A 72,089-nucleotide genomic window follows, 5' to 3' on the forward strand; every position below is an offset into this window, starting at 1 on the left:
CAAGTCCACGCAGTGTGCAGCGGCAGTCAAAAAAAAAAAAAGCCAACGGGATGTTAGGAATCATTAGAAAAGGGATAGAGAATAAGATGAAGAAAATCTTATTGCCCTTATATAAATCCCGGGTGCACCCACATCTTGAATACTGTGCATAGATATGGTCTCCTCATCTCAAAAAAGATATACTGGCATTAGAAAAGGTTCAGAAAAGGGAACTAAAATGATTAGGGGTTTGGAATGGGTCCCATATGAGAAGATATTAAAGGGGCTAGGCCTGTTCAGCTTGGAAAAGAGGAGACTGTGGAGAAAGTGAAAAAGGAAACGTTATTTACTTGCTCCCATAATATAAGAACAAGGAGCCACTAAATGAAATTAATGGTCAGCAGGTTTAAAACAAAGAAAAGGAAGTTCTTCTTCACTCAGTCAACCTGTGGAACTCCTTGCCTGAGGAGCTTGTGAAGGCTGGGACTATAACACGGTTTAAAAGAGAACTGTATCCATTCATGGAGGATAACTCCATTAATGGCGATTAGCCAGGATGGGTAAGGAATGGTGTCCCTAGCCTCTGTTTGTCAGAGGGTGGAGATGGATGGCAGGAGAGAGATCACTTGATCGTTACCAGTTCGGTTCACTCCCTCTGGGGCACCTGGCATTGGCCACTGTTGGTAGACAGGATACTGGGCTGGATGGACCTTTGGTCTGACCTAGTAAGGCCATTCCTATGTTCTTATGTAATTGGATTTCCTGATTACCCATTTAAACATCCCATCCCTCTTTGAAGCCTTAGACGTTCTTGGCCACATTGATATCTTGTGGCTGCGAGTTCCATAGCCTACCTGAGCACTATGTGATTTTACAATTCTGACCTTCATACAGACACTCTTTCTGGCCACACACTTCTGAGTTGGCCCATTGTATCATGATGCCCATAAACACATGGCAAGTGCATGGCGAAGATGGTCATTTTATTTATCTGCCCTGCATTCAAGCTATTTATAAACGTGTTTCATTGCCTCACGGATATACATTTTATTTTCTCCACTCCTGAGACTTCAAATTATTCCACTCTCTCTTTCCAGCACATGGGATAAATTCTTAGTGCCAGGTTCTTAATTCAATAATCGTGACTTCTACTGGGTTGCTCCAGATTTCATGTGTAAATTCAGTCAGAACCGGGCTCTGTTAACTTTCCCTTACCATACGCTCTCAGAGATACACTCTGATCCCCAAGAATCCCCCCACGGGAAGCTGAAGTGCTTTGCCTGGCCAATGTTAACTGAAGCCTGAGCATTCGATCTTCCTCACAGGACCTGCATCCTGTCCCCATGGTCGGGTCTATAGATACTTGGCAAGTTACAAGCTAACACACGCAGTTACTTCAGCTGGGTGGGAGAGGAATTGGTGTCACTAATGGGTGAATATGCAAACACTACATTTGCACTAATACCCATTGACACATCTGTAGTTTAGCACACACCTGTCAACCCATTCCTTCCCCTCTGATCTTCTTTCAGGGATGATTTCTCAGCTTACAGTGGGACTTAAAATGCACGGTTTGTCAACTGGATTTCTTCAGAATCTGAAAAGATCGCAGTGTCTCAGTCCTCATTCAATACCTTGTCAGCAAACAGAAGCCGAGTAGCTCCTCTGTCCCTGGGTTAATAGCTGACTGGTTCTCCTCAGGTTTTCTTCTGTCAGTCTGTAGCCCATATCCAGAGTGGTAACAAGCCTTGGAGTCAGGATAGAAAATATTTATTCCCTGAGCTCTGACTCACTCGTACATCGTAACCCCAGCACCGGTTATTCATCCACGATGAGTGTTTGCAGGAAGTGGATTTGAAAGTCAAATGCATGAGTATTCATGGAAATGGAACTTATTTCCCACATGAAAGTAGTCTATTGCTCTCTCTCTCACTTGCACTTTGACTGTCTCTATCCTGTATTCATAAACTATGTGTCATCTGGGAACAGCATTGTGACAGACATGGAGCTGAGCTGCCATAATGAATGTGTATGTTAAACCCAGTGCTTGGGATGGTTTCAGAGTAGCAGCCGTGTTAGTCTGTATTCGCAAAAAGAAAAGGAGGACTTGTGGCACCTTAGAGACTAACCAATTTATTTGAGCATAAGCTATCGTGAGCTACAGCTCACTTCATCGGATGCATAAAAGTGGAAAATGCAGTGAGGATGTTTTTATACACACAGATCATGACAAAATGAGTGTTTATCACTTCTAAAGGTTTTCTCTCCCCCCACCCCACTCTCCTGCTGGTAATAGCTTATCTAAAGTGATCACTCTTCTTACAATGTGTGTGATAATCAAGGTGGGCCATTTCCAGCACAAATCCAGGGTTTTACAAGAACGTCTGAGGAAGGCGGGGGGAGTAGGAAAAAACAAGGGGAAATAGATTACCTTGCATAATGACTTAGCCACTCCCAGTCTCTATTCAAGCCTAAGTTAATTGTATCCAATTTGAAAATGAATTCCAATTCAGCAGTCTCTCGCTGGAGTCTGGATTTGAAGTTTTTCTGTTGTAATATCGCAACATTCATGTCTGTAATCGCGTGAGCAGAGAGATTGAAGTGTTCTCCGATTGGTTTATGAATGTTATAATTCTTGACATCTGATTTGTGTCCATTTATTCTTTTACGTAGAGACTGTCCAGTTTGCCCAATGTACATGGCAGAGGGGCATTGCTGGCACATGATGGCATATCCTCACTGCATTTTCCACTTTTATGCATCCGATGAAGTGAGCTGCAGCTCACAAAAGCTTATGCTCAAATAAATTGGTTAGTCTCTAAGCTGCCACAAGTACTCCTTTTCTTTTAGTTCTTGGGATGTTTGCTGTAGAGCAATATTGGGTTAACATTTGGGATGTTTATATTATGGCTCTATTGGGTGAAACCAACATGGATCTTCCTAGTTTCATAGCAGGCTACTGGAAAACAAGCAAGAAGGGAAGCAATAGCTCAGGAAAAGCCATTGCTCAGCCACCACCCCAGGGAGGTCAAGAGAGAACACAAAAGCTAGAAGCTGGGAAGAGCCCGTTTCTGAGTTTCAGCTGCATTCCACAGCTTGTTTTGCCAGTTCTGTCAGTCTGTCCAGAGGTGGGGCAGCTGTTGTGAGAATCTCTTCAGACTGACAGGCGCAGACACTGCTGGGAAGTCTGAAGTTCCTCGGCCTGCCTGGGTCCCCGTCAGAGCAAAAGGGCTTGGGGTCAGAGATCTGTACAGATTGCTGTTTTAAAACCCTCTGGTTCTCCCATGTTCCACTTTCTTCCTGCTGTTCGGATTCAACAGTATTTTGGTTCTCGAAGGCTGGCTGGTCTCTCATCTCACCACTGGTCACAGACTCCCAGAAGGGAGAACCACAGACACTCGGACCTGCTCGCCAAGCACAGTCAACCGCAGTGTGCTGTAGCTCAGAGCCTAGTCTGAGGGTGGGAGAATCGTGGGATTCCACCCCATGAGAGGGAAGACTACAAGGCCTGATATCTGGCACTCAAAGACCAGAGCGGGGACAGAGATACTGTAAGCCCTGTAAAAAGAAAAGGAGGACTTGTGGCACCTTAGAGACTAACCAATTTATTAGTTTATTATTATTGCTCTAATAAATTGGTTAGTCTCTAAGGTGCCACAAGTCCTCCTTTTCTTTTTGCGAATACAGACTAACACGGCTGTTACTCTGAAACCTGTAAGCCCTGTAACTCTGAGGGGTAGCTACAGTGTAGAAATGCTGGAGCCGTCAGACAGTCAGGAAATGGAAATATAATAAAACCTTTGAAAATGCATTTGATGGTTACATTTATCTGCAAAAGTAAACCTGTGTAGCTTATAGGACTAAACTGCTTGCGTATATATATATATTATATATATATATATATATATATATATATATATATATATATATATATATATATATATGTCTTTTCTTATAGGTCAAGTATTTGATGTACTGTAATAGGTTTATAGATTTATATTCAAGTACGTTTGGCTGTAATGCAAGAGACCTACAAGCCATATCCTCTATGTTAATGTAAGGCAAAATTAGTATATCTATATGAAGACCTTTTACCCAGAAAAGTAAAGTTGACCTATACTTTGTTACCTAAATAGATAAATACCCACGCGTATGTCTATGACCTTTTTTCTAGACCTATAGACAGTGGAGAATGGCATAGGGGTTTTTTCAATGTTGTACCCACAGACTTAACAGGTACACCACAGGGAAACTTATGTGCAGATGTACCTGTCATCAATACACACAAACATACAAGCCTATGGGGTAAGAGTACCCTAACATTTTGTGGGGGAGGAATTAAATATGGGCATAGGAGGAAGGACTTCCAGCAATTTGCCCAAAAAAGAGGTGACCCACCTCGACAGAGTACTCCATTTTCTATTCTTACTTATTCAATTTCTGCTCTATATCTCTCTATCTATTCTATCAGTCTACGATTACTGCTACTATTAGTAGGCTCTACTTGTTCTTCTTAAACTTTAAGTTTCAAAGGAAATAGGCGAAGCTTGGTTTCCCTAAGTTTTTATTCTTTGTTTATTAGATTTTGATTTTAAGTTTAAGTTAGTCAAGTAAACCCTAAGTTTGCTTCAATAGCTCGTAGCATTTGTGTCTTCTACGCACTGCATCCCTCACTCAAGAATTGAGAAACCTGAACCGCAAGGCTGTTCCTGTGTCTCTTACCATCAGGCTATCAAGGAAGTGTGTGAGTATATTAACCAAAGCTTTGTTGCATATAATACCACATTATCATATGTATCTTCTGAATAGCAGTAATGCAATTGTAACTTTCAGAGTAACAGCCGTGTAAGTCTGTATTCGCAAAAAGAAAAGGAGGACTTGTGGCACCTTAGAGACTAACCAATTTATTTGAGCATGAGGTTTCGTGAGCTACAGCTCACTTCATTGGATACATTGGTTAGTCTCTAAGGTGTTTTACCATTGACTTACTATTATTGATTTTAATAAAAAGTCTTTAAGGCTGTATCTGTCTCACCGTGAGCTTCCCATCATACCCTGAAGGTCCTTTGTAAATTCTGTGGAGCCTGATTTGGGACAAGAACTTTTATCTTCTGATCAAACAGATTGGCAAACCTTAAATCCATACTATTGATATTTGTAATTAATTAGTATTAATATTATTAATCAAATTACATTACATTAAAATTGAGGAATTATATTAATATTATTCGTGCACCCTAAATCAGGCTACAAGTGAGATGATTTGGGAACTAGTCACTGGTCTTGCGTGGGGTTTCTTCTCACTCAGCCCCTGGCAGAATCGTCCCAGAGCACACGGCACCTATAGAAATGGGACCCCTTGAAAAATCCTGACTTGGGGCATCGGGGTTTGAACACTTTGAAGTTGCTTTCAATGTGAGACTTCTGTGTTGCTTGAATAGTCCACCATGAACAATGAGCAGGTGTAGGGGAGGGGTTCCCAAGCTACCTAGCGCTGCCTGCCCTTCAGCCCCCTCACTGAGTCACCCCAACAGCCCTGCTGAGTCCTCTGCCGCTGCACAGAACATCTGCCAATGGAAACAGCTTCCAGCCTTTCCCCTTCACTTCACGTTTTAAAGACAGTGAAACCTGCCAACGTACCCAGTTCCTGCACGGCGTGGAGCTGCTGACACCAGAGATCTTCACCCAAAAGGACACGGAGTCATTGGAGAGGTGGCACAGGCAGCAGGCAGTCTCTGTTCAGATGGGGAGGCAGGTGTCTTTATGAAGCGTGCCGGCACAGTCCCCTGGGAGCCACTTGGCCATCAGGGAACCTCAGCTGCTTGGTTTCATGCACATCGGATTTAACCCTGTCATGGCCAATGGCAAAGTGCAGGAGGCCAAATCACAGGGGATTTGTGGAGATGCTACCCAACTGGACTGCAGTGCCTGCCCCGGTGCAGGCTCTGCTCCTGGACTCTGGGCTTGTCATCACTGTTTATGGTTCCAATTAGTCGCTCGAGGGCAGCTGAGCGGTAACAATGATCATAGAATCACAGAACCATAGAAGATTCGGGTTGGAAGGAACCTCTGAACGTCATCTAGTCCTATCCCCTGCTCAAAGCAGGACCAACACCAACTAAATCATCCCAGCCATGGTTTTGTCAATCCAGGCCTTAAAAACCCCTAAGGAAGGAGATTCCACCACCTCCCTAGGTAACCCATTCCAGAGCTTCATCACCCTCCTAGTGAACTAGTGTTTCCTAATATCCAACCTAGACCTCCCCCACTGCAACTTGAGACCATTGCTTCTTTTTCTGTCAGCTGCCACCACTGACAACAGCCGAGCTCCATCCTCTTTGGAACCCCCATTCAGGTAGTTGAAGGCTGCTATCAAATCCCCCCTCACTCTTCTCTTCTGCAGACTAAATAACCCCAGTTCCTTCAGCCTCTCTCAGTAAGGCATGTGCCCCAGCCCCCTAATCATTTTCATTGCTCTCCGCTGGACTATCTCCAATTTGTTCACATCCCTTCTGTAGTGGGGGGAACCAAAACTGGACGCAATACTCCAGACGTGGCCTGACCAGTGATGAATAGAGAGGAATAATCACCTCCATCTGCTGGCAATGCTCCTACTAATACAGCCCAATATGCTGTTGTCCTTCTTGGCAACAAGGGCACACTGCTGACTCATATCCAGCTTCTCATCCGCTGTAACCCCCAGGTACTTTTCTACAGAACTGCTGCTTAGCCAGTCGATCCCCAGCCTGTAGTAGTGCCTGGGATTCTTCCTTACTAAGTACAGGACTCTGCACTTGTCCTTGTTGAGACTCATCAGATTTCTTTTGGCCCAATCCTCCAATTTGTCTAGGTCACTCTGGGCCCTATCCCTACCCTCTAGCGTATCTACCTCTCCCGAAGCTTCTTGTCATCTGCAAACTTGATGAGGGTGCAATTCATCCCATCATCCAGATCTTTAATAAAGATGTTGAAAAAAACCTGCCCCAGGACCAACTCTTGGGGCATTCCGCTTGCTACTGGCTGCCAACTAGACATGGAGCCGTTGATCACTATCCATTGAGCCGGACAATCTAGCCACCTTTCTATCCACTTTATAGTCCATTCATCCAATCCATACTTCTTTAACTTTCTGACAAGAATTCTGTGGGAGAACGTTATCAAAAGCTTTGCTAAAGTCAAGGAATAACACGTCCACTGCTTTCTCCATATCCACAGAGCCAGTTATCTCATCATAGCAGGCAATCAGGTTGGTCAGAATTGACTTGTCCTTGGTGAATCCATGTTGACTATTCCTGATCAGCTTCCTCTCCTCCGAGTGCTTCAAAATGGATTCCTACAGGACCTGCTCCATGATTTTGCCAGGGACTGAAGTGATGCTCACCAGTCTGTACTTCCCCGGGTTCTCTTTCTTCACTTTTTTTTAAATATGGCAGTATATTTGCCTTTTTCTAATCATCCGGGACCTCCCCCAATCGCCACGAATTTTCAGAGATAATGGCCAATGGCCACTTCATGGAGTCAACAAGCTGGTGGACAAGGGGCATTCAGTGGATATAGTGTACTGAGTTTTACCAGGGTCCCTCAACGAGGAGTCCTTGTGGCACCTGAGAGACTAACAAATTTATTTGGGCATAAGCTTTTATGGGCTAAAACCCACTTCATCAGATGCCTGGAGTGAAAAATACAGTAAGCAGAATATATATCAAAGCACATGAAAAGTTGCCTTACCAAGTGTGGGGGGGTCAGTGCTAACGAGCCAATTCAATTAAGGTGGAAGAGTTCTATTCTCAACAGTTGACAAGAAGGGGTGAATACCAAGGGAAGAAAAATGCTAATGAGGCCAGTGGAATCAGGGTGGCCCATTTCCAACAGTTGACAAGAGGGAAAATTCTTTGTGTAGGGACTTTCTTCTCATGGATTGGTAACTGGTTAAAAGATAGGAAAAAAAGGGTAGGAATAAATAGGTTCAGAATGGAGAGAGGTGGTGTCCCCCAGGGGTCTGTCCTGGGACCAGTCCTATTCAACATCTTCATAAATGATCTGGAAAAAGCGGTAAAGGGTGAGGTGATAAAATCTGCAGATGATACCAAGCAGCTCAATACAGTTAAGTCCCAAGCAGACTGAGAAGCACTTCTGAATGATTTCACAAAATTGCATGACTGGGCAACAAAATGGCAGATGAAATTCAATGGTGATAAATGCAAAGTAATGCACACTGGAAAACATAATCCCAACTACACATATAAGATGTTGGAGACTAAATTAGCTGTTACCACTAAAGAAAGAGATCCTGGAGTAATTGTTCTGTGAAAACACCCACACAATGTGCAGCAGCAGTCAAAAAAAATGATATCAAAATGTTGAGACTCATGAAGAAAAGGAGAGATAATAAGACAGAAAAAATAAATCCATGGTATGCCCACAACTTGAATACTGTGTGCAAATGTGGTTACCCTATCTCAAAAAAATATATTGGAATTGGAAAAGGTTCAGAAAAGGGCAAGAAAAAGGAATAGGTGAATGGAACCGCTGCCGTGTGAGGAGAGATTAATAAGGTTGGGACTTTTCAGCTGGAAAAGAGACGACTAAGGGGGGTATGACAGAGGTCTATAAAATCATGACTGGCATGGAAAAAGTAGATAAGGAAGTGTTATTTACTCCTTCTCATAACACAAGACCTAGGTGGCAGCAAATGAAATCAATAGGCAGCAGGTTTAAAACAAACAAAAGAAGTATTTTCTTTCACATAACACACAGTCAACCTGTGGAACTCCTTGCCAGACGATGTCGTGAAGGCCAGGACAATAACAGGGTTCAAAAAAGAACTAGATAAATTCATGGAGGATAGGTCTATCAATGGATATTGACCAGGATTGGTAGGGATGGTGTCCCTAGCCTTCTTTTGCCAGAAGCTGGGACTTGGGAGACAGGAGATGGGTCACCTGATGATTATCTGTTCCATGCACCGCTACAGGCTGGGGACCGACTGGCTAAGCATAAATTCTGCAGAAAAGGATCTGGGGATTACAGTGGACGAGAAGCTGGATATGAGTCAACAGTGTACCCTTATAGCCAAGAAGGCCAACTGACTATTGGGCTTTATTAGTCGGAGCATTGCGAGGAGACCGAGGGAAGTGATTATTCCCCTCTATTTGGCACTGGTAAGACCACACCTGGAGTATTGCCTCCAGTTTTGGTCCCCCCACTACAGAAGGGAAGTGGACAAATTGGAGAGTGTCCAGAGGAGGGCAATGAAAATGATTAGGGGGCTGGGGCACATGACTTATGAGGAGAGGCAGAGGGAACTGGGGTTATTTAGTCTGCAGAAGAGAAGAGTGAGGGGGGATATGATAGCAGCCTTCGAATACCTGAAGAGCGGTTCCAAAGACAATGGAGCTCGGTTGTTCTCAGTGGTGGCAGCTGACAGAACAAAGAGCAATGGTCTCAAGTTGCAGTGGGGGAGGTCTAGGTTGAATATTAGGAAACAATATTTCACTAGGAGGGAGCTGAAGCACTGGCATGGGTTACCTTGGGAGGTGGTGGAATCTCCATCCTTGGAGGTTTTTAAGGCCCGGCTTGACAAAGCCCTGGCTGGCATGATTTAGTTGGTGTTGGTCCTGCTTTGAGCAGGGGAGTGGACAAGACCAAACTCCTGAATCTCTTCCAACCCTAATATTCTATGATTCTATGATAATTCTCACAGATTGGTGAGCCATATTTTCCCTTTACAAAAAACATGTTTACTCTTCCTCCCCAAATTATATTCACCTAAATGTTTGACAATTTTGTTCTTTACTATTGCTGCAACCTGTTTGCCCACTTCTGAAATTAGTCTTACCAGCCTGTAATTGCTTAGATCACCCCTGAAGCCCTTTTTAAGAATTGCCATCAAAATTAGCTACCCTCCAGTCTTTTGGTACAGAAGCTAAGTGATAGGTTCCAAACCATAGTTAGTAGTTCTGCAATATCACATTTGAGTGTGTGGTAGGGTGCCCATTGGTCCCATTCTGGCTTGTACAGTCCCTTAGTTAAGTCCTGTCACAGCTGACCTGACATTTTTTTTCCAAAAGAGGCTTTTGTCCCATATGCTCTTGCTGACTTCGTAAGCACTAACAGGAGAAACGTCTGTTCCTGTCAAAACGGTGGGGAGCAGAGGAATGTTCGTTGGAGACGAATGGAGATGCCAGCTCCCCGTATGGGTAGGGCTGGAGGCAGGGTTCCAGCCACCGCTGACAAGACAGGGTTCCAGCCACAGGAGACAGCCTTGCACAGGAGGGGACAGGGGTGGCCTCTGGCGAGCAGCTGGGTGTCTGCTGTTTTCTCCTTAGGAAATATGGTAACCCTAAAGGACTGCCCAATGTGGGAGTGCTGCCACCCAGGGGTGTATCCTATAGCACAAGGGACAGAGGCTGATGCTGGGCTGGAAAACAGACACCGTAAATAACTGAGATTCAAACTGAAATGTTCCCTTTCACCCATTTATTCAGGAGGAGTTTTCATAGGAAAAGGATCATTTTTCTCTGAAAGCTCAGCTGCCATGATGCTGCCCAGCTGCAGCTTCCTGGAACCCCAAGAGAAATTGGAGGCTTTTCATCTGCCTGGTCCTTATAACGTCAATGAAGGTTGCACTGACAGAGTCTTGGGCTGCACTCTGGGTATGGAAATGTCAGAACCTCCTGACCAGTCTGTGGCTGGGGTACTGTGCCCCTCAGCTACTCTCCCCAGCCCTCCCATCTCTGTGCAGTCCCCTCCACCCTGTACCATACCCCTTCAGCAGATCCTGTGTCAGTGGCTGCTGTGACAGGCCTGGTAGCAGATCTCTGATGAACCTGTGCTAGCAGGAAGCTGAAGAGGGTCCTAGAGCAGTTGTGGAGGCCCAGAGACTGTGGTGGGTGGGCCTGTCTACCAGTGGATCACTGAGATCTGTGCCTAACTTTTGGGGATCCCTGGAGGCTGGGTCCTCCTTTTCATTCCTCAGGGAGAAGGGAAGGAAAGCTCTCCACAGACCAATCTGAGGGAAATTTCCCTGTACTGAGCCTTGTGGAATCTCCCATCCATGGCCTGCACCCTGGGTTTGTAATGCAGGAAAGGGGGCTGACGGGGAGAAATCAGGTCCCATATTATTATTCTATTTTAGTTTATTTCAGCACCATCACACCTCTGGCAGCATCATCAGTGCCACTTGGACACCCCGAGGTAGCCATGTGACTAATCGGAACCATATGAAGAGTGATGACCAGGAGTGGATTAACCACGGAACAAACCGTGTGGTGACATGGGTCCCCCAACAACAGGAGGGGTTCACAAAATGCAGGAGAAATCTCATCTAACAACGTGTCCCCAAGTCCTGGCTGGTGGCGTAGCAGGGCTCAGGCAGGCAGCCTGCTTGCATGCTATGGATGGTGGTCCCATGCCACGCCCAGTAGCAGCCGACTGCTGGCACGTCTCTGTGCACCCATGAAGTAGGGTGGGAGGTGTGACGGTGCCCCCCATAAGGCTTCATGGAAATATGCTTATAAATATATATGACATAACTTGAATATATTCTATGCTATGTATGCCATGTAATATATCTTTGTTAAGGTAATAATTTACTGAATCTATTAATCCTATTTGTATGCATGTCTCATTTCTGTATTCCAAGTTATCAATATTGGCCTTGTACTGGCTTGATTTCTAAATAACCTTAGTAGAGCATTTGGTCAGTCCCTGGAGAAAGGAATTCGCAAAGTTAAGTGCCCAATCAAGAAGCATTTAAGGAACAATGCATCTTGGAAGGCTCCAGTCCAAATAAGAAGTCTTCCTGGAGATATTCAAGATGCCATGTGGGCAATGGCTACTGCCTGTAAAAACTGAGAGTCACGCATGGACATGTAACTGGCCCAGGTGACTCCAGAACTCCATCTTGGAGCTGGACTGTGCATATGCTAGAGGAGGGGGTCTCCACCCACAAGAGAAAGTCTAGTTAAGCCCATGGGAGACTCCTCCATTTTGTATTCAGCTGGCTAAGGACATAGCGTCTCCACCCCAAAGGATACTTGAATGAAACTGGAATAAAGGACAGTAACTACAGGGGCTGTGAGAGCTTCCTGGACCCAGACTAGAAGGAGGCTGGTCTGTAAAAGAGAGCTTTTGGGAACTGCTGAGGTTTTTGTCTGTATTCTGTTTGATTCGACACAGACTTGCCTATTTTATTTTATTTTGCTTGGTAATTCACTTTGTTCTGTCTGTTACTACTTGGAACCACTTAAATCCTACTTTCTGTATTTAATAAGATCACTTTTTACTTATTAATTAACCCAGAGTATGTATTAATACCTGGGGTGCGGGGAGCAAACAGATGTGCATATCTCTCTATCAGTGTTATAGAGGGCAAACAATTTATGAGTTTACACTGTAAAATCATAAATGGTGGGCATCTGAGTGTTAAAGGCAGGAACACTTCTGTAAGCTTCATTCAGTTAGGCGTCCAGCTGTTAGGGGACGTGGTTCAGGCCTGGGTCTGGGTTTGCAGCTGGCTATCAGGTTTGGCTCAGACCAGACCAGGCAGGGCACTGAAGCCCTCAGCTGCCAGGGCAGGAAAGCAGGAGCAGAAGTCATCTTGGCACATCAGGTAAGGCATGCCAAACCAGCCAAACAGAGAAGACTTTGGTTTTACCCCACTGCGTAACCAGAAGTCACACAAGCAATTCACTTAGACACTCCAGTTTCCCAGTATCACCTCCAGTGCCACTCATTATGAGGGTGAATGGTTATGAAAACCAATGCCCCAGTAAAAGAAAAAAGGTTCCCCCAACCCCAAAGGAACAAGCCCCAGACCCAGGTCAATATGCAAATCAAATCTTACCCACAAATCACGCTGTTGCCAATCCTTTCGAATCTAAAACCTAAAGGTTTATGCATAAAAAGAAAGAAATTCATAGATAAGAGCTAAAATTGGTTGAATGGAATCAATTACAGACAGTTCTTGGTTCAGGCTTGCAGCAGTGATGGAATAAACTGCAGGTTCACATCAAGTCTCTGGAGTCCATCCACAGCTGGGATGGGTCTTTCAGTCCATTCTTCAGAGCTTCAGTTTGTAGCACAGTTCCTCCAGAGGCAAGAAGCAGGATTGAAGACAAAATGGAGGAATTTCCAGGGCCTTTTATATTCTCTGCCATGTGGAAGGACACCCCTTTGTTCTTACTGTGGAAATCACAGCAGCAAGATGGAGTTTGGAGTCACATGTCCATGCATGACTCAGTTCTTTGCAGGCCAATGCCATTGTTTACATGATAGTTTGAACGTTCCCAGCAAAACTCAGATGTGCTTCGGAGTCTCTCAAAGTCAATTGTGAGTTAAGTGTTTCTTGATTGGGCACTTAGTCTGCAGAGTCCCTTCTCAAGAAGCTGACCAAATGCTTCACTTATGCGACACATTGAGACACAAGTACATAGCCAATATTCATAACTTCAACTACAAAATGATACACACATACAGATAGCATAATCCTAACCAGCAAATCATAACCTTTTCATAGACCCCTCATATGTCAACTTTTGGACAATATTTGCTGCAAATATATAACAGTGGCTGCAACAATGATCTATACGGTCACAGTTTATGTCAATAATATCACAAAGGGCGACGGCAGCTCCCTCCCCACTCTGCCTCCCTCTCTCTACCCCACTCCGAGAAGTGGCGGGCATGTCCCTCCAGCCCCTGGGGGGGGGGTGTCACTCTGTGCTGCCCTCACCCCGAGCGCTAACTCCACAGCTCCTATTGGCCAGGAACATCTGCCAGTGGAAGCTACTGGGGTGGCGCCTGCCGCCAACTGCCCCCTCCCCCCCCGCCCGGCCTAGAAGCTGCTGCCAGAGGGGTGTGAATACCAATCACTTTGGGAGCTGCGCCACCCGAGGTAAGTGCTACGCCCCTGACCCCCTCCTGCACCGCGAGGCCCTGGCCCAGCCTAGAACCCACACCCGTCACCCAAACTTCCTCCCAGAGCCCGGCCCCCCACCCCATTCCACACCACAACCCCGTTCCCCAGAGCCTGACCCCCTCAAACTTCCTCCCAGAGCCTGACCCCCTCACGGCCTCCCACACTCCAACCCCCTGCCCCAGCCCAGAACCCACACCCAAACTTCCTCCCAGAACCTGTCTCCCCACAACCGCTCCCATACCCCAACTCCCTGCCCCAGGCCAGAGCCTGCACTACGCACTGAAACATGCTCCCAGAACCTGACCCCTCACACCCCTCCCTTACCCCAACCCTCTGCCCCAGGCCAAAGCCTGCACCCCGCACCCAAACAACCTCCCGGAGCCCAACCCCCACACCCCTTCCTACACCCCAACCCCCTTCCCTAGGCCAGAGCCTGCACCCAAAGTTCCTCCCAGAGCCCAACTCCCACACCCCAACCCCCTGCCTCAGCCCAGAAACTGCACCCCGCACCCAAAGGCCCTCCCGGAGCCCAACCCCCACACCCCTTCCCAAACCCCAACCCCCTGCCTCAGCCCAGAAACTGCACCCCGCACCCAAACGACCTCCCGGAGCCCAACCCCCACACCCTTTCCCACACCCCAACCCCCTGCCTCAGCCTAGAAACTGCACCCAAACTTTTTCCCAGAACCTGACTCCCCACACCCCCTCCCATACCCTAACCCCCTTCCCTAGGCCAGAGCCTTCACCCTGCACCCACACCCCCTCCCACACCAATGAAGGTACCTCACCCGCTCCCTGCGCCAATCAAGCTACCTCACTTTATTTTCATTTACTTCCTATTACTTATAACAGAGGAGGAGGAGGAAGAAAAACAGAATGAAAAATGGGAGGGGCAGATAAGAGAGAATGTTCTTTTCTTGGCTGGGTCCCAAAGGGGAGGACCCAAAGATAAAGCGACGCATGGGGGACCCCACTAACTCTATGTCCCCCACTGGTAACGACAAGCCTGGATTCCAGGAATAGAGCCTGTGGCAGGGCTGGAGCTGCCGTCCAGTTGGGCAGCATCACCGGGCGTCTCCTGTGAATTGGCCTCCGGCAGTTTGCCATTGCTCATGCCAGGGGTTAAACTGGTGCGTACAAAGCCAGGCAGCTGACATTCCCTGATGGCCAAGAGGCCCCCGAGGGACTGTGCCGGCAGGCTTCATAAAGACAGTTGCCTCCCTCTCTGAACAGAGACTGCCTGCTGCTGATGCAAACACTCCGATGACTCCTTGTCCTTTAGGGTGAAGACCTCAGGTGTCAGCGGCTCCCTTCTAGCAGGAACTGGGTACGTTGGCAGGTTTCACTATCTTTAAAACGTGAAGTGGAGGGGAAAGGCTGGAAGCTGTTTCCATTGGCAGATGTTCTGTGCAGTGGCAGAGGACACAGCGGGGCTGTCGGGTGACTCAGTGAGGGATTTGGAAGACAGGCAGCGTTAGGCAGCTTGGGAACCGTGCTCCATGGTGGGCTCTTCAAGCTACACAGAAATCTGACATTCACGGTGAGCTCAGACTATGACAATTCCCATGCACCGCATCAGGATTTCTCAGTGGATGCTATTTCTAGAAGTGCCATGTGCTCTGGGCCCGATCCTGACTGATCTCGATCAGTGACTGAGCGAGAGGAGATCCCACCGATTATCAGTGACTAGTTCCCAAATCACCTCAGGTTTCTTTGCTCCTGGAATTTTATTCAGCAAATGCATTTTGAAAGGTTTTATTGTCTGGCTCGATAGTGAACGCCGGAATTCAGAGCTGCGTTGCTCTGTGGTAACAGGTCCGATAGGGTGTATGTCTGTTTCCTGAATGGCTGTTTCTAGAATCTCTGCCCTGTAGAAACCCCATAGAGTTACAGGGCTCCCGGCATCTCTGTCCTCTCTCTGGTTTCCTAGTGCCATTTTCAAAGATTTTACTCTTTGGCTCAATTGTGAATGCAGGAATTCAGAGCTGCAGATTCTCCGTGCACAGGCTGCAGACTGACAAAACAGAACCTGAAGAGACCCAGTCAGCTATTAACCTAGGGACAGGGGAGCTACTAGACTTTTGTTTGCTGACAAGCGACTGAATGAGGGTTGAGACACTGCGATCTTTTCAGATTCTGAAGAAATCCAGATGACAGACGCTCCATTTTAAGTCCCACTGTATCCTGAGAAATCAATGAATATTAGGGTTGGAAGAGACCTCAGGAGGTCATCTAGTCCAATCCCCTCCTCAAAGCAGGACCAATCCCCAACTATATCATGCCAGCCAAGGCTTTGTCAAGCCTGACCTTTAAAACCTCTAAGGAAGGAGATTCCATCACCTCGCTAGGTAACTCATGCCACTGCTTTACCACCCTCCTCGTGAAACATTGTGTGTATGAAAGTACAGATGTGTAAATGTTATGCCAAAACTTCTCATTGTAATACAAATATTACAAATCAAACTTTCATGACATTCCTGTGTATTGAAAGCCAGCAGTAGAGTTGTTGGAATCTCTACAGGAAAGAGTAGTGGAAACTATACTGCTTAATGGCTTTTGCTTTAGAAAGTATTTTGGAAATACTCCACATACTGTTTGCAATGGGTTTCTGCTATGGACTCTTTGTTCAGTGAACAGTTGTCTGACAGTGTCTCCTGGTAACTGACCAAAAGATGTTTCTAACACTTACATTCAGGGTCATGAACACAATCCCTCTGCAAATCTCTGTTCCAGCAGTAGAGAGCTGAGGTGCAGGAAAGAGGAGTGTTATAGGGGTTGTATGAAATTTACAAATATCACCTCTTACATGAGCATGGCAGAAGTAACTTGGACACTCGACTGGATATGAGAGGAAACCTAGTGTTTGCACGGCGTCAGACGTGGGTGACGCCAACTCCTCCCCCATCCAGCTGAAGTAACTGTCCATGTTAGCTTATAACTTGCCAGATAACTACAATCCCTTGCATGGGGAGAGGATGCAGGTCCTATGAGGATTAAGAGAAGGCTGTAGGATGATCCAAATCTCTGGATTCAGGCAACACTATTCAGGCAAAACACTTCAGCTTCTCTTGGAGGGATTCTTAGGGCTCACATTGTATCACCAGGAGCATTTGGTAAGGGAAAGTTAATAGATCCCAGTTCTGATCAAATTTACACATTTAAATCTGGAATGATGCAGTTGAAGTCTCTATTATTGAATTAAGAACCTGGCCCTAAGAATTTATCCCATGTACCTTATGAGACAGTGGCATAATTTGGACTCTCAGGAGGTAAAAAAAAATTATATATAATGTCACCCTTCTGCCAATCAGAGTTGGCAGCAACAAGGGCCAGGTTCAGTATCTAGGGGTTCCATTCCAATAACACAATGCAAAACCGGCTCAAGCCCCACCCAGTGACCTGGGACAAATATATACCACCCCCTCTAGCAAGCACAGAGTCTGAGTGTATCAAAAAGCCTTTTAATAACAGAGAGAAATAAAGTGGCATTATGTTGGGGAAACACCACCAATAGGATTCATAACACAACCCATGAACAAAAAACCCACCCCAAGCAAATTGGGGCGTGTCCTTTCCCTTTGGTTCTTGAGTCCAGCAACCCAAAATCACCCAAAGTCCCAAAAGTCCAAGAACCCAAAAGTCTCTGTCCCTGGTGAGGGCAGTCCCAGAGTTTGAATGTTTATCTGCAGAGTTTTACCTCCCAACCTGGGTGGAGACGTGGGTGGGAGGGGGGTTAAGAGGCACCTTAAGTAGTCCAAAGCTGATTGCCCCACCTCTCCATGGGGCTCTGCTCTGCCAGCCACCCCCATGAGCTGCTCCAGACATCCAACAAACTGCTCTGCTCCACCAGCCGCTCTCCTCTGCCAACCAGCCGTCCCACAAACTGCTTTGCGATATATTTTCAGGCTCCCCCACTACTTAACACAACGCTCAGTGATTTCAGCTCTTTGTAAGTTTAGCTCTTTTGTGGTTTCAGCTTGTAGTAGGGGAACCTCAATGCTTGTACACCATTAGTCCAAAACGAATTCAGCTTAACAGCCTGTAACTAGACTCCTAATAGAATCATAATTAGCTCTGATAGTCTACAATAGAAAGAAAAGGAGGCACAATCAGCATGTAATACCCTCACTACAAAGACCCATACAACCAAGTATTAACACCTGTCCCAATCCTCTCTCCAGTCACTGGGTTTTGGAACCCATGACCCTTGTCTAGCGAGTGCTGCTTAGTTGATGGTGAGTCATTCCATCATAACAAAAGGCCAAGTACAGTTCCACTGTCCTTGATTCACATAATCAGGATAATAACAGTTTATTCCTGCCCCAATAACAGAGAAACTGGGGCTCTTAGAGCAGCCAAAGTGACCACTAGGCAGGGTGGGTGTGCCTATGCAAATGAGATCAGCCACTGAAGTTCTTTTCCACAACACACCATGACTCGCCACCAGATGTCAGGGTAGAGCTCATTCTGACTCTGCTTACATATATATAGATATAGATATAGATATAGATAGATAGATAATGAGGCAATGAAACACGTTTATGAATGGCTTCTATGCAGGGCAGATAAATACAATGACCTTTTTCACCATGCACTTTCCATGTGTTTACACAAATGTCATGATACAATGGGCCACACTCAGAAGTTAAGAGCCAGAAAGGGTGTCTCTGCGAAGGTCACAATTGTAAAATAACAGCATTCAAGTAGGCTGCAGAACTCAAAGCCACAAGATATCAGTGGGGCGAAGAGCTTAGACCCTTTCAAAGAGTGACTGGGTGTGTATATGGGTAACAAGAATATACAATTCCAGTGTTGAGGATTGTTTTAAAAAGTCTTGGAAGGGCACACAACCTTCCTGATTTATACCACAAAATATGTCTTACTTGTGGGTGTCGAGGGAAACATTTCCTGGGAGCAGGTTGTCTCATAGCTGCCTATTATAGGGCTTCTTCCACCTTCCACTGAAGCACCGAGAACTGGTCACTGGATACTGAGCTAGATGGACTGCAGGTCCAGTCTGGCAGTGCCTATCTTCTCCACCATGGTGTAAATCCAAGACTATGTTTTTGCTGATCTTCCTTGAGCTCCTGGGAGACTCTAGGTTTGCACAGAGAGCAGAATGATGTCTCATTAAATATCACTTTGTCACCTGTACTTTTTCCTTTCAGGAAGGAAAGTCCAAAACTCTTGGGACCTGTCCTGTACATTATGTCAGCTGTCAATGACACCAAACTCAATTCTGCAATGTTCCTTCTCACCGGGATACCTGGGCAGGAAGAGGTCCATCTCTGGATCTCTATCCCCTTCTGCTTCATTTATGTTTTTTCAATATTGGGAAATTCAACCATTCTGTTCATTATAAAAATAAATCCAAGCCTTCATGAGCCCGTGTACATTTTCCTTTCTATGTTGGCAGTCACAGATCTTGGCTTATCGATATCCACCATACCAACAATACTGGGTATATACTTGTTTAACTCTAGGGAGATCAGCCTCGATGCCTGTTTTGCCCAGCTGTTCTTCATCCACTCATTTGCAATGATTGAATCCTCCATACTCTTGTTGATGGCGTTAGACCGCTTTATCGCAATCTCTAACCCACTGAGATATGCTTCCATCTTAACCCTGCCGAGAATATTCAAGATGGGACTGGTATGCGTCCTAAGAGGGGTGGCCGTATCATTCCCATTCCCCTTTCTCCTGAAACGGTTCCAATACTATCGAGTCAATATCCTCTCCCATTCCTACTGCCTGCACCAGGATGTCATGAAGCTGGCTTGTTCGGATATCACAGTCAACTACATCTATGGCTTGTTTCTTACAGTCTCCACGGTGGGGTTGGATTCACTGCCCATCTTCCTCTCTTATGTGATGATCCTCAAAACGGTGCTGAGTGTTGCATCCCACACGGAGTGCCTCAGGGCCCTGAACACCTGCGTCTCCCACCTCTGTGCCGTCCTGCTCTTCTACACACCAGATGTTGGCTTAGCTTTGATACACAGATTGGGGAAGGGCTCTTTTCCCTTACTACAGATTGTCCTGGGCTACATCTACCTCCTCGTCCCGCCCCTGATCAACCCAATCGTGTACAGTGTGACAAGCAAACACCTTCGTGGGAGGATAATCAGAGTGTTCGTCAAGTGAAAGGTCAATGCTGGCTCCCATGCTGATGACCTGGGAGATGAAAAACATGTGCCACCTATTCCTTGTTGGACCCTTACATCTGAGACGACATGAGCTACTGATCTCCAGTCTGTAGAGAGAGGTTCAGACAGTGTTTAAGGCCTGGAGCAATGGGAGAGGGGCTGTTGAGGAAGGACAGCTCACTGCGGGATGGAGACCAAGGCAGTCAGCAGCATTTACAAAGGGCTTTTCTGCACTGCCCAGTTTTGTCAATGAAACTTATGTCGACATGAAAAAATTGACAAAAGCAAAGTAACCAAAGCGAGTCTACATTTGCTCCCTCTGTCAACAGATTGTGTCCACATTTGGGGCACCATTGTCGGGGGCGATGCATTGTGAGTATGTATCCCACAGTGCCTGGTGACACCATTCTGACCTTAAAAGAAAAGGAGTATTTGTGGCACATTAGAGCCTAACCAATTTATTTGAGCATAAGCTTTCATGAGCTGCAGCTCACGTGAGCTGTAGCTCATGAAAGCTTATGCTCAAATAAATTGGTTAGGCTCTAAGGTGCCGCAAGTACTCCTTTTCTTTTTGCAAATGCAGACTAACAAGGCTGCTACTCTGAAACCTATCATTCTGATGTTGCACCCTATAATGCTTTCTGGAAATATGCTCATGAATGTAAATATGACATAACTGGAATATGTTTGGTTCTACCTATGACATGAAACATATCCCTGTAAAGGTTGTGATCTCCTGAATATAATCATCCTATTTGTATGCATGTGTCATTATTGTGTTTGAAGTTATGAATAGTGGCTGTGTACTTGTTTGATTTTAAGTAGCCTTCGTAAGGCATTTGGTCAGCTTCTTAAGAAAGGAATTTGCAAGAGCCCAATCAAGAAACACTTAATTGACAATGGAACCTTGGAAGACTCCAATCCACATAAGAAGTCTACTTGTGACGTTCAAAGTAGCATGTGTACAATGGCTGCCACCTGTAAAGTTCTGAGTCATGCATGGACATGTGACTTGCCCATTTCACTCGAAAACTGCAGGTTTTAGCTGGATTCTGCATAGGAGAGAGAAGGGGTTTCCACCCATGAGAGAAAATCTATTTAAGCCTGGGGGAGACCACTCCATTTTGTCTTCAGCTGGCTCAAGAGATAGCCTTTACACCCCCAAAAGAATAACTGAAAGAAACTGCAACAAAGGACAGGAACCAGAGGGGTGTGAGTGATTGCTGGACCCAGACTAGAAGGAGGCGAGTCTGTCAAAGAAACTTACTGGAATATCTCTGAGGTTGAGATTTCATCCTTAATCATTTTCTTATTGTACTAGGTTTAGACTTGCGTGCTTTATTATATTTTGCTTGGTAATTCACATTGTTCTCTCTGTTATTACTTGGAACCACGTAAATCCTACTTTTGGTATTTCATAAATCCACTGTTAACTTATTAATTAACCCAGATTATGTATTAATACCTGGTGGGGGGGGGTATTTGAAATACAGATATATAGTCCATGTTGATAACTTCAGGTACAAAAATGAAACATGCACACAAATAGGGTAATAATATTCAGCAAATCCTAACTTTTCCAGTGACACATCACAAGACATATCTTATACCAAATGCAACATAATTATGTCATAATCATGTCATAATCATACCACTATCATCATATGGGATGTAGTGTCACAACCTCCTTTACTGACCCCTCGATGTGGGACTCAATTTGTTTCCTAAAAAGAGGGACTCAGGTGTGGGAAACTCCCTCACATCCTCTGCAGTGAACACCAATGCAAATAATTCATTTAGCCTCTCCACAATGGCCTCATCTTCCTTGAGTGTTCCTTGAGCACCTCAGTCATCCAGTGGCCCCACTCATTCTTTAGCAGGCTTCCTGCTTCTGAGGTAATTTAAAAAATTGTTCCTAATTTTTATGACTTTTCCTAGTTTCCCTTCACATTTTTTGAACTTCTTGCGCAGTATTGCTGAGCCCAATTCAAAAACTATGAGCCACACCCCAGAAAATCATCACATGGTTCAAAATAATGAGATTTAGAAGTATAGTTATGAGAGCACCGTTACGCCACAGACCTCCAGACATAACAGTGACTAGCTCGCAGAGCCACTTGGTACCTGATACACAACTCAGTCTCTCCCCTTCTTCACAAAATGGGGAAGAGATGGCCAGCCCTCTGTGGAGATAGAGGTGGTTAGGGACTATTTAGAAAAGCTGGACGTGCACAAGTCCATGGGGCCGGACGAGTTGCATCCGAGAGTGCTGAAGGAATTGGTGGCTGTGATTGCAGAGCCATTGGCCATTATCTTTGAAAACTCGTGGCGAACCGGGGAAGTCCCGGATGACTGGAAAAAGGCTAATGTAGTGCCAATCTTTAAAAAAGGGAAGAAGGAGGATCCTGGGAACTACAGGCCAGTCAGCCTCACCTCAGTCCCTGGAAAAATCATGGAGCAGGTCCTCAAAGAATCAATCCTGACGCACTTGCATGAGAGGAAAGTGATCAGGAACAGCCAGCATGGATTCACCAAGGGAAGGTCATGTCTGACTAATCTAATCGCCTTTTATGATGAGATTACTGGTTCTGTGGATGAAGGGAAAGCAGTGGATGTATTGTTTCTTGACTTTAGCAAAGCTTTTGACACGGTCTCCCATAGTATTCTTGTCAGCAAGTTAAGGAAGTATGGGCTGGATGAATGCACTATAAGGTGGGTAGAAAGCTGGATAGATTGTCGGCCTCAACGGGTAATGATCAATGGCTCCATGTCTAGTTGGCAGCCGGTATCAAGTGGAGTGCCCCAAGGGTTGGTCCTGGGGCCGGTTTTGTTCAATATCTTCATAAATGATCTGGAGGATGGTGTGGATTGCACTCTCAGCAAATTTGCGGATGATACTAAACTGGGAGGAGTGGTAGATACGCTGGAGGGGAGGGATAGGATACAGAAGGACCTAGACAAATTGGAGGATTGGGCCAAAAGAAATCTGATGAGGTTCAATAAGGATAAGTGCAGGGTCCTGCACTTAGGATGGAAGAATCCAATGCACTGCTACAGACTAGGGACCGAATGGCTAGGCAGCAGTTCTGCGGAAAAGGACCTAGGGGTGACAGTGGACGAGAAGCTGGATATGAGTCAGCAGTGTGCCCTTGTTGCCAAGAAGGCCAATGGCATTTTGGGATGTATAAGTAGGGGCATAGTGAGCAGATCGAGGGACGTGATCGTTCCCCTGTATTCGACATTGGTGAGGCCTCATCTGGACTACTGTGTCCAGTTTTGGGCCCCACACTACAAGAAGGATGTGGATAAATTGGAGAGAGTCCAGCGAAGGGCAACAAAAATGATTAGGGGTCTGGAACACATGACTTATGAGGAGAGGCTGAGGGAGCTGGGATTGTTTAGCCTGCAGAAGAGAAGAATAAGGGGGGATTTGATAGCTGCTTTCAACTACCTGAAAGGGGGTTCCAAAGAGGATGGCTCTAGACTGTTCTCAATGGTAGCAGATGACAGAACGAGGAGTAATGGTCTCAAGTTGCAGTGGGGGAGGTTTAGACTGGATATTAGGAAAAACTTTTTCACTAAGAGGGTGGTGAAACACTGGAATGTGTTACCTAGGAAGGTGGTAGAATCTCCTTCCTTAGAGGTTTTTAAGGTCAGGCTTGACAAAGCCCTGGCTGGGATGATTTAACTGGCAATTGGTCCTCCTTCGAGCAGGGGGTTCTACTAGATGACCTTCAGGGGTCCCTTCCAACCCTGATATTCTATGATTCTATGATTCAGCCATGAGACATACAAACACTGGGTAAGCAAGGCTATGTACATTCTGAATAGAAAGAGGCATGACCCAAATCCAGCTACAACTCTCTGTTGGACCCAAACAACCCCTTCCCCCTGATCCAGCTACCCCCAAACTGGGTGATAATGGAAATTTGGATGCAGAGTGTGAGGTCTATCACCAGCACTAGAGCGGCTCTCACTGATCATGGAGCAGGTGGGGGTCAAGAACAAAGTGAGGGGCAGCCCAGCAGGGCTCTGTTTGCCCAGGCAACACTCTCCACATCCTTCACTCTCTGAAACCACGTCCTGATTCTCCCTCTTACTGCCGAGCTGCAGGAGGGGCCCAGATCTCCCTCATCAAAAGGCGCTGTGCTAATGACAGGCTTCATCACCACGGGGTGTTGGGAAGAGTTCAGGTTCTCCACCCAATACTCCAAATCGTCCTTAAGAGGCATAGAGCTGAAATCTCTCTAAAGCTCTTAACTCCAGCCCCAATTATCGTAGCATCCGAGCGCCTGTCAATCTGTGACATATTTATCAGTACAACACCCCGTGCGGCAGGGCAGAGCTACAAACACCACTGGGCAGATCCCAAAGCCAGAAGGCACCACTGCTATCTTGTAGTCTGACCGCCTTTACAGCACATGGCAGAGACCTGCACCAAAATAAGCTCTAGAGCAGTGCTGTTAGAACTACATCCTGACTTGATGTAACAATTGTCAGTGACGGCAAATCTACTACGGCCCTCGGTAAATTCATCCAATGCTTAACTACTCTCATTGTTAGAAAATATTACACCTTAGTTCCAGTTTGAATGTGTCTAGCTTCGACTTCCAGCCACTGGACCCTGTTATAACTTTTTCTGGTAGATTGAAGAGCCCAATGTTAAATATATGGTCCACATGCAGGCACTTACAGATGGTGATTAAATCACCCCTTAACCTACTCTTCCTGATGCTAAATACATTGAGCTCCTTCAGTCTATCACTCTAAGCCCTGGTCTAAACTAGGATTTGACGTCAAATTTAGCAGCATTAATTCGATTTAACCCTGCACCGTCCACACAATGAAGCCCTTTTTTTCCACTTAAAGGGCTCTTAAAATTGATTTCCTTAGTCCGACACTGACAAGGGGATTAGTGCTGAAATCGGCCTTGCTGGGTCGAATTTGGGGTATTGTGGATGCAATTAGACGGCATTGGCCTCCGGGAGCTATCCCAGAGTGCTCCATTGTGTCCGCTCTGGACAGCACTCTCAACTCTGATGCACTGGCCAGGTAGACAGGAAAAGGCCCGCAAACATTTGAATTTCAATTTCTGGTTTGGACAGCATGGCAAGCTGCGTGTGAGTACAGAGCTCATCAGCAGAGGTGACCATGATGGAGTCCCAGAATTGCAAAAGAGCTCCAACATGGATTGAATGGGAGGTACGGGATCTGATTGCTGTATCGGGAGAGGAATCTGTGCTATCAGAACTCCGTTCCAGTTTTTGAAACGCCAAAACATTTGTCAAAATCTCCCAGGGCATGAAGGACAGAAGATATAACAAGGGCCCGAAGCAGTGCCGCGTGAAACTTAAGGAGCTGAGGCAAGCCTACCAGAAAACCAGAGAGGCAAACGGCCGCTCAGGGTCAGAGCCCCAAACATGCCACTTCTATGATGAGCTGCATGCCATTTTAGGGGGTTCAGACACCACTACCCCAGCCTTGTTGTTTGACTCCTTCAAAGGAGATGGAGGCAACACAAAATCAGGTTTTGGGGACAAGAAAGATGATGATGATGATGAAGTTGTAGATAGCTCACAGCAAGCAAGCGGAGAAACCAGTTTTCCCAACAGCCAGGAACAGTTTCTCACCCTGGACCTGGAGCCAGTAGCCCCAGAACCCACCCAAGGCTGCCTCCCAGACCCGCCAGGCACAGAAGGGACCTCTGGTTAGTGTACCTTTTAAACTACTATACATGGTTTAAAAGCAAGCATGTTTAATGATTAATTTGCCCTGGCCTTTGCGGCTCTCCTGGATGTACTCCCAAAGCCTTTGCAAAAGTTTCTGGGGAGGGCAGCCTTATTCCGTCCACCATCGTAGGACACTTTACCACACCAAGCCAGTAGCACCTACTTGGGAATCATTGTAGAACAAAGCATTGCAGGGTATGTTTGCTGGCATTCAAACAAAATCCGTTCTTTATCTCTCTTTGTTACCCTCTGGAGAGTGATATCATTCATGGTCACCTGGTTGAAATATGGTGCTTTTCTTAAGGGGACATTCAGAGGTGCCCGTTCCTGCTGGGCTGTTTGCCTGTGGCTGAACATAAATGTTCCCTGCTGTTAGCCACGGGGAGGGGGGCAGGGGAAGCGGCTAGCCACGCACTGGTGGGAGGCAAAATGCGACCTTGGAACGGAAGCACATGTGCTGTGCATGTAATGTTAACAGCAAGGTTTACCCTGAAAGAGTGTACCCCTTGTTCTATAAAATGTGTCTTTTTAAATACCACTGTCCCTTTTTTTTCTCCACCATCTGCATGTGTTTCAGGGTTCACAGGATCTTCTCCTTCCCAGAGGCTAGTGAAGAGTAGAAGGTGAAAAAACACACTTGTGATGAAATGTTCTCTGAGCTCATGCTGTCCTCCCACACTGACAGAGCACAGACGAATGCATGGAGGCAGACGATGTCAGAGTGCAGGAAAGCACAATATGACCAGGAGGAGAGATGGTGGGCTGAGGAGAGTAAGTGGCTGCCTGAAGAGAGGGCTGAAGCTGAAAGATGGTGGCAGCATGACGAGAGGAGGCAGGATTCAATGCTGAGGCTGCTGGAGGATCAAACTAATATGCTCCAGCGTATGGCTGAGCTGCAGAAAAGGCAGCAGGTGCACAGACCGCCACTACAGCCCCTCTGTAACCAACCGCCCTCCTCCCCAAGTTCCATAGCCTCCTCACCCAGATGCCGAAGAATGCGGTGAGGGAGCCTCCGGCCACCCAGCCACTCCACCCCAGAGGATTGCCCAAGCAACAGAAGCCTGGCATTCAATAAGTTTTAAAGTTTTAAACTTTTAAAGTGCTGTGTGTCCTTGTCCTTCCCTCCTCCACCACCCCTCCCGGTGCTTCCCTCCTCCACCACCCCTCCCAGGCTACCTTGGCAGTTATCCCCCTATTTGTGTGATGAATTAATAAAGAATGCAAGGAGGTTTCATCAAGGAGAAACAAACAGAACTTTCACACCACAGCCTGGACAGTCATAAAACTGGTTTTCAAAGCTTCTCTGATGTGCACCGTGCCCTCCTGTGCTCTTCGAACCGCCCTGGTGTCTGGCTGCACGTAACCAGCGGCTAGGCGATTTGCCTCAACCTTCCACTCCACCATGAACGTCTACCCCTTACTCTAACAGATATTGTGGAGCATACAGTAAGCAGTAATAACAGTGGGAAGATTGGTTTCGCTGAGGTCTAACCCAGTCAGTAAACTGCGCCAGCTCGCTTTTAAACATTCTACCACCATTTTGCACTTTCACAGGCTGTAGTTGAACAGCTCCTGACTACTGTCCAGGCTGCCTGTGTACGGCTTCATGAGCCAGGGCATTAAGGGGTAGGCTGGGTCCCCAAGGATAACTATAGGCATTTCAACATCCCCAACGGTTATTTTCTGGTCTGGGAAGAAAGTCCCTTCCTGCAATTTTTGAAACAGACCAGAGTTCCTGAAGATGCGAGCGTCATGTACCTTTCCCGGCCATCCCACGTTGATGTTGATGAAACGTCCCTTGTCATCCACCAGTGCTTACAGCACCGTTGAAAAGTACCCCTTGCGGTTTATGTACTCGCCAGCTTGGTGCTCAGGTGCCAAGATAGGGATATGGGTTCCGTCTATAGCCCCACCACCGTTAGGGAATCCCATTGCAGCAAAGCCATCCAGTATGACCTGCACATTTGCCAAAGTCACTACCCTTGATATCAGCAGATCTTTGATTTGTTGTCTACTTGCATCATAGCAGACTCCACAGTAGATTTGCCCACTCCAAATTGATTCCCAACTGACCGGTAGCTGTCTGGCGTTGCAAGTTTCCACAGGGCTATTGCCACTCGCTTCTCAACCGTGAGGGCTGCTCTCATCTTGGTATTCATGCACTTCCGGGCAGGGGAAAGCAAGTCACAAAGTTCCATGAAAGTGCCTTACGCATGCAAAAGTTTCATAGCCACTGGGAATCTTCCCAGACCTGCAAACCCATGCGGTCCCACCACTCTGTGCTTGTTTCCCAGGCCCAGAATCGGCGTTCCACAGCATGAACCTGCCCCATTAGCACTGTGATGACTGCATTGCCAGGACCCATGCTTTGAGAGAAGTCTGTGTCCATGTCCGCAACACTCTCGTCACCGTGCTGACGTCACCTATTCGCCCGGTTTCGCTTTGCAGGTTCTGGTGCTGCATATACTGCTGAATAATGCACGTGGTGTTTAATGTGCTCCTAATTGCCAAAGTGATCTGAGTGGGCTCCATGCTTGCCGTAGTCTGGCGTCTGCACAGGTAACTCAGGAAAAAAGGCGTGAAACAATTGTCTGCCATTGCTTTCAGTTCATTCTCATGGTTCTTCTCTGAACTGTCTTCAATTTATCAATGTCTTTCTTGAACTGTAGACAAATGAACTGGACACAACATTACAGCAGTGGTTGCACCAGTGCCAAATATAGAGGAAAAATAACCTTTGCTCAAACTCGAGATTCCCTTGCTTGTACATCCTGGATTGCACTAGTTTTTTCATTCTTAGTGTCACACTAGGAGCTCATGTTCAGCTGATTAACCACTGTGACCCTCCAAGTCTTTTTGAGGATCACTGCTTCCCATTTATGAAACCCCCATCTAATAGGGATGGCTAGCATCCCTTCTTCCTAGATGTACACCTTTACATTGAGCCGGATTAAAACTCATATTGCAGAGGACCAGATGGACTAAGTGAGTTGCCCAAAGTCACAGAAGAAGTCTTTGGAAGAGCATGGAACTGAAGCCACTTCTTAGTAGCCCCAGGTTCGCACTTTAACCCTGAACCATCCTTCCTCTCTGGGGCAAGTGACTGAGTGGGGGCAGCTGGCAGCTCAGCATGCTGCGATTGCCAGAAACTCATGCAATTACACTCCTGTGACAACACTAAACAGGAACCCAAGAACAATTCCTTTTCCAGACAATAAGGCTGAGTCATGCTTTCTCCTGAATCTCCTGAGGGACAGATCCATTGGCCAGGGCACAGAGCAGGGTCTTAGTGGACAAGCAATTCCACAGGAGCTCCAAGTGGGACTCAGAATGGGCTAATGTGATCCATAGGGACATGAGACTGGAAGGGACCTCCTGGGTCAATGAGCCCAGTCCCCTTTTATGGCAGGCGAGCCTGACATATCACCCAGTGCATAAACCTGTCAAACTCTATCTTCAAACGTTGTTTCCCCACCTTTCTGTTGGGCAGCAGTTTCAGAACCTCCCTACTCTAATGCTCAGAAACCAACTTCTCATTTCCAGCCTCAGTTTGCTTTTGGCCAGTTTCTTCTCATTTGTTCTTGTACCAATGGTGTCCTTTAGCTTCAGGAGCTTGGCTCCCTTCCTGGTGTTTCCCCCTTCCCCGACCCGATGTATTTATAGAGCAATCTGATCCCCATGCAGCCCGCATTGTCTTATGCTGAACCAGCCAAATTCTTCCAGTCTCCTCCAAAAGCTGGGACCTCCATTGCCCTGACCATCCTAGGAGCCCTTCTTTGCACCTGTTCCAGTCTGAATTCGTCTTTCTGTAATACGCATGACCAGAATTTTACATAGTTTGCCAGAGGAAGTCTGACCAGTGTCTGTTATAAGGAAACTACTACTTCCCTATCTCGCCTCACACATTCTAGGGTCTCATTTGCTTTGTTCACTCCTGCAGCACACTGGCACACATATTTTTGACTGTGTTGTCATTAACCAGGGGAACAAACTCTCAAAGGACGTTGTGGATTCTCCTGATGTCTCCAAACCAATATTACATGCCTTCCTAAAAGATACGCTTTAGAGAAACAGAAGTGATACTTTAGTCAGATACAAGTCATTGGGCTTAATATGGGAGTAAACTGGGAGAAAGTCTCCAGGAGGTCAGATTCGATAATCTAATGGTCCCTTCTTTCCTTAACTTCTAGAAAACTATCATTTATTCTCTTGAGTGAATTTCTATTTTGGATGCAACTGAAGAAAGTTGCTATTCTGAATGTTTACAATCACTCAACAAGAATATATACTGGCCTAGAAGACTCAAGACTGTAACAGTGAAACAAGGATATATGTTCTCTTTACCCTGTAAACAAGATCCTTTCCTGTCATGAGAGGAATCTCACAATGTAATAATAACAGGTGTGGAGAAAGTGCACAGGGATATGTTATTTACTCCTTCTCATAACACAAGAACTAGGGTCACCAAATGAAACTAATAGGCAGCAGGTTTAAAACAACAAAAGGAAGTATCTCTTTATACAACGCAGCCACCCTATGGAACTCCTTGCCAGAGGATTTAGTGAAGGCCATGATTATAACAGGGATCAAAAAAGAACTAGGTAAATTAGTGGAGGAGAGGTCCTTCAATGCCTATTAGCCAGGATGGGCAGGGATGGTATATCTCGCTTATGTTTCCCAGAAGATGGCAATGGACGACAGGAGAAGGATCACTTGATGATTCCCTGTTCCGTTCATTCCCTCTGGGGCACCTGGCATTGGCCACTATTGGAAGACAGGACACTGGGTTAGATGGAACATTTGTCTGACCCACTATGGCTGTTCTTGGATCCTGATGTTTTTAATTGTCCCACTGTGTGAGCTGGGAACAACATCCCATCGATGATAAAAGCTTATCACCCAGCAGCACTGAATGGACACTTGACACTCTTACTTGTGACCAGAGCTATACAGTCACTCCCAGCCTCCTTGAAATGAGGAGCTTTAGTAGCAAACAGAACTGGCCCAACTTACATTCTTTTGGGAAGACAAGAAGCTCTTGGGACCCAGCCTAGTTTCCCTGTGGCTCTTAGAGCATCGTCCCATCTGTCTTCCTTTTCGGTTGGAAGCAACCTTTGCTGAAACCTGTGTGAGCCTAGGCGCAGCCACCATAGTGCTCATCCTCATCTGTGTTACAGGGCCTAGGTGTGAAGCTGACCTTTGCCCTCAGACTGCTTTCTCTCAACCAGACAATCAAAGAGGAGGCCCCCGAGGCCATTGATCCATAGTTTGGTAGTGAGACCCATTTAGCCTCAATGGCTTACAATCACTGGTTCTGTGACTGTGCTGAACCTCCCTACGACACTCCAACATTTCCCTCAGAAATCCACTACTTAACCTTCACTGTCACCCCCACATCTGCCACAGACACTAAGGGGCTGGAGTCATGGGGCTTCCCAGAAGCCAGCTGTCACAGGAGGCTGAGGTAAGAGGCCTTTTATAGACAAATGTCAGAGGTGTTGCTCTGTGGAACCCTGACACCACCCTGATCTTAGGGTCTCAGAGTATCAAACTGCATCGAATGTATTTATCCTCCCACCACCGCTGGGAGGCAGGGCAAGGCTATTATCCACCTGTGCAGAGATATGCAATAGCTTGTCCACAGTCACGCATGGCCTGGGAATCAAACGCAGCTGTCTAGAGTTGCAGAGCCGTGCCCAGACAACAGGACCAGCCTTCCAGACACCTGAGTGGTGACAAGCCTGGTTGCATTCTCTGCTGCACCAGCAGACCTCCCCGCTGCGCTGTATAGAGTGTGGATGGCCATGGGCCAGTTACAGGGGTTTTATTCACTGGCCTGTTTTCTCCCTCCCTCAGCAGAGTTTAGAGCAGCCTAGTGCCTGGGATGACATCTGCCCTTTGGTAACAACTTCGAAGAGCACAGCCCACTATGGCCAAGCCCTGAGGATGGAAACATCCCAGAGTGCCTCTTGGGGTCTGAGGTGGCCCTGAAGGAACCCTGTCTATCCCTCTATGGTCCTTGCAATCACTTACTGTCGGCCTCGGATACTTAAAACAAGAGCCCTCTTTGTGGGGTTGCATTTATTTAGTCTTCTCCAAAACACAAGGTCTCTTACCCTCCAGCCCCAGCCTTCTCCTGCACTCAGGATCACCCCCACGGTCCTGATTACTGCAGTCAGCATTGGTTCAGACCCTACTCTCCTTTTTCCCCTGAAGCCCTATCCTCTGACCTATATCTTCTCACAAAGCCCACCCTCTTGCTCCTCCATTTTCCCCAAGGTTCTGCCTCTGAGCCAGGCCAGAGTCGGGCCATTTCAAGAGCTGCCCTGGCTGCAAAGGTTGCTGTGGGGAGCCCAAGACTCTCCACATTCCCTGACTTGTACATCCTGGGGGATAAAATGTAGAGGGTGTAGGGCACCTCACAGTGGCTCTGGTTCCCTGTGCAACTCTAAGCAAGGTGTGACTCTGGCAAAGGGGGCAGAGTCTTGGGTAAAGGGGAATAGGAGAGGTGTGGTCTTTGGAGAAGAGATGGGGCAGAGGAAAGGGCTTTGTGGGAAGAGGATCCAGGATGGAATTCGTGGCCATGCCCATCGCTCAACTTTTTCCTCCCCCATGTCACCAGCACTGGAGCCAGGTGATGAACTGACCCTTCACTGGACAAATGCCCTGATTATCCTCTCACGCAGGTGTTTGCTTTTCACACTGTACACAATTGGGTTCATCAGGGGCGGGACCAGCAGGTAGATGTAACCCAGGATAATCTGAAGCAAGTAAGTAGAGCTATTTCCAAATCTGTGTATCAAAGACAGGCCAATGTCTGATATGTAGAAGAGCACGACAGTGCAGAGATGGGAGACACAGGTGTTCAGGGCCCTGAGGCACTCTCTGTGGGATGCGATACTCAGCACTGTTTTGAGGATCATCACATAAGAGAGGAAGAGTGGTGGGTGAAATTCTGTGGCCTGCATTGTGCAGGACGTCAGACTAGATGATCATAATGGTCCCTTCTGACCTAAATATCTATGAATCTATGAATCTATAAGATGAGGAACGAGTCCAACCCAACCACGATGACTTTAACAAACAAGCCATAGATGCTGTTCACTGAGGTGTCTGAACAAGCCGCCTTCATGATGTCCGGGTGCAGGCAGTAGGAATGGGAGAGGACATTGTCTCGACAGTATCAGAATCGTTTCAGGAGAATGGGGAGTGGGAGTATTAGGGCCACCGATCTTACCACAGCCACCAGGCCCATCTTGGATATTCTCGGTGGAGTTAAGATGGAGGTATATCTCTGTGCGTTATAAATTGCGATGAAGCGGTCAAAGGCCATCAACAAGAGGACAAAGGACTCAATTTTTGAAAGTGAGTGGATGAGGAACATCTGGGCAAAACAGGCCTCGTGGCTGATTCTCCTAGAGTTAAACAAGTATATGCCCAGTATCGTTGGTATGGTGACAATGGATAAGGCAAGGTCTGTGACGGCCAACATGGAAAGGAAAATGTACATGGGCTCACGGAGTCTTGGATCTGTGTTTATAATGCACAGAATGACTGAATTTCCTACGATTGAAAGAACATACATGAAGCAGAAGGGGATAGAGATCCAGAGGTGAATGTCTTCCAGCCCAGGTATCCTGGTGAGAAGGAACATTACAGAGTTGAATTTAGTGTCATTGACACTGACACAATGGACTGGGCAGGTCTGGGGACTTTGGACTTTTCTTCCTGAAAAGAAATAGAACAGGAGACTAGGTGATAGTTAGCGAGAAATCTTTCTGCTCTCAGTGCAAGTCAAGAGATTCTCAGGACCTCAAGGGAAAATCAGCAAAAACATTGTCATGGATTTATGCCCCCAATAGGAAGGTAGGCACTGCCAGACTGGATCAGACCGACAGTCTTTCTAGCCAAGTCTCCAGTAGGCATTACGAGATGCTGCAAAGGAAGGTGGAAGAAGCCCTGCAATAGGGACCTAAGGGATACTCTGATCCCAGGGAAAGTTTCTCCCTGACGTCCACTAGTTAGACATATTTTGTCATGTAAATCAGGAAGGTTTAGAATACTTACATCTGTAGTATGCAAGGTCTTGGAGAAAATTTTGAAGTTAAGGACATTGAAGTCAATGGTAAATGGGACAAAATACAACATGGTTTTACAAAAGGTAGATCGTGCCAAACCAACCTGATCTCCTTCTTTGAGAAAGTAACACATTTTTTAGACAAAGGAAACTCAGTGGATCTAATTTACCTAGATTTCAGTTAGGCGTTTGATACCGTGCCACATAGGGAATTATTAGCTAAATTGGATAAGATGGGGATCAATAGGAAAATTGAAAGGTGGATAAGGAATTGGTTAAAGGGCAGACTACAAAGGGTCCTACTGAAAGATGAACTGTCAGGCTGGAGGGAGGTTACCAGTGGAGTTCCTCAAGGATGGGTTTGGGGACCAATCTTATTTAACCTTTTTATTACTGACCTTGGCACAAAAAGTGGGAGTGTGCTAATAAAGTTTGTGGATGATACAAAAATGGGAGGTATTGTCAATTTAGAGAAGGACGGGGATATCCTATGGGAGGATCTGTATAACCTTGTAAACTGGAGTAATAGTAATAGGATGAAATTGAATAGTGAGAAATGTAGGGTCATGCATTTAGGGATTAATAACAAGAATTTTTGTTACAAGCTGGGGACTCATCAATTAGAAGTAACGGAGAAGGAGAAGGACCTTGAAGTTTTGGTTAATCATAGGATGACTATGAGCCGCCAATATCATATGGCCGTGAAAAAAGCTCACGGGATCTTGGGATGCATCAGGAGAGGTATTTCCAGTAGGGATAAGGAGGTTTTAGTATTGTTATACAAGGCACTGGTGAGACCTCACCTGGAATACTGTGTGAAGTTCTGGTCACCCATGTTTAAGAAGGATGAATTCAAACTGGAACAGGTACAGAGAAAGGCTACTAGGATGATCCGAGGAATGGAAAACTTGTCTTATGAAAGGAGACTCAAGGAGCTTGGCTTCTTTCGCCTAACTAAAAGAAGGTTGAGGGGAGATATGATTGCTCTCCATAAATATATCAGAGGGATAAATACCGGAGAGGGAGAGGAATTATTTAAGATCAGTACCAATGTGGACCCAAGAACAAATGGCTATAACTGGTCACCAGGAAGTTTAGACTTGAAATTAGACAAAGGTTTCTAACCATCAGAGGAGTAAAGTTTTGGAATAGCCTTCCAAGGGAAGTAGTGGGGGCAAAAGGTCTGTCTGGCTTTAAGATTAAACTCAATAAGTTTATGGAGGAGATGGTATGATGGGATAGCATGCTTTTGGTAATTAAATATTCATGGTAAATAGACCCAATGGCCTGTGATGGGATATTAGATGGGGTGGGATCTGAGAAACCCAGGAAAGAATTTTCTATAGTACCTGGCTGGTGAATCTTGCTCTTATGCTCATGGTTTAGCTGATCACCATGTTTGGGGTCAGGAAGGAATTTTCCTCCAGGTCAGATTGGAAGAGGCCCTGGAGGTTTTTCACCTTCCTCTATAGCATGGGGCACAGGTCACTTGCTGGAGGATTCTCTGCTCCTTGATGTCTTTAAACCACGATTTGAGGACTTCGATAGCTCAGACATAGGTGAGAGGTTTTTTGCAGGAGTGGTGGGTGAAATTCTGTGGCCTGCATTGTGCAGGAGGTCACACGAGATGATCATAATTGTCCCTTTTGACCTAAATATCTATGAATCTAAGCCATTTTTTTCAAAAATACTCAGTACTGTAATAAATGTTAAATTTTCTGAATAGAGAGGGATAACGAGTGGTGTTCCCCAAGGGTCAGTCCTACGACCAATCTTATTCAACTTCTTTATAAATGATCTGGAGAAAGGGGTAAACAGTGAGGTGGCAAAGTTTGCAGATGGGACTTACAGTGGGACTTAAAATATAGGGATTGTCATCTCGATTTCTTCAGAATCTGAAAAGATCAGTGTCTCCGCCCTCATTCAGTCCCTTGTCAGCAAACAGAAGGCGAGAAGCTCCTCTGTCCCTGGGTCAATAGCTGACTGGTTCTCCTCAGGTTCTCTTCTGTCAGTCTGTAGCCCATATCCAGAGTGGTAACAAGCCTTGGAGTCAGGATAGAAAATATTCATTCCCTGAGCTCTGACTCACTCGTACATAGTAACCCCAGCACCGGTTATTCATCCATGATGAGGGTTTGCAGGAAGTGGATTTGAAAGTCAAATGCATGAGTATTCATGGAAATGGAACTTCATTTCCCATGTGAAAGTAGTTCATTGCTCTCTTTCTCGCTTGCACTTTGACTGTCTCTGTCCTGTATTCATAAACTATGTGGCATCTGGGAACAGCATTGTGACAGACATGGAGCTGAGCTGCCATAATGAATGTGTATGTTAAACCCAGTTCTTGGGATGTTTGCTGCAGAGCTATACTGTGTTAACATTTGGGATGTTTATATTATGGCTCTATTGGGTGAAACCAATATGGATCTTCCTAGTTTCATAGCAGGCTGCTGGAAAACAAGCAAGAAGGGAAGCAATAGCTCAGGAAAAGCCATCACTCAGTCCCCACCCCAGGGAGGTCAAGAGAAGCTAGAAGCTGGGAAGAGCCCGTTTCTGAGTTCCAGCCGCATTCCACAGCTTGTTTTGCCAGTTCTGTCAGTCTGTCCAGAGGTGGGGCAGCTGTTGTGAGAATCTCTTCAGACTGACAGGCACAGACACTGCTGGGAAGTCTGAAGGTCCTCAGCCTGTCTGGGTCCCCGTCAGAGCAGAAGGACTTGGGGTCAGAGATCTGTACAGATTGCTGTTTTAAAACCCTCTGATTCACCCATGTTCCACTTTCTTCCTGCTGTTCGGATTCAACAGTATTTTGGTTCTTGAAGGCTGGCTGGTCACTCGTCTCACCACTGGACACAGACTCCCAGAAGGGAGAACCACAGACACTCGGACCCGCTCGCCAAGCACAGTCGACCCACAGTGTGTTGTAGCCCAGAGCCTAGTCTGAGGGTGGGAGAATCGTGGAATTCCACCCCATGAGAGGGAAGACTACAAGGCCTGACATCTGGCACTCAAAGACCAGAGCGGGGACAGAGATACTGGTAGCCCTGTAACTCTGAGGGATAGCTACAGTATAGAAATGCTGGAGCCCCCAGCCAGTCAGGAAATGGAAATATGCCCTAACATTTTGTGGGTGAGGAATGAAATTTGGGCATAGGAGGAAGGATTTCCGGCAATTTGCCCAAAAAAGAGGTGACCCACCTCGACAGAGTACTCCATTTTCTATTCTTACTTATTCAATTTCTACTCTATCTCTCTCTATCTATTCTATCGATCTGCAATGACTGCTACTATTATTAGGCTATACTTGTTCTTCTTAAACTTTAAGTTTCAAAGGAAATAGGCGAAGCTTGGTTTCCCTAAGTTTTTATTCTTTGTTAATTAGGTTTTGATTTTAAGTTTAAGTTAGTCAAGTAAACCCTAAGTTCGCTTCAATAGCTCATAGAATATGTGTCTTCTACTCACTGCATCCCTCACTCAAGAATTGAGAAACCTGAACTGCAAAGCTGTTCCTGTGTCTCTTACCACCAGGTTATCAAGGAAGGGTGTGAGTATATTAACCAAAGCTTTGTTGCATATAATACCATATTATCAAATGTATCTTTTGAATAGCAGTAATGCAATTGTAACTTTGAAACTCTGAGTATTGACTTACTATTATTGATTTGAAGAAAAAGTCTTTAAGGCTATATCTGTCTCAGCGTGAGCTTCCTGTCATACCCCAAGAATCCTTTGTAAATTCTGTGGAGCCTGATTTAGAACAAGAACTTTTATCTTCTGATCAAACAGATTGGCAAGCCTAAAATCCATACTATTAATATTTGTAATTAATTAGTATTAATATTATTAATCAAATTAAATTAAATTACATTAAATTAAAATTGAGCAGATGTGGGGGAGGGATTCCCAAGCTATCTAGCGCTGTCTGCCCTTCAGCCCCCTCACTGAGTCACCCCGACAGCCCCGCTGAGTCCTCTGCCGCAGAACATCTGCCAATGGAAACAGTTTCCAGCCTTCCTCTTCACTTCACGTTTTAAAGACATTGAAACCTGCCAATGTACCCAGTTCCTGCTCGGCGTGGAGCTGCTGACACCAGAGGTCTTCACCCAAAAGGACACGGAGTCATCGGAGAGGTGGCACAGGCGGCAGGCAGTCTCAGGGATGCAGGTGTCTTTATGAAGCATGGCAGCACAGTCCCCTGGGGGCCACTTGGCCATCAGGGAACCTCAGCTGCTTGGTTTCATGCGCATCAGCTTTAACCCCGTCATGGCCAATGGCAAACTGCAGGAGGCCAAATCACAGGGGATTTGTGGAGATGCTACCCAACTGGACTGCAGTGCCCGCCCTGCTGCAGGCTCTGCTCCTGGACTCTGGGCTTGTCATCACTGTTTATCCCTGAGTGCTGAGTACTCAGCCCTGGTGAGGCCACACCTGGTGTATTGTGCCCTTGTAGCCAAGAAGGCCAAGGACCATTGGGCTTTATTAGTCAGAGCATTGCCAGCAGATCAAGGGAAGTGATTATTCCCCTCTATTCGGCACTGGTGAGACTGCACCTGGAGTACGGCCTCCAGTTTTGGTCCCCCCACTACAGAAGGGAAGTGGACAAATTGAAGAGTGTCCAGAGGAGGGCAATGAAAATTATCAGGGGGCTGGGGCACATGACTTATGAGGAGAGGCTGAGGGAACTGGGGTTATTTAGTCTGGAGAAGAGAAGAGAAGAGAAGAGAAGAGAAGAGAAGAGAAGAGAAGAGAAGAGAAGAGAAGAGAAGAGAAGAGTGAGGGGGCATTTGATAGCAGCCTTCAACTACCTGAAGGGGGGTTCCAAACAGGATGGAGCTCGGCTGTTCTCAGTGGTGGCAGCTGACAGAACAAGAAGGAATGGTCTCAAGTTGCAGTTGGGGAGGTCTAGGTTGGATATTAGTAAACACTATTTCACTCGGAGGGAGGTAAAGCACTGGCATGGGTTACCTAGAGAGGTGGTGGAATCTCCATCCTTGGAGGTTTTTAAGGCCTGGCTTGACAAAGCCCTGGCTGGCATGATTTAGTTGGTGTTGGTCCAGCTTTGAGCAGGGGATTGTCTAGACAACCTCCTGAGTCTCTTCCAACCCTAATATTCTATGAGTCTATGATAATTCTCATAGATTGGTGAGGCATGATTTCCCTTTACAAAACACATGTTGACTCTTCCTCCCCAAATTATATTCATCTAAATGTCTAACAATTTTGTTCTTTACTACAGTTTCAACCAGTTTGCCCACTTCTGAAATTAGTCTTACCAGCCTGTAATTGCTTAGATCACCCCTGAAGCCCTTTTTAAAAATTGCCATCAAAATTAGCTACCCTCCAGTCTTTTGGTACAGAGGCTAAGTGATAGGTTCCAAACCATTGTTAATAGTTCTGCAATTTCACATCTGAGTGTGTGGTAGGGTGCCCATTGGTCCCGTTTTGGCTTGTACAGTCCCTTAGTTAAGTCCTGTCACAGCTGACCTGACATTTTTTTCCCAAAGTGGCTTTTGTCCTGTATGCTCTTGCTGACTTCGAAAGTGCTAACAGGAGAAACGTCTGTTCCTGTCAAAACGGTGGGGAGCAGAGGAATGTTCGTTGGAGACGAATGGAGACGCCAGCTCCCCGCATGGGGTAGGCAGAGTTGGAGGCAGGGAGGCAGGGTTCCAGCCACAGGAGACAGCCTTGCACAGGAAGGGACGGGGGTGGCCTCTGGCGAGCAGCTGGGTGTCTGCTGTTTTCACCTTAGGAAATATGGTCACCCTAAAGGACTGCCCAATGTGGGAGTGCTGCCACCCTGGGGTGTATCCTATAGCACAAGGGAGAGAGGCTGATGCTGGGCTGGAAAACAGACACCGTAAATAACTGAGATTCAAACTGAAATGTTCCCCTTTCATCCATTTATTCAGGAGGAGTTTTCATAGGAAACGGATCATTTTTCTATGAAAAAGCTCAGCTGCCATGATGCTGCCCAGCTGCAGCTTCCTGGAACCCCAAGAGAAATTGGAGGCTTTTCACCTGCCTGGTCCTTATAACGTCAATGAAGGTTGCACTGACAGAGTCTCGGGCTGCACTCTGGGTATGGAAATGTCAGAACCTCCTGACCAGTCTATGGCTGGGGTATTGTGCCCCTCAGCTATTCTCCCCAGCCCTCCCATCTCTGTGCAGCCCCCTCCACCCTGTACAACCCCTTCAGCGGATCCTGCGGGCAGTGGCTGCTCTGACACGCCCTGGTAGCACAGGAAGAAGGGAAGGAAAGCCCTCCACAGACCAATCCGATGGAAATTTCCCTGTACGGAGCCTTGTTTGGAATTTCCCTTCCATGGCCTGCACCCTCGGTTTGTAATGCAGGAAAGGGGACTGACGGGGAGAAATCAGGTCCCATATTATTATTCTATTTTAGTTTATTTCAGCACCATCACACCTCTGGCAGCATCATCAGTACCACTTGGACACCCCGAGGTAGCCATGTGACTAATCGGAACCATATGAAGAGTGATGACCAGGAGTGCATTAACCATGAAACAAACCGTGTGGTGACATGGATCCCGCAACAACAGGAGGGGATCACAAAATGCAGGAGAAATCTCATCTGACAACCTGTCCCCGAGTCCTGGCTGGAGGCACAGCAGGCCTCAGACAGGCAGTCTGCTTGCATGCTGTGGTTGGTGGCTCCATGGCAAGCCCAGTAGCAGCCGACTGCTGGCACGTCTCTGTGCACCCCTGGAGTGGAGTGGGAGATCTGACGGTGCCCCCCTTAAGACTTTATGGAAATATGCTTATAAATATATATGACATAACTTGAATATATTCTATGCTATGTATGCCATGTAATATATCTATGTTAAGGTAATAATCTACTGAATCTATTAATCCTATTTGTATGCATGTCTCATTTCTGTATTCCAAGTTATCAATATTGGCCTTGTACTGGCTTGATTTCTAAATAACCTTAGTAGAGCATTTGGTCAGTCCCTGGAGAAAGGAATTCGCAAAGTTAAGTGCCCAATCAAGAAGCATTTAAGGAACAATGCATCTTGGAAGGCTCCAGTCCAAATAAGAAGTCTTCCTGGAGATATTCAAGATGCCATGTGGGCCATGGCTACTGCCTGTAAAAACTGAGAGTCACGCATGGACCTGTGACTGGCCCAGGTGACTCCAGAACTCCATCTTGGAGCTGGACTGTGCATATGCTAGAGAAGGGGGTCTCCACCCACAAGAGAAAGTCTAGTTAAGCCCATGGGAGTCTCCTCCATTTTGTATTCAGCTGGCTAAGGACATAGCGTCTCCACCCCAAAGGATACTTGAATGAAACTGGAATAAAGGACAGTAACTACAGGGGCTGTGAGAGCTTCCTGGACCCAGACGAGAAGGAGGCTGGTCTGTAAAAGAGAGCTTTTGGGAACTGCTGAGGTTTTTGTCTGTATTCTGTTTGATTCGACACAGACTTGCCTATTTTATTTTATTTTGCTTGGTAATTCACTTTTTTCTGTCTGTTACTACTTGGAACCACTTAAATCCTACTTTCTGTATTTAATAAGATCACTTTTTACTTACTAATTAACCCAGAGTATGTATTAATACCTGGGGGCGGGGGCAAACAGCTGTACATATCTGTTCATCAGTGTTTAAGAGGGCAAACAATCTATGAATTTACCCTGTATAAGCTTTATACAGGGTAAAGCGGATTTTTTTAGGGTTTGGTCCCCATTGGAACTTGGGCATCTGAGTGTTAAAGGCAGGAACACGTCTTAAATTGCTTTCAGATAAGCCTACAGCTGTTAGGGGATGTAATTCAGGCCTGGGTCTGGGTTTGCAGCTGGCTAGGAGGTTTGGCTCAAACTATGCAGGGCACTGAAGTCCTCAGCTGCCAGGGCAGGAAAGCAGGAGCAGAAGTCGACTTGGCACATCAGGTGGCACCTCTCAGGGGGTTTCTGTGATCCAACCCGTCACAGGAGGCATTTCTATGTGTTCCCCTGCCCCGCAGACCCACTCCCCCGCTCCCCTCCAGGGGCACACAGAGATTTCCAGCAGCCGCACAGCAGGCCGGGGTGTAACGATGTTGTCTCTGCCAGGACTCAACTGAGAGTGTCAATTCGGGACAAATTGCTTCGAGCAGAGCAGTCACAGCCCAAATCTGGAGGTCCTTTACATATAAGGCACGCCAAACCAGCAAACAGAGAGGACTTTGGTTTTACCCCACTGGCTAACCTGAAGTCACACAAGCAATTCCCTTAGACACTCCAGTTTCCCAGTATCACCACCAGTGCCACTTATTATGGGAGTGAATGGTTATGAAAAACAATGCTCCCGTAAAAGAAAAAAAGGTTCCCCCGATCCCAAAGGAACAAGCCTCAGACCCAGGTCAATATACAAGTCAGATCTTACCCACAAACCACGCTGTTGCCAATTCTTTAGAATCTAAAATCTATAGATTTATTCATAAAAAAAAATTCATAGATAAGAGCTAAAATTGATAAAATGGAATCAATTACAGACAGTTCTTGGTTCAGGCTTGCAGCAGTGATGGAATAAACTGCAGGTTCACATCAAGTCTCTGGAGTCCATCCACAGCTGGGATGGGTCTTTCAGTCCATTCTTCAGAGCTTCAGTTTGTAGCACAGTTCCTCCAGAGGCAAGAAGCAGGATTGAAGACAAAATGGAGGAATTTCCAGGGCCTTTTATATTCTCTGCCATGTAGAAGGACACCCCTTTGTTCTTACTGTGGAAATCACAGCAGCAAGATGGAGTTTGGAGTCACATGTCCATGAATGACTCAGTTCTTTGCAGGCCAATGCCATTGTTTACATGATAGTTTGAACGTTCCCAGCAAAACTCAGATGTGCTTCGGAGTCCCTCAAAGTCCATTGTGAGTTAAGTGTTTCTTGATTGGGCACTTAGTCTGCAGAGTCCCTTCTCAAGAAGCAGACCAAATGCTTCACTTATGCTACACATTGAGATACAAGTACATAGACAATATTCATAACTTCAACTACAAAATGATACACACATACAGATAGCATAATCCTAACCAGCAAATCATAACCTTTTCATAGACCCCTCATATGACAACCTTTGTACAATATTTGCTGCAAATATATAACAGTGGTTGCAACAATGATCTATATGGTCACAGTTTATGTCAATAATATCACACAGGGCGACGGCAGCTCCCTCCCCACTCTGCCTCTTTCCATCCATCCCGCTCCCAGAAGTGGCGGGTATGTCCCTCCAGCCCCTGGGGGTGGGCGGGTGTCACTGTGAGCTGCCCTCACCACGAGCTCAGACTTCACAGCTCCTATTGGCCTGGAACATCTGCCATTGGGAGCTACTGGGGTGGCGCCTGCCGCCAACCGCCCCAGCCTAGAAGCTGCTGCCAGGGGGGTGTGAATGCCAGTCACTTTGGGAGCCGCGCCACCCGAGGTAAGTGCCACGCTCCTGACCCCCTCCCGCACCGCGAGGCCCTGGCCCAGCCCAGAACCCACACCCGTCACCCAAACTTCCTCCCAGAGCCCGTCCCCCCACCCCATTCCACACCACAGCCCCGTTCCCCAGCCCAGAGCCCGCACCACTACCGCACCCAAACTTCTTCAGAGCCCACACTCCTCACCCACTCCTGCACCCCCAGCCCCTGCCACAGCCCAGATCCTGCACCCAAACATCCTCCCAGAACCCGACCCCCCACGCCCCCTCCCATACCCCAACCCCCTAACCCAGGCCAGAGCCTGCACCCTGCACCCACCCCCCCTCCCATACCCCAACCCCCTGCCCCAGGCCAGAGCCTGCACTCCGCACTCAAACGTCCTCCCAGAACCTGAGCCCCCGCACACCCCGTCCCATACCTCAACCCCCTGCCCCAGGCCAAAGCCTGACCCCACACCCAAACATCCTCCCAGAGACCAACCCCCACACCTCTTCCCACACCCCAACCCCCTGCCCCAGGTCAGAGCCTGCACCCTGCACCCACACCCCCTCCCATACCCCCACCCCCTGCGCCAATCAAGGTACCTCACTTTATTTTCATTTACTTCCTATTACTTATAACAGAGGAGGAGGAGGAAGAAAAACAGAATGAAAAATGGGAGGGGCAGATAAGAGAGAATGTTCTTTTCTTGGCTGGGTCCCAAAGGGGGGGACCCAAAGATAAAGCGACGCATGGGGGGCCCCACTAACTCTATGTCCACCACTGGTAACGACAAGCCCGGATTCCAGGAATAGAGCCTGTGGCAGGGCTGGAGCTGCCGTCCAGTTGGGCAGCATCACCGGGCGTCCCCTGTGAATTGGCCTCCGGCAGTTTGCCATTGGTCACGCCAGGGGTTAAAGCTGCTGCGTACAAAGCCAGCCAGCTGACATTCCCTGATGGCCAAGAGGCCCCCGAGGGACTGTGCCGGCAGGCTTCATAAAGACAGTTGCCTCCCTATCTGAACAGAGACTGTCTGCTGCTGATGCAAACGCTCCGATGACTCCTTGTCCTTTAGAGTGAAGACCTCGGGTGTCAGCAGCTCCCTTCTAGCAGGAATTGGGTACGTTGGTAGGTTTCACTGACTTTAAAACATGAAGTGGAGGGGAAAGGCTGGAAGCTGTTTCCATTGGCAGATGTTCTGTGCAGTGGCAGAGAACACAGCGGGGCTGTCGGGTGACTCTGTGAGGGGTTTGGAAGACAGGCAACGCTAGGAAGCTTGGGAACCGTGCTCCACGGTGGGCTGTTCAAGTTACACAGAAATCTGACATTCAAAGTGAGCTCAGACTATAACAATTCCCATGCCCTGCATCAGGATTTCTCAAGGGGTCCTATTTCTAGAGATGCCGTGTGCTCTGGGCCCGATCCTGCCTGGGGCTCAGTGAGAGGATATCCCACCGATTATCAGTGACTAGTTCCCAAATCACCTCAGGTTTATTTGCTCCTGGAATTTTATTCAGCAAATGCATTTTGAAAGGTTTTATTGTCTGGCTCACTTGTGAATGCAAGAATTCAGAGCTGCAGATTCCCCGGGACACTGCAATCTTTTCAGATTCTGAAGAAATCCAGATGACAGATGCCCAATTTTAAGTCCCACTGTATCCTCAGAAATCATAGAATATTAGGGTTGGAAGAGACATCAGGAGGTCATCTAGTCCCATCCCTGCTCAAAGCAGGACCAATCCCCAACTAAATCATGCCAGCCAGGGCTTTGTCAAGCCTGACCTTTAAAACCTCTAAGGAAGGAGATTCTACCACCTCCCTAGGTAACCCATGCCAGTGCTTTACCACCCACCTCGTGAAACATTGTGTGTATGAAAGTACAGATGTGTAAATGTTATGCTAAAACTTCTCATTGTAATACAGATATTACAAATCAAACTGACCAGAAGCTGTTTCTAACACTTACATTCAGGGTCATGTACACAATCCCTCTGCAAATCTCTCTTTAAGTAGTAGAGAGCTGAGGTGCAGGAAAGAGGACTGTTATAGGGGTTGTATGAAATTTACAAATATCACCTCTTACATGAGCATGGAAGAAGTAACTTGGACACTTGATTGGATATTAGGGGAATCCTAGTGTTTGCACACGTCACCCATGTCTGACGCCAACCCCTCCCCCATCCAGCAGAAGTAACTGTCCATGTTAGCTTATAACTTGCCAGATAACTACAATCCCTTGCATGGGGAGAGGATGCAGGTCCTATGAGGATGAAGAGAAGGCTGTAGGATGATCCACATCTCTGGATTCAGGCAACACTATTCAGGCAAAGCACTTCAGCTTCTCTTGGAGGGATTCTTGGGGCTCAGATTGTATCACCGGAAGCATTTGGTAAGGGAAAGTTGATAGTTCCCAGTTCTGATCAAATTTACACATTTAAATCAAGAGTGATGCAGTTGAAGTCACTATTATTGAAGTAAGATCCTGGCCCTAAGAATTTATCCCATGTACCTTAAGAGACAGTGGCATAATTTGGACTCTCAGGAGGTGAAAATATATACAATATATATATATATATATATATATATATATATATATATATAATAAGGCAATGAAACACGTTTATGAATAGCTTCTATGCAGGGCAGATAAATACAATGACCATTTTCACCATGGACTTGCCATGTGTTTCCATACATGTCATGATACAATGGGCCATACTCATTTAAGTTAAGAGCCAGAAGGGGTGTCTGTGCGAAGGTCACAACTGTAAAATAACAGCGTTTAAGTAGGCTGCAGAACTCATAGCCACAAGCTATCAATGAGGCAAAGAGTTTAGACCCTTTCAAAGAGTGACTGGGTGTGTATATGGGTAACAAGAAAATACAATTCCAGTATTGAGAATTGTTTTAAAAAGTTTTGGAAGTGCCCACAAACTTCTTGATTTATACCACAAAATATGTCTTACTAGTGGGTGTCGAGGGAACCTTCTCCTGGGAGCAGGTCATCTCATAGCTGCCTATTATAGGGCTTCTTCCACCTTCCACTGAAGCATCGAGAACTGGTCACTGGATACTGAGCTAGATGGACTGCAGGTCCAGTCTGGCAGTGCCTATCTTCTTATCCGTGGTGTAAATCCAAGACTATGTTTTTGCTGATCTTCCTTGAGATCCTGGGAGTCTCTAGGATTCCACAGAGAGCAGAATGATGTCTCATTAAATATCACCTTGTCACTGTTGTTTTTCCTTTCAGGAAAGAAAGTCCAAAACTCCTGGGACCTGTCCTGTACATTATGTCAGCTGTCAATGACACCAAACTCAACTCTGCAATGTTCCTTCTCACTGGGATACCTGGGCAGGAAGACATCCCTCTCTGGATCTCTATCGCCTTCTGCTTCATTTATGTTTTTTCAATATTGGGAAATTCAACCATTCTGTTCATTATAAAAACAGATCCAAGCCTCCATGAGCCCATGTACATTTTCCTTTCCATGTTAGCCTTCACGGACCTTGGCTTATCGATATCCACCATACCGACAATACTGGGTGTGTATTTGTTTAACTCTAGGGAGGTTAGCCTCGATGCCTGTTTTGCCCAGCTGTTCTTCATCCACTCATTTGTATTCATTGAATCCTCCATACTCTTGTTGATGGCGTTTGACCGCTTTGTCGCAATCTCTAACCCACTGAGATATGCTTCCATCTTAACCCTGCCGAGAATATTCAAGATGGGACTTGTATGTGTGCTAAGAGGGGTGGCCGTATCATCCCCATTCCCCTTTCTCCTGAAACGGTTCCAATACTGTCGAGTCAATGTCCTCTCCCATTCCTACTGCCTGCACCAGGATGTCATGAAGCTGGCTTGTTCGGATATCACAGTCAACTACATCTATGGCTTGTTTCTTACCATTTCCATGGATGGGTTAGATTCACTGTTCATCTTCCTCTCTTATGTGATGATCCTCAAAACGGTGCTGAGTGTTGCATCCCACACAGAGTGCCTCAGGGCCCTGAACACCTGCGTCTCCCACCTCTGTGCCATCCTGCTCTTCTACACACCAGAGATCGGCTTGTCTTTGATACACAGATTGGGGAAGGGCTCTTCTCCCTTACTACAGATTGTCCTGGGCTACATCTACCTCCTCGTCCCTCCCCTGATGAACCCGATCGTGTACAGTGTGAATAGCAAACACCTTCGTGGGAGGATAATCAGAGTGTTTGTCAAGTGAAAGGTCAATGCTGGCTCCAGTGCTGCTGACCTGGGAGATGAAAAACATGGGCCACCTATTCCTTGTTGGACCCTTACATCTGACACAACATGAGCTACTGATCTCCAGTCTGTAGAGAGAGGTTCAGACAGTGTTTAAGGTTTGGAGCAATGGGAGAGGGGCTGGTGAGGGAGGACAGCTTACTGGGGGATGGAGACCAAGGCAGTCAGTTGCATTTACAAAGGGCTTGTCTACACTATCAAGTTTTGTCAATGAAACTTATGTTGACACGAAAAAAGCAAAGTCGCCAAAGCTAGTCTACATTTGCTCCGTCTCTCAACAGATTGTGTCCACATTTGGGGCACCATTGTCGACAGCGTGAGCGATGCACTGTGAGTATGTATCCCAGAGTGCTTGGTGGCACCATTCTGATGTTTCCCCTATAATTATTTCTGGAAATATGCTCATGAATGTAAATATACATAACTGGATTATGTTTGATTCTATGTATGCCATGTAAGACAGCTCTGTAAAGGTTATGATCTACTGAACATATTCATCCTATTTGTATGCATGTGTCATTATTGTGTTTGAAGTTATGAATAGTGGCTGTGTACTTGTTTGATTTTAAGTAGCATTAGTAAGGCATTTGGTTAGCTTCTTAAGAAAGGAATTTGCAAGTTAAGTGCCCAATCAAGAAACACTTAATTGAGAATGGAACCTTGGAAAACTCCAATCAACATAAGAAGTCTACTTGTGATGTTCAAGGTAGCATGTGAACAATGGCTGCCACCTGTAAAGATCTGAGTCATGCATGGACATGTGAATGGCCCAGGTGACTCCAACACTGCAGCTTGCAGCTGGATTCTGCATAGGAGAGAGACGGGGTTTCCACCCACAAGAGAAAATCTATTTAAGCCTGGGGGAGACCCCTCCATTTTGTCTTCAGCTGGCTCAAGAGGTAGCCTTTCCACTCCCAAAGGATACCTGAAAGAAACTGCAACAAAGGACAGGAACCACAGGTGTGTGAGTGATTGCTGGACCCAGACTAGAAGGAGGCTAGTCTGTCAAAGAAACTTACTGGAACATCTCTGAGGGTGAGATTTCATCTGTAATCATTTGCTTACTGTACTAGGTTTAGACTTGCATGCTTTATTTTATTTTGCTTGGTAATTCTCTTTGTTCTCTCTGTTATTACTTGGAACCACTTAAATCCTACTTTCTGTATTTCTTAAAATCACTGTTAACTTACTAATTAACCCAGATTATGTATTAATACCTGCTGGGGGCGGGTATTTTAAATACAGATTTATAGTCCATGTTGATAACTTCAGGTAGAAAAATGAAACATGCACACAAATAGGATAATAATATTCAGCAAATCCTAACATTTCCAGTGACACATCACAAGACCTATCTTATACCAGATGCATCATAATTATGTCATAATCATGTCATAATCATACCACTATCATCAATATGGGGTGTAGCATCACAATCTCCTTTACTGACACCTCGATGTGGGACTCAATTTGTCTCGTAAAAAGAGGGACTCAGGTGTGGGAATCTCCCTCACATCCTCTGCAGTGAACACCAATGCAAAGAATTCATTTAGCCTCTCCGTAATGGCCTCATCTTCCTTCAGTGCTCTTTTAGCACCTCAGTCATGCAGTGCCCCCGGTCATGGTTCCTTCCCCACTCTGAACTCTAGGGTACAGATGTGGGGACCTGCAGGAAAGCCTCCTAAGCTTAGTTTTACCAACTTAGGTTAAAACTTCCCCAAGGTACAAACTATTTTACACTTGGACTTCCACTGGCGCCACCAAACTTTATCTGGGTTCCTGAAAAAACATAGTTTGGAAACGTCTTTCCCCCCAAAATCCTCCCACCCCTTGCACCCCACTTCCTGGGAAAGGTTTGGTAAAAATCCTCACCAATTTGCATAGGTGACCACAGACCCAAACCCTTGGATCTGAGAACAATGAAAAAGGCATTCAGTTTCCTTACAAGAAGACTTTTAATAGAAGTAAAAAGAAAAGAATCACCTCTGTAAAATCAGGATGGTAAATACCTTACAGGGTATTTAGATTCAAAACATAGAGAATCCCTCTAGGCAAAACCTTAAATTACAAAAAAGACACACAGACAGGAATATTCATTCTATTCAGCACAGCTATTTTCTCAGCCATTTCAAGAAATCATAATCTAACACATACCTAGCTAGATTACGTAGTAAGTTCGAAGACTCCATTCCTGTTCTATCCCCGGCCAAAGCACGATACAGACAGACACAGACCCTTTGTTTTTCTCCCTCCATCCAGCTTTTGAAAGTATCTTGTCTCCTCATTGGTCATTTTGGTCAGGTGCCAGCGAGGTTACCTTTAGTTTCTTAACCCTTTACAGGTGAGAGGATTTTTCCTGTGGCCAGGAGGGATTTTAAAGGGGTTTACCCTTCCCTTTATATTTATGACAGCCCCACTCATTGTTTGACAGGCTTCCTGCTTCTGAGGTACTTTAAAAAATTGTTCCTAATTTTTATGACTTTTCCTAGTTTCCCTTCACATCTTTTGAACTACTTGCGCAGTATTGCCAAGCCCAATTCAAAAACTATGAGCCACAACCCAGAAAATCATCACATGGTTCAAAATAATGAGATTTAAAAATATACTTAGGAGAGCCCCGTTACACCACAGACCTCCGGAGATTACAGTGACTAGCTCACAGAGCCACTTGGTACCTGAGGCACAACTCACTCTCTCCCCTTCTTCAGCCAAGAGACATGCAATCACTTGTTCAGCAAGGCTATGTACATTCTGAATAGAAAGAGGCATGACCCAAATCCAGCTACAACTCTCTGTTGGACCCAAACAACTTCCTCCCCCTGATCCAGCTACCCCCAAACTGGGTGATAATGGAAATTTGGATGCAGAGTGTGAGGTCTATCACCAGCACTAGAGCGGCTCTCACTGATCATGGAGCAGGTGAGGGTCAGGAACAAAGTGAGGGGCAGCCCCGCAGGGCTCTGTTTGCCGAGGCAACACTCTCCACATCCTTCACTCTGAAACCACGTCCTGATTCTCCCTCTTACTGCCGAGCTGCAGGAGGGGCCCAGAACTCCCTCTCAAAAGGTGCTGTCTAATGACAGGCTTGTCTTATGCTGAACCAGCCGAATTCTTCCAGTTTCCTCCGAAAGAAAGGCCCTCCATTGCCCTGACCATCCTAGGAGCCCTTCTTTGCACCTGTTCCAGTCTGAATTCTTCTTTCTGTAATACGCGTGACCAGAATTTTACATAGTTTGCCAGAGGAAGTGACCAGTGTCTGTTATAAGGATCTTACTACTTCCCTATCTCGCCTCACACATTCTAGGATCTCATTTGCTTTTTTCACTCCTGCAGCACACTGGTGGCCCACAGTCATCCTGGGACTGACTAATACAGCCTCCTCGGTCACTTCCAACTTACCCTTGGCTGTATAAACTGGCACGTAGTGAGTCGAACTCGGGAAGATTCAGAACTGACTTGATAATAGTCTACCAGCCCTTTTACAGGAATGAAATACCAGGTACTAAAGGGCTCTTTAACCTTGCCGGAAAAAGTATAACAAGGACCAGTGGCTGGAAACTGAAGCCTGAGAAATTAAATTTGGAAATGAGACACACATATTTTTGACTGTGTTGGTCATTAACCAGGGGAACAAACTCTCAAAGGACGTTGTGGATTCTCCTGATATCTCCAAACCAATATTACATGCCTTCCTAAAAGATACGCTTTAGAGGAACAGAAGTGATACTTTAGTCAGATACAAGTCATTGGGCTCAATATGGGGGTAAACTGGGAGAAAGTGTCCAGGAGATCAGACTCGATAATCTAATGGTCCCTTCTTTCCTTAACTTCTATAAATCTTTCATTTATTGTCTTGAGTGAATTTCTATTTTGGATGCAACTGAAGAAAGTTGCTATTCTGAATGCTTCCAATCACTCAACAAGAATATATGCTGGCCTAGAAGGCTCAAGACTTTCACAGTGAAACCATTATTTATGGACTCTTTATGCTGTAAACCAGATCCTTTCCTGTCATGAGAGGAATCTCACAATGTAATAATAACAGGTGTGGAGAAAGTACACAGGGATATGTTATTTACTTCTTCTCATAACACAAGAACTAGGGTCACCAAATGAAACTAATAGGCAGCAGGTTTAAAACAACAAAAGGAAGTATTTCTTCACACAATACACAGCCACCGTATGGAACTCCTTGCCAGAGGATTTAGTGAAGGCCACGATTATAACAGGGATCGAAAAAGAACTAGATAAATTAGTGGAGGAGAGGTCCTTCAATGCCTATTAGCCAGGATGGGCAGGGATGCTTATGTTTCCCAGAGCTGGCAGTGGACGACAGGAGAAGGATCACTTGATGATTCCCTATTCTGTTCATTCCCTCTGGGGCACCTGGCATTGGCCACTATTGGAAGACAGGACACTGGGTTAGATGAAACATTTGTCTGACCCACTATGGCTGTTCTTGAATTCTGATGTTTTTAATTGTCCCACTGTTTGAGCTGGGAACAACATCCCATCGATGATAAAAGCTTATCACCCAGCAGCACTGAATGGACACTTGACACTCTTACTTGTGACCAGAGCTACATAGTCACCCCCAGCCTCCTTGAAATGAGGAGCTTTAGTAGCAAACAGAACTGGCCCAACTTACATTCTTTTGGGAAGACAAGAAGCTCTTGGGACCCAGCCTAGTTTCCCTGTGGCTCTTAGAGCATCGTCCCATCTGTCTTTCCTTTTCGGTTGGAAGCAACCTTTGCTGAAACCTGTATGAGCCTGGGCACAGCAACCATAGTGCTCAGCCGCGTCTGTGTTACAGGGCCTAGGTGTGAAGCTGACCTTTGCCCTCAGACTGCTTTCTCTCAACCAGACAATCAAACAGAAGGCCCCCATGGCCATTGATCCACAGTTTGGCAGTGAGACCCATTTAGCCTCAATGGCTTACAGTCACTGATTCTGTGACTGTGCTGAACCTCCCTGGGACACTCCAACATTTCCCTCAGAAATCCACTACTTAACTTTCACTGTCACCCCCACATCTGCCACAGACACTAAGGGGCTGGAGTCATGGGGCTTCCCAGAAGCCAGCTCTCACAGGAGGTTGTGGTAAGAGGCCTTTTATAGACAAAGGTCAGAGGTGTTGCTCTGTGGAACCCTGACACAGACCTGATCTTAGGGTCTCAGAGTATCGAACTGCATCGGATGTATATATCCTTCCACCACCGCTGTGAGGCAGGGCAAGGATATTATCCACCTGTGCAGAGATATCCAATGGCTTGTCCACAGTCACGCATGGCCTGGGAATCAAACGCAGCTGTCTGGAGTTGCAGAGCCGTGCCCAGACAACAGGACCAGCCTTCCAAACACCTGAGTGGTGACAAGCCTGGTTGCATTCTCTGCTGTGCCAGCAGATCTCCTCTCGGCGCTGTATAGAGTGGGCATGGCCATGGGCCTGTTTCAGGGGTTTGATTCACTGGCCTGTTTTCTCCCTGACTCAGCACAGTTTACAGCAGCCTGGGGGCTGGGATGACATCTTCCCGTTGGTAATGACTTCAAAGAGCACAGTCCACTTTGACCAAGTCCCTGTGGATGGAAAAACCCCAGAATTCCCCCTTGGCGTCTGAGGTGGCCCTGCAGGAACCCTGCCCATCCCTCTACGGTCCTTACAATCACTTACTGTCAGCCTCGGACACTTAAAACAAGAGCCCCCTTTGTGGGGTTGCATTTCTTTAGTCTTCTCCAAAACACAACATCTCTTACCATCCAGCCCCAGCCTTCTCCTGCACTCAGGATCACCCCCACGGTCCTGATTACTGCAGTCAGCATTGGTTCAGACCCTACTCCCCTTTTTCCCCTGAAGCCCTATCCTCTGACCTATATCTTCTCACTAAGCACAGCCTCTTGCTCCTCCAGTTTCCCCAAGGCTCTGCCTCTGAGCCAAGCCAGAGTCGGGCTACTTTCAGAGCTGGCCTGGGAGCAAAGGTTGCGGTGGGGAGCCCAAGACTCTCCACATTCCCTGACTTGTACATCCTGGGGGATAAAATGTAGAGGGTGTAGGGCACCTCACAGTGGCTCTGGCTCCCTGTGCAACTCTTAGCAAGGCGTGACTCTGGCTAAGGGGGCAGAGTCTCGGGTAAAGGGGAATAGGAGAGGTGTGGTCTTCAGAGAAGAGATGGGGCAGAGAAAAGGGCTTCATGGGCAGATGATCCAAGATGGAATCAACAAGGCCATCAACAAGAGGACAAAGGACTCAATTTTTGAAAGCGAGTGGATGAAGAACAACTGGGCAAAACAGGCCTCGAGGCTGATTCTCCTAGAGTTAAACAAGTATATGCCCAGTATCGTCGGTATGGTGGTTATGGATAAGGCAAGGTCTGTGACGGCCAACATGGAAAGGAAAATGTACATGGGCTCATGGAGGCTTGGATCTGTTTTTATAATGAACAGAATGACTGAATTTCCTATGATTGAAAGAATATACATGAAGCAGAAGGGGATTGAGATCCAGAGGTGGATGTCTTCCAGCCCACGTATCCCGGTGAGAAGGAACATTACAGAGTTGACTTTAGTGTCATTGACAGCTGACATAATGTATTGGGCAGTTCTGGGGACTTTTGAACTTTTCTTCCTGAAAAGAAATAGAACAGGAGACTAGGTGATAGTTAGCGAGACACCTTTCTGCTCTCAATGCAAGTCGAGAGATTCTCAGGACCTCAAGGGAAAATCAGCAAAAATGTTGTCTTGGATTTATGCCCCCAATACGAAGGTAGGCACTGCCAGACTGGATCAGACCTACAGTCTGTCTAGCCAAGTCTCCAGTAGGCATTATGAGATGCTGCAAAGGAAGATGGAAAAAGCCCTGCAATAGAGAACTAAGAGATACTCTGATCCCAGGGAAAGTTTCTTCCTGACATCCACTAGTTAGACATATTTTGTCATGTAAATCAGGAAGGTGTAGAATACTTACATCTGTAGTATGCAAGGCCTCGGAGAAAATTTTGAAGAAGATAGTTAAGAACATTGAAGTCAATGGTAAATGGGACAAAATACAACATGGTTTTACAAAAGGTAGATCGTGCCAAACCAACCTGATCTCCTTCTTTGAGAAAGTAACACACTTTTTAGACAAAGGAAACGCAGTGGATCTAATTTACCTAGATTTCAGTGAGGCGTTTGATACCGTGCCACATAGGGAATTATTAGCTATATTGGATAAGATGGGATCAATAGGAAACTTGAAAGATGGATTAGGAATTGGTTAAAGAGGAGACTACAATGGGTCCTACTGAAAGGTGAACTGTCAGGCTGGAGGGAGGTTACCAGTGGAGTTCCTCAAGGATGGGTTTGGGGACCAATCTTATTTAACCTTTTTATTACTGACCTTGGCACAAAAAGTGGGAGTGTGCTAATAAAGTTTGCGGATGATAGAAAGCTGGGAGGTATTGCCAATTTAGAGAAGGACAGGGATATCCTACAGGAGGATCTGGATGACCTTGTAAACTGGAGTAATAGTAATAAGATGAAATTGAATAGTGAGAAGTTTACGGTCATGCATTTAGGGATTAATAACTAGAATTTTCGTTATAAGCCGGAGACGCATCAATTAGAAGTAACGGTGGATGAAAAGGATCTTGCAGTATTGGTTGATCATAGGAGGACTATGAGCCGCCAATGTGATATGGCCGTGAAAAAATCTCATGCGGTCTTGGGATGCATCAGGACAGGTATTTCTAATAGGGAAAAGGAGGTTTTAGTATCGTTATACAAGGCAGTGGTGAGACCTCACCTGGAATACTGTGTGCAGTTCTGGTCTCCCATGTTTAAGAAGGATGAATTCAAACTGGAACAGGTACAGAGAAGGGCTCCTACGATGATCCGAGGAATGGAAAACTTGTCTTATGAAAGGAGACTCAAAGAGCTTGGCTTCTTTCGCCTAACTAAGAGAAGGTTGAAGGGAGATATGATTGCTCTCTATACATATATCAGAGGGATAAATACCGGAGAGGGAGAGGAATTATTTAAGCTCAGTACCAATGTGGACACAAGAACAAATGGATATAAACTGGTCACCAGGCAGTTTAGACAAAAATTAGATGAAGGTTTCTAACCATCAGAGGAGTAAAGTTTGGAATAGCCTTCCAAGGGAAGTAGTGGGGGCAAAAGATCTATCTGGCTTTAAGATTAAACTTGATACATTTATGGAGGAGATGGTATGATGGGATAACGTGGTTTTGGTAATTAAATATTCATGGTAAATAGACCCACTGGCCTGTGATGGGATATTAGATTGGGTGGGATCTGAGATACCCAGGAAAGAATTTCCTGTAGAATCTGGCTGGTGAATCTTGCCCATATCCTCAGGGTTTAGCTGATCGCCATGTTTGGGGTCGGGAAGGAATTTTCCTCCAGGTCAGATTGGAAGACGCCCTGGAGGTTTTTCACCTTCCTCTGTAGCATGGGGCACGGGTCACTTTCTGGAGGATTCTCTGCTCCTTGAAGTCTTTAAACCACGATTTGATGACTTCAATAGCTCAGATATAGGTGAGAGGTTTTTTCTGTGGCCTGTGTTCTGCAGGAGGTCAGACTAGATCATCATAATGGTCCCTTCTGACTGAAATATCTATGAATCTAAGACATTTTTTTCAAAAATTCTCAGTACTGTTATAAATGTTAAACGTTAATAATGGGGAGGGGTAACGAGTGGTGTTCCCCAAGGGTCAGTCCTATGACCAATCCTATTCAACTTCTTCAGAAATGATCTGGAGAAAGGGGTAAACAGTGAGGTGGCAAAGTTTGCAGATGATACTAAACTGCTCAAGATAGTTAAGACCAAACTAGACTGTGAGGAACTTCAAAAAGATCTCACAAAACTAAGTGATTGGGCAACAAAACGGCACATGAAATTTAAGGTGGATAAATGCAAAGTAATGCACATTGGAAAAAATATCCCCAAGTCCACGCAGTGTGCAGCGGCAGTCAAAAAAAAAAAAGCCAACGGGATGTTAGGAATCATTTAAAAAGGGATAGAGAATAAGATGGAGAAAATCTTATTGCCCTTATATAAATCCCGGTGCACCCACATCTTGAATACTGTGCATAGATATGGTCTCCTCATCTCAAAAAAGATATACTGGCATTAGAAAAGGATGAGAAAAGGGAACGATTAGCCAGGATGGGTAAGGAATGGTGTCTCTAGCCTCTGTTTGTTAGAGGGTGGAGATGGATGGCAGTAGAGAGATCACTTGATTGTTACCTGTTCGGTTCACTCCCTCTGGGGCACCTGGCATTGGCCACTGTTGGTAGACAGGATACTGGGCTGGATGGACCTTTGGTCTGACCTAGTAAGGCCATTCCTATGTTCTTATGTAATTGGATTTCCTGATTACCCATTTAAACATCCCATCCCTCTTTGAAGCCTTAGACGTTCTTGGCCACATTGATATCTTGTGGCTGCAAGTTCCATAGCCTACTTGAGCACTATGTGATTTTACAATTCTGACCTTCATACAGACACTCTTTCTGGCCACACACTTCTGAGTTGGCCCATTGTATCATGATGCCCATAAACACATGGCAAGTGCATGGCGAAGATGGTCATTTTATTTATCTGCCCTGCATTCAAGCTATTTATAAACGTGTTTCATTGCCTCACGGATATACATTTTATTTTCTCCACTCCTGAGACTTCAAATTATTCCACTCTCTCTTTCCAGCACATGGGATAAATTCTTAGTGCCAGGTTCTTAATTCAATAATCGTGACTTCTACTGGGTTGCTCCAGATTTCATGTGTAAATTCAGTCAGAACCGGGCTCTGTTAACTTTCCCTTACCATACGCTCTCAGAGATACACTCTGATCCCCAAGAATCCCCCCAAGGGAAGCTGAAGTGCTTTGCCTGGCCAATGTTAACTGAAGCCTGAGCATTCGATCTTCCTCACAGGACCTGCATCCTGTCTCCATGGTCGGGTCTATAGATACTAGGCAAGTTACAAGCTAACACACGCAGTTACTTCAGCTGGGTGGGAGAGGAATTGGTGTCACTAATGGGTGAATATGCAAACACTACATTTGCACTAATACCCATTGACACATCTGTAGTTTAGCATACACCTGTCAACCCATTCCTTCCCCTCTGATCTTCTTTCAGGGATGATTTCTCAGCTTACAGTGGGACTTAAAATGCACGGTTTGTCAACTGGATTTCTTCAGAATCTGAAAAGATCGCAGTGTCTCAGTCCTCATTCAATACCTTGTCAGCAAACAGAAGCCGAGTAGCTCCTCTGTCCCTGGGTTAATAGCTGACTGGTTCTCCTCAGGTTCTCTTCTGTCAGTCTGTAGCCCATATCCAGAGTGGTAACAAGCCTTGGAGTCAGGATAGAAAATATTTATTCCCTGAGCTCTGACTCACTCGTACATCGTAACCCCAGCACCGGTTATTCATCCACGATGAGTGTTTGCAGGAAGTGGATTTGAAAGTCAAATGCATGAGTATTCATGGAAATGGAACTTATTTCCCACATGAAAGTAGTCTATTGCTCTCTCTCTCACTTGCACTTTGACTGTCTCTATCCTGTATTCATAAACTATGTGTCATCTGGGAACAGCATTGTGACAGACATGGAGCTGAGCTGCCATAATGAATGTGTATGTTAAACCCAGTGCTTGGGATGGTTTCAGAGTAGCAGCCGTGTTAGTCTGTATTCGCAAAAAGAAAAGGAGGACTTGTGGCACCTTAGAGACTAACCAATTTATTTGCGCATAAGCTATCGTGAGCTACAGCTCACTTCATCGGATGCATAAAAGTGGAAAATGCAGTGAGGATGTTTTTATACACACAGATCATGAAAAAATGAGTGTTTATCACTTCTAAAGGTTTTCTCTCCCCCCACCCCACTCTCCTGCTGGTAATAGCTTATCTAAAGTGATCACTCTTCTTACAATGTGTGTGATAATCAAGGTGGGCCATTTCCAGCACAAATCCAGGGTTTTACAAGAACGTCTGAGGAAGGCGGGGGGAGTAGGAAAAAACAAGGGGAAATAGATTACCTTGCATAATGACTTAGCCACTCCCAGTCTCTATTCAAGCCTAAGTTAATTGTATCCAATTTGAAAATGAATTCCAATTCAGCAGTCTCTCGCTGGAGTCTGGATTTGAAGTTTTTCTGTTGTAATATCGCAACATTCATGTCTGTAATCGCGTGAGCAGAGAGATTGAAGTGTTCTCCGATTGGTTTATGAATGTTATAATTCTTGACATCTGATTTGTGTCCATTTATTCTTTTACGTAGAGACTGTCCAGTTTGCCCAATGTACATGGCAGAGGGGCATTGCTGGCACATGATGGCATATATCACATTGGTAGATGTGCAGGTGAATGAGCCTCTGATTGTGTGGCTGATGTTATTAGGCCCTGTGAAGGTGTCCCCTGAATAGATATGTGGGATAGATTTTCTTTGTTAGGCTTGTCCTGTAGTAGGTGACTTCTGAGTACTCTTCTGGCTCTGTCAATCTGTTTCTTCACTTCAGCAGGTGGGTATTGTAATTGTAAGAATGCTTGATAGAGATCTTGTAGGTGTTTGTCTCTGTCTTAGGGGTTGGAGCAAATGCAGTTGTATCGTAGAGCTTGGCTGTAGACAATGGATCGTGTGGTGTGGTCTGGGTGAAAGCTGGAGGCATGTAGGTGGGAATAGCGGTCAGTAGGTTTCCGGTATAGGGTGGTGTTTATGTGACCATCGCTTATTAGCACTATAGTGTCCAGGAAGTGGATCTGTTGTGTGGACTGGACCAGGCTGAGGTTGATGGTGGGATGGAAATTGTTGAAATCATGGTGGAATTCCTCAAGGGCTTCTTTTCCATGGATCCAGATGATGAAGATGTCATCAATATAGCGCAAGTAGAGTCGGGGTATTAGGGGACGAGAGCTGAGGAAGCATTGTTCTAAGTCAGCCATAAAAATGTTTGCATACTGTGGGGGTACCCGCATGGCCTAACAAAGAAAATAACAGAACGCCACTCGCCATCACCTTCAGCCCCCAACTAAAACCTCTCCAAGGCATAATCAAGGATCTACAAGTTATCCTGAAGGACGACCCATCACTCTCACAAATCTTGGGAGACAGGCCAGTCCTTGCCTACAGACAGCCCCCAAACTGAAGCAAATACTCACCAGCAACTATATACCACACAACAGAACCACTAACCCAGGAACCTATCCTTGCAACAAAGCCCGTTGCCAACTGTGCCCACATATCTATTCGGGGACACTGTTAGGATATAGATATTCAGGCCTGTCTGCAAAGGCCTGTACTTTAAGAATTTAGGTGTATTCTTATCACTTGGCTAGTTATAGAGGTATAAAAGAAAGAATCAAAATCACTGTCTGCCAGTGTAAGGGCCTTCTCTTACTGTGACAGTCTGAGGCCCTGTTCTTAGGCTAAGGCCTTTGGCTAAACAGCAGAGGCAGCCATAAGCTGCGAAGCGAACAGTCATGTCCTCACATTCCAAACTAGTCACATTGAAATAAGGTGCTATTGGGCTGTTAGGATACAATCCTGTCCTGATAATGCCTATCACCTCCAGAGAAAGGGAAGTGCCTAGAAAATGTAAAAGGAAACTTAGTCTGATAGCATCCTGTCTGGCAAGAACTCACTTATCGACAGCTGGGATGTGAAATCCTCACTTCGGTATTGTTTTGTCATTATAGTTCCCACTTTGCTATTGTTTGTCTATATAATCTCTGTCTGGTTCTGTGATTGTTCCTGTCTGCTGTATAATTAATTTTGCTGGGTGTAAACTAATTAAGGTGGTGGGATATAATTGGTTACGTGGTCATGTTACAATACGTTAGGATTCGTTAGTTAAATTTCAGGAAAATGATGGCTTAAGGTATATCTAAGAGGAACTCAAGTTTTACTATATAGTCTGCAGTCAATCAGGAAGTGCGGGCGGGGGTGAGAAGGGGAAATGGGAACAGGGAATGGGGGTAAGGAAATTGGAATCATGTTTTGCTAAAGAGGGGAAATGGGAACAGGGAATGGGAGTAAGGAAATTAGAATCATGTTTGGCTAAGCGCAGGAATGGGAACAGGGACACAGGTGTACGACTCTGTGGTGTCAGAGATGGGAAGGGGGACACTAAGGAAGGAAACGGGAATCATGCTTGCTGGAAGTTCACCCCAATAAACATCAAATTGTTTGCACATTTGGACTTCGGGTATTGTTGCTCTCTGTTCATGCGAGAAGGACCAGGGAAGTAAGTGGGTGAAGGAATAAGCCCCCTGACAGACACCATCACAAGGCCTAATCACATCAGCCACACAATCAGAGGCTCGTTCACCTGCACATCTACCAATGTGATATATGCCATCATGTGCCAGCAATGCCCCTCTGCCATGTACATTGGACAAACTGGACAGTCTCTACATAAAAGAATAAATGGACACAAATCAGATGTCAAGAATTATAACATTCAAAAACCAGTCGGAGAATACTTCAATCTCTCTGCTCACGTGATTACAGACATGAACGTTGCGATATTACAACACAAAAACTTCAAATCCAGACTCCAGTGAGAGACTGCTGAATAGGAATTCATTTGCAAATTGGATACAATTAACTTAGGCTTGAATAGAGACTGGGAGTGGCTAAGTCATTATGCAAGGTAATCTATTTCCCCTTGTTTTTTCCTACTCCCCCCGCCTTCCTCAGACGTTCTTGTAAAACCCTGGATTTGTGCTGGAAATGGCCCACCTTGATTATCATACACATTGTAAGAAGAGTGATCACTTTAGATAAACTATTACCAGCAGGAGAGTGGGGTGCGGGGAGAGAAAACCTTTTGAAGTGATAAACACCAATTTTGTCATGATCTGTGTGTATAAAAACATTCTCACTGCATTTTCCACTTTTATGCATCCGATGAAGTGAGTTGTAGCTCACAAAAGCTTATGCTCAAATAAATTGGTTAGTCTCTAAGCTGCCACAAGTACTCCTTTTCTTTTAGTTCTTGGGATGTTTGCTGTAGAGCAATATTGGGTTAACATTTGGGATGTTTATATTATGGCTCTATTGGGTGAAACCAATATGGATCTTCCTAGTTTCATTGCAGGCTGCTGGAAAACAAGCAAGAAGGGAAGCAATAGCTCAAGAAAAGACATTGCTCAGCCACCACCCCAGGGAGGTCAAGAGAGAACACAGAAGCTACAAGCTGGGAAGAGCCCGTTTCTGAGTTCCAGCCGCATTCCACAGCTTGTTTTGCCAGTTCTGTCAGTCTGTCCAGAGGTGGAGCAGCTGTTGTGAGAATCTCTTCAGACTGACAGGCGCAGACACTGCTGGGAAGTCTGAAGTTCCTCGGCCTGCCTGGGTCCCCGTCAGAGCAAAAGGGCTTGGGGTCAGAGATCTGTACAGATTGCTGTTTTAAAACCCTCTGGTTCTCCCATGTTCCACTTTCTTCCTGCTGTTCGGATTCAACAGTATTTTGGTTCTCGAAGGCTGGCTGGTCTCTCATCTCACCACTGGTCACAGACTCCCAGAAGGGAGAACCACAGACACTCGGACCTGCTCGCCAAGCACAGTCAACCGCAGTGTGCTGTAGCTCAGAGCCTAATCTGAGGGTGAGAGAATCGTGGGATTCCACCCCATGAGAGGGAAGACTACAAGGCCTGATATCTGGCACTCAAAGACCAGAGCGGGGACAGAGATACTGTAAGCCCTGTAACTCTGAGGGGTAGCTACAGTGTAGAAATGCTGGAGCCATCAGACAGTCGGGAAATGGAAATATAATAAAACCTTTAAAAATGCATTTGATGGTTACATTTCTCTGCAAAAGTAAACCTGTGTAGCTTATAGGACTAAACTGCTTGAGTATATATATATGTCTTTTCTTATAGGTCAAGTATTTGATGTACTGTAATAGGTTTATAGATTTATATTCAAGTAAGTTTGGCTGTAATGCAAGAGACCTACAAGCCATATCCTCTATGTTAATGTAAGGCAAAATTAGTATATCTATATGAAGACCTTTTACCCAGAAAAGTAAAGTTGACCTATACTTTGTTACCTAAATAGATAAATACCCACGCGTATGTCTATGACCTTTTATCTAGACCTATAGACAGTGGAGAATGGCATAGGGTTTTTTTCAATGTTGTACCCACAGACTTAACAGGTACACCACAGGGAAACTTATGTGCAGATGTACCTGTCATCAATACACACAAACATACAAGCCTATGGAGTAAGAGTACCCTAACATTTTGTGGGGGAGGAATTAAATATGGGCATAGGAGGAAGGACTTCCAGCAATTTGCCCAAAAAAGAGGTGACCCACCTGGACAGAGTACTCCATTTTCTATTCTTACTTATTCAATTTCTGCTCTATATCTCTCTATCTATTCGATCAGTCTACGATGACTGCTACTATTAGTAGGCTCTACTTGTTCTTCTTAAACTTTAAGTTTCAAAGGAAATAGGCGAAGCTTGGTTTCCCTAAGTTTTTATTCTTTGTTTATTAGGTTTTGATTTTAAGTTTAAGTTAGTCAAGTAAACCCTAAGTTTGCTTCAATAGCTCGTAGCATTTGTGTCTTCTACGCACTGCATTCCTCACTCAAGAATTGAGAAACCTGAACCGCAAGGCTGTTCCTGTGTCTCTTACCATCAGGCTATCAAGGAAGTGTGTGAGTATATTAACCAAAGCTTTGTTGCATATAATACCACATTATCATATGTATCTTCTGAATAGCAGTAATGCAATTGTAACTTTCAGAGTAACAGCCGTGTAAGTCTGTATTCGCAAAAAGAAAAGGAGGACTTGTGGCACCTTAGAGACTAACCAATTTATTTGAGCATGAGGTTTCGTGAGCTACAGCTCACTTCATTGGATGCATTGGTTAGTCTCTAAGGTGCCACAACTACTCCTTTTTTAATGGTAACTTTGAAACTCTGAGTATTTTACCATTGACTTACTATTATTGATTTTAATATAAAGTCTTTAAGGCTGTATCTGTCTCACCGTGAGCTTCCCATCATACCCTGAAGGTCCTTTGTAAATTCTGTGGAGCCTGATTTGGGACAAGAACTTTTATCTTCTGATCAAACAGATTGGCAAACCTAAAATCCATACTATTGATATTTGTAATTAATTAGTATTAATATTATTAATCAAATTACATTACATTAAAATTGAGGAATTATATTAATATTATTCGTGCACCCTAAATCAGGCTACAAGTGAGATGATTTGGGAACTAGTCACTGGTCTTGCGTGGGGTTTCTTCTCACTCAGCCCCTGGCAGAATCGTCCCAGAGCACACGGCACCTATAGAAATGGGACCCCTTGAAAAATCCTGACTTGGGGCATCGGGGTTTGAACACTTTGAAGTTGCTTTCAATGTGAGACTTCTGTGTTGCTTGAATAGTCCACCATGAACAATGAGCAGGTGTAGGGGAGGGGTTCCCAAGCTACCTAGCGCTGCCTGCCCTTCAGCCCCCTCACTGAGTCACCCCAACAGCCCTGCTGAGTCCTCTGCCGCTGCACAGAACATCTGCCAATGGAAACAGCTTCCAGCCTTTCCCCTTCACTTCACGTTTTAAAGACAGTGAAACCTGCCAACGTACCCAGTTCCTGCACGGCGTGGAGCTGCTGACACCAGAGATCTTCACCCAAAAGGACACGGAGTCATTGGAGAGGTGGCACAGGCAGCAGGCAGTCTCTGTTCAGATGGGGAGGCAGGTGTCTTTATGAAGCGTGCCGGCACAGTCCCCTGGGAGCCACTTGGCCATCAGGGAACCTCAGCTGCTTGGTTTCATGCACATCGGATTTAACCCTGTCATGGCCAATGGCAAAGTGCAGGAGGCCAAATCACAGGGGATTTGTGGAGATGCTACCCAACTGGACTGCAGTGCCTGCCCCGGTGCAGGCTCTGCTCCTGGACTCTGGGCTTGTCATCACTGTTTATGGTTCCAATTAGTCGCTCGAGGGCAGCTGAGCGGTAACAATGATCATAGAATCACAGAACCATAGAAGATTCGGGTTGGAAGGAACCTCTGAACGTCATCTAGTCCTATCCCCTGCTCAAAGCAGGACCAACACCAACTAAATCATCCCAGCCATGGTTTTGTCAATCCAGGCCTTAAAAACCCCTAAGGAAGGAGATTCCACCACCTCCCTAGGTAACCCATTCCAGAGCTTCATCACCCTCCTAGTGAACTAGTGTTTCCTAATATCCAACCTAGACCTCCCCCACTGCAACTTGAGACCATTGCTTCTTTTTCTGTCAGCTGCCACCACTGACAACAGCCGAGCTCCATCCTCTTTGGAACCCCCATTCAGGTAGTTGAAGGCTGCTATCAAATCCCCCCTCACTCTTCTCTTCTGCAGACTAAATAACCCCAGTTCCTTCAGCCTCTCTCAGTAAGGCATTTGCCCCAGCCCCCTAATCATTTTCATTGCTCTCCGCTGGACTATCTCCAATTTGTTCACATCCCTTCTGTAGTGGGGGGAACCAAAACTGGACGCAATACTCCAGACGTGGCCTGACCAGTGATGAATAGAGAGGAATAATCACCTCCATCTGCTGGCAATGCTCCTACTAATACAGCCCAATATGCTGTTCTCCTTCTTGGCAACAAGGGAACACTGCTGACTCATATCCAGCTTCTCATCCCCTGTAACCCCCAGGTACTTTTCTACAGAACTGCTGCTTAGCCAGTCGATCCCCAGCCTGTAGTAGTGCCTGGGATTCTTCCTTACTAAGTACAGGACTCTGCACTTGTCCTTGTTGAGACTCATCAGATTTCTTTTGGCCCAATTCTCCAATTTGTCTAGGTCACTCTGGGCCCTATCCCTACCCTCCAGCGTATCTACCTCTCCCGAAGCTTCTTGTCATCTGCAAACTTGCTGAGGGTGCAATTCATCCCATCATCCAGATCTTTAATAAAGATGTTGAAAAAAACCTGCCCCAGGACCAACTCTTGGGGCATTCCGCTTTCTACTGGCTGCCAACTAGACATCGAGCCGTTGATCACTATCCATTGAGCTGGACAATCTAGCCAACTTTCTATCCACTTTATAGTCCATTCATCCAATCCATACTTCTTTAACTTTCTGACAAGAATTCTGTGGGAGAACATATCAAAAGCTTTGCTAAAGTCAAGGAATAACACGTCCACTGCTTTCTCCATATCCACAGAGCCAGTTATCTCATCATAGAAGGCAATCAGGTTGGTCAGAATTGACTTGTCCTTGGTGAATCCATGTTGACTATTCCTGATTAGCTTCCTCTCCTCCGAGTGCTTCAAAATGGATTCCTACAGGACCTGCTCCATGATTTTGCCAGGGACTGAAGTGATGCTCACCAGTCTGTACTTCCCCGGGTTCTCTTTCTTCCCTTTTTTTTAAATATGGCGGTATATTTGCCTTTTTCTAATCATCCGGGACCTCCCCCAATCGCCACGAATTTTCAGAGATAATGGCCAATGGCCACTTCATGGAGTCAACAAGCTGGTGGACAAGGGGCATTCAGTGGATATAGTGTCCTGAGTTTTACCAGGGTCCCTCAACGAGGAGTCCTTGTGGCACCTTAGAGACTAACAAATTTATTTGGGCATAAGCTTTTATGGGCTAAAACCCACTTCATCAGATGCCTGGAGTGAAAAATACAGTAAGCAGAATATATATCAAAGCACATGAAAGTTGCCTTACCAAGTGGGGGGGGGTCAGTACTAACGAGCCAATTCAATTAAGGTGGAAGAGTTCTATTCTCAACAGTTGACAAGAAGGGGTGAATACCAAGGGAAGAAAAATGCTAATGAGGCCAGTGGAATCAGGGTGGCCCATTTCCAACAGTTGACAAGAAGGACAATTCTTTGTGTAGGGTATTTCTTTTCATGGATTGGTAACTGGTTAAAAGATAGGAAAAAAGGGTAGGAATAAATAGGTTCAGAATGGAGAGAGGTGGTGTCCCCCAGGGGTCTGTCCTGGGACCAGTCCTATTCAACATCTTCATAAATGATCTGGAAAAAGGGGTAAAGGGTGAGGTGATAAAATTTGCAGATGATACCAAGCAGCTCAATACAGTTAAGTCCCAAGCAGACTGCGAAGCACTTCTGAATGATTTCACAAAATTGCATGACTGGGCAACAAAATGGCAGATGAAATTCAATGGTGATAAATGCAAAGTAATGCACACTGGAAAACATAATCCCAACTACACATATAAGATGTTGGAGACTAAATTAGCTGTTACCACTAAAGAAAGAGATCCTGGAGTAATTGTTCTGTGAAAACACCCACACAATGTGCAGCAGCAGTCAAAAAAAATGATATCAAAATGTTGAGACTCATGAAGAAAAGAAGAGATAATAAGACAGAAAATATAAATCCATGGTATGCCCACAACTTGAATACTGTGTGCAAATGTGGTTACCCTATCTCAAAAAAGATATATTGGAATTGGAAAATGTTCAGAAAAGGGCAAGAAAAAGGAATAGGTGAATGGAACCGCTGCCGTGTGAGGAGAGATTAATAAGGTTGGGACTTTCCAGCTGGAAAAGAGACGACTAAGGGGGGTATGACAGAGGTCTATAAAATCATGACTGGCATGGAAAAAGTAGATAAGGAAGTGTTATTTACTCCTTCTCATAACACAAGACCTAGGTGGCAGCAAATGAAATCAATAGGCAGCAGGTTTAAAACAAACAAAAGAAGTATTTTCTTTCACATAACACACAGTCAACCTGTGGAACTCCTTGCCAGACGATGTCGTGAAGGCCAGGACAATAACAGGGTTCAAAAAAGAACGAGATAAATTCATGGAGGATAGGTCTATCAATGGATATTGACCAGGATTGGTAGGGATGGTGTCCCTAGCCTTCTTTTGCCAGAAGCTGGGACTTGGGAGACAGGAGATGGGTCACCTGATGATTATCTGTTCCATGCACCGCTACAGGCTGGGGACCGACTGGCTAAGCATAAATTCTGCAGAAAAGGATCTGGGGATTACAGTGGACGAGAAGCTGGATATGAGTCAACAGTGTACCCTTATAGCCAAGAAGGCCAACTGACTATTGGGCTTTATTAGTCGGAGCATTGCGAGGAGACCGAGGGAAGTGATTATTCCCCGCTATTTGGCACTGGTAAGACCACACCTGGAGTATTGCCTCCAGTTTTGGTCCCCCCACTACAGAAGGGAAGTGGACAAATTGGAGAGTGTCCAGAGGAGGGCAATGAAAATGATTAGGGGGCTGGGGCACATGACTTATGAGGAGAGGCAGAGGGAACTGGGATTATTTAGTCTGCAGAAGAGAAGAGTGAGGGGGGATATGATAGCAGCCTTCGAATACCTGAAGAGCGGTTCCAAAGACAATGGAGCTCGGTTATTCTCAGTGGTGGCAGCTGACAGAACAAAGAGCAATGGTCTCAAGTTGCAGTGGGGGAGGTCTAGGTTGAATATTAGGAAACACTATTTCACTAGGAGGAAGCTGAAGCACTGGCATGGGTTACCTTGGGAGGTGGTAGAATCTCCATCCTTGGAGGTTTTTAAGGCCCGGCTTGACAAAGCCCTGGCTGGCATGATTTAGTTGGTGTTGGTCCTGCTTTGAGCAGGGGAGTGGACAAGACAAAACTCCTGAATCTCTTCCAACCCCAATATTCTATGATAATTCTCACAGATTGGTGAGCCATATTTTCCCTTTACAAAAAACATGTTTACTCTTCCTCCCCAAATTATATTCACCTAAATGTTTGACAATTTTGTTCTTTACTATTGCTGCAACCAGTTTGCCCACTTCTGAAAGTAGTCTTACCAGCCTGTAATTGCTTAGATCACCCCTGAAGCCCTTTTTAAGAATTGCCATCAAAATTAGCTACCCTCCAGTCTTTTGGTACAGAAGCTAAGTGATAGGTTCCAAACCATAGTTCATAGTTCTGCAATATCACATTTGAGTGTGTGGTAGGGTGCCCATTGGTCCCATTCTGGCTTGTACAGTCCCTTAGTTAAGTCCTGTCACAGCTGACCTGACATTTTTTTTCCAAAGAGGCTTTTGTCCCATATGCTCTTGCTGCCTTTGTAAGCACTAACAGGAGAAACGTCCGTTCCGGTCAAAACGGTGGGGAGCAGAGGAATGTTCGTTGGAGACGAATGGAGATGCCAGCTCCCCGTATGGGTAGGGCTGGAGGCAGGGTTCCAGCCACCGCTGACAAGACAGGGTTCCAGCCACAGGAGACAGCCTTGCACAGGAGGGGACAGGGGTGGCCTCTGGCGAGCAGCTGGGTGTCTGCTGTTTTCTCCTTAGGAAATATGGTAACCCTAAAGGACTGCCCAATGTGGGAGTGCTGCCACCCAGGGGTGTATCCTATAGCACAAGGGACAGAGGCTGATGCTGGGCTGGAAAACAGACACCGTAAATAACTGAGATTCAAACTGAAATGTTCCCTTTCACCCATTTATTCAGGAGGAGTTTTCATAGGAAAAGGATCATTTTTCTCTGAAAGCTCAGCTGCCATGATGCTGCCCAGCTGCAGCTTCCTGGAACCCCAAGAGAAATTGGAGGCTTTTCACCTGCCTGATCCTTATAACGTCAATGAAGGTTGCACTGACAGAGTCTCGGGCTGCACTCTGGGTATGGAAATGTCAGAACCTCCTGACCAGTCTGTGGCTGGGGTACTGTGCCCCTCAGCTACTCTCCCCAGCCCTCACATCTCTGTGCAGTCCCCTCCACCCTTTACCATACCCCTTCCGCAGATCCTGTGTCAGTGGCTGCTGTGACAGGCCTGGTAGCAGATCTCTGATGAACATGTGCTAGCAGGGACCTGAAGAGGGTCCTAGAGCAGTTGTGGAGGCCCAGAGACTATGGTGGGTGGGCCTGTCTACCAGTGGATCACTGAGATCTGTGCCTAACTTTTGGGGATCCCTGGAGGCTGGGTCCTCCTTTTCATTCCTCAGGGAGAAGGGAAGGAAAGCTCTCCACAGACCAATCTGAGGGAAATTTCCCTGTACTGAGCCTTGTGGAATCTCCCGTCCATGGCCTGCACCCTGGGTTTGTAATGCAGGAAAGGGGGCTGACGGGGAGAAATCAGGTCCCATATTATTATTCTATTTTAGTTTATTTCAGCACCATCACACCTCTGGCAGCATCATCAGTGCCACTTGGCCACCCTGAGGTAGCCATGTAACTAATCGGAACCATATGAAGAGTGATGACCAGGAGTGGATTAACCACGGAAGAAACCGTGTGGTGACATGGGTCCCCCAACAACAGGAGGGGCTCACAAAATGCAGGAGAAATCTCATCTAACAACGTGTCCCCAAGTCCTGGCTGGTGGCGTAGCAGGGCTCAGGCAGGCAGCCTGCTTGCATGCTATGGATGGTGGTCCCATGCCACGCCCAGTAGCAGCCGACTGCTGGCACGTCTCTGTGCACCCCTGAAGTAGGGTGGGAGGTGTGATGGTGCCCCCCATAAGGCTTCATGGAAATATGCTTATAAATATATATGACATAACTTGAATATATTCTATGCCATGTATGCCATGTAATATATCTATGTTAAGGTAATAATCTACTGAATCTATTAATCCTATTTGTATGCATGTCTCATTTCTGTATTCCAAGTTATCAATATTGGCCTTGTACTGGCTTGATTTCTAAATAACCTTAGTAGAGCATTTGGTCAGTCCCTGGAGAAAGGAATTCGCAAAGTTAAGTGCCCAATCAAGAAGCATTTAAGGAACAATGCATCTTGGAAGGCTCCAGTCCAAATAAGAAGTCTTCCTGGAGATATTCAAGATGCCATGTGGGCAATGGCTACTGCCTGTAAAAACTGAGAGTCACGCATGGACCTGTGACTGGCCCAGGTGACTCCAGAACTCCATCTTGGAGCTGGACTGTGCATATGCTAGAGAAGGGGGTCTCCACCCACAAGAGAAAGTCTAGTTAAGCCCATGGGAGTCTCCTCCATTTTGTATTCAGCTGGCTAAGGACATAGCGTCTCCACCCCAAAGGATACTTGAATGAAACTGGAATAAAGGACAGTAACTACAGGGGCTGTGAGAGCTTCCTGGACCCAGACGAGAAGGAGGCTGGTCTGTAAAAGAGAGCTTTTGGGAACTGCTGAGGTTTTTGTCTGTATTCTGTTTGATTCGACACAGACTTGCCTATTTTATTTTATTTTGCTTGGTAATTCACTTTGTTCTGTCTGTTACTACTTGGAACCACTTAAATCCTACTTTCTGTATTTAATAAGATCACTTTTTACTTATTAATTAACCCAGAGTATGTATCAATACCTGGGGTGCGGGGAGCAAACAGATGTGCATATCTCTCTATCAGTATTATAGAGGGCAAACAATTTATGAGTTTACACTGTAAAATCATAAATGGTGGGCATCTGAGTGCTAAAGGCAGGAACACTTCTGTAAGCTTCATTCAGTTGGCGTCCAGCTGTTAGGGGACGTGGTTCAGCCCTGGGTCTGGGTTTGCAGCTGGCTATCAGATTTGTCTCAGACCAGACCAGGCAGGGCACTGAAGCCCTCAGCTGCCAGGGCAAGAAAGCAGGAGCAGAAGTCATCTTGGCACATCAGGTGACAGCTCTCAGGGGGTTTCTGAGATCCAACCTGCCACAGGAGGCATTTCTATGTGCTCCCCTGCCCCACAGACCCACTCCCCCGCTCCCCTCCAGGGGCACACAGAGATGTTCCAGCAACCTCACAGCAGGCCGGGGTGTAACGATGTTGTCTCTGCCGGGACTCAACTGAGAGTGTCAATTCGGGACAAATTGCTTCGAGCAGAGCAGTCACAGCCCAAATCTGGAGGTCCTTTACATCTAAGGCACGCCAAACCAGCAAACAGAGAGGACTTTGGTTTTACCCCACTGGCTAACCAGAAGTCACACAAGCAATTCCCTTAGACACTCCAGTTTCCCAGTATCACCTCCAGTGCCACTCATTATGAGGGTGAATGGTTATGAAAACCAATGCCCCAGTAAAAGAAAAAAGGTTCCCCCAACCCCAAAGGAACAAGCCCCAGACCCAGGCCAATATGCAAATCAGATCTTACCCACAAATCACGCTGTTGCCAATCCTTTCGAATCTAAAACCTAAAGGTTTATGCATAAAAAGAAAGAAATTCATAGATAAGAGCTAAAATTGGTTGAATGGAATCAATTACAGACAGTTCTTGGTTCAGGCTTGCAGCAGTGATAGAATAAACTGCAGGTTCATGTTAGGATATAGATATTCAGGCCTGTCTGTAAAGGCCTATACTCTAAGAATTTAGGTGTATTCTTATCACTTGGCTAGTGATAGAGGTATAAAAGAAAGAATCAAGATCACTGTCTGCTGGTGTAAGGGCCTTCTCTCACCGTGACAGTCTGAGGCCCTGTTCTTAGGCTCAGGCCTTTGGCTAAGCAGCAGAGGCAGCCATAAGCTGGGAAGCGAACGGTCACATCCTCACATTCCAAACTAGTCACATTGAAATAAGGTGCTATTGGGCTGTTAGGCACTATCAGGACAGGATTGTATTCCTATCACCTCCAGAGAAAGGGAAGTGCCTAGAAAATGTAAAAGGAAACTTAGTTTGATAG

At 45.9% G+C, this 72,089-nt stretch overlaps 2 protein-coding genes and 1 pseudogene across 3 annotated transcripts; 2 read left to right on the forward strand and 1 right to left on the reverse strand.

The window, feature by feature from the left end:
• Nucleotides 1–19,108: 19,108 nt before the first annotated feature.
• Nucleotides 19,109–20,044, forward strand: LOC311513694 (olfactory receptor 51G2-like; the record flags this gene model as incomplete). Its single annotated transcript, XM_084615683.1, has 1 exon — nucleotides 19,109–20,044. The coding sequence occupies one exon, from the start codon at nucleotides 19,109–19,111 to the stop codon at nucleotides 20,042–20,044; it is 936 nt and encodes a 311-aa protein (XP_084471809.1).
• Nucleotides 20,045–32,425: 12,381 nt separating this feature from the next.
• LOC311514541 (olfactory receptor 51G2-like) lies at nucleotides 32,426–54,101 on the reverse strand (annotated as a pseudogene). Its single transcript has 3 exons — nucleotides 53,763–54,101; nucleotides 32,842–33,126; nucleotides 32,426–32,737 (listed from the first exon to the last, which is right to left on the reverse strand). The product of its transcript is annotated as an olfactory receptor 51G2-like (transcript).
• LOC311513601 (olfactory receptor 51G2-like) lies at nucleotides 46,543–47,478 on the forward strand (the record flags this gene model as incomplete). Its single annotated transcript, XM_084615541.1, has 1 exon — nucleotides 46,543–47,478. One exon carries the CDS (start codon nucleotides 46,543–46,545, stop codon nucleotides 47,476–47,478), a length of 936 nt encoding a protein of 311 aa, XP_084471667.1.
• Nucleotides 54,102–72,089: the final 17,988 nt, after the last annotated feature.

The sequence above is a fragment of the Lepidochelys olivacea genome, assembly GCF_965140295.1.
Source record: "Lepidochelys olivacea isolate rLepOli2 genome assembly, chromosome: 1".
In the NCBI taxonomy this organism is placed as follows: domain Eukaryota; kingdom Metazoa; phylum Chordata; order Testudines; family Cheloniidae; genus Lepidochelys; species Lepidochelys olivacea.